Source organism: Cyprinodon variegatus, unplaced genomic scaffold (assembly GCF_000732505.1).
Source record: "Cyprinodon variegatus isolate N-32 unplaced genomic scaffold, C_variegatus-1.0 Scaffold1, whole genome shotgun sequence".
Lineage (NCBI taxonomy): Eukaryota > Metazoa > Chordata > Actinopteri > Cyprinodontiformes > Cyprinodontidae > Cyprinodon > Cyprinodon variegatus.
Genome location: NW_015150454.1, coordinates 1,766,028 through 1,838,116, shown reverse-complemented (window position 1 = coordinate 1,838,116; position 72,089 = coordinate 1,766,028). Strand labels below are relative to the sequence as shown.

General features: G+C 37.2%; 3 protein-coding genes and 1 long non-coding RNA gene across 6 annotated transcripts; 3 read left to right on the top strand and 1 right to left on the bottom strand.

Moving 5' to 3' along the window:
- Positions 1-1,061: 1,061 nt before the first annotated feature.
- On the bottom strand, positions 1,062-5,940 carry LOC107090739 (inorganic pyrophosphatase-like). Its single transcript, XM_015384335.1, has 11 exons — positions 5,773-5,940; positions 4,776-4,840; positions 4,374-4,427; positions 2,847-2,966; positions 2,675-2,761; positions 2,457-2,583; positions 2,247-2,374; positions 1,768-1,853; positions 1,609-1,684; positions 1,487-1,526; positions 1,062-1,405 (listed from the first exon to the last, which is right to left on the bottom strand). Exons 1-11 carry the CDS (start codon positions 5,930-5,932, stop codon positions 1,374-1,376), a joined length of 975 nt encoding a protein of 324 aa, XP_015239821.1. The 5' UTR covers positions 5,933-5,940; the 3' UTR covers positions 1,062-1,373.
- Positions 5,941-7,225: 1,285 nt separating this feature from the next.
- eif4ebp2 (eukaryotic translation initiation factor 4E binding protein 2) lies at positions 7,226-13,000 on the top strand. The gene is made up of 3 exons (XM_015382511.1): positions 7,226-7,540; positions 9,345-9,524; positions 12,743-13,000. Exons 1-3 carry the CDS (start codon positions 7,408-7,410, stop codon positions 12,772-12,774), a joined length of 345 nt encoding a protein of 114 aa, XP_015237997.1. The 5' UTR covers positions 7,226-7,407; the 3' UTR covers positions 12,775-13,000.
- A 3,241-nt stretch (positions 13,001-16,241) lies between these two features.
- rps24 (ribosomal protein S24) lies at positions 16,242-21,380 on the top strand. Of its 3 annotated transcripts, none has more exons than XM_015381696.1 (6): positions 16,242-16,333; positions 17,498-17,563; positions 17,647-17,856; positions 19,968-20,081; positions 20,817-20,839; positions 21,295-21,377. In XM_015381696.1, exons 1-5 carry the CDS (start codon positions 16,331-16,333, stop codon positions 20,820-20,822), a joined length of 399 nt encoding a protein of 132 aa, XP_015237182.1. In that variant the 5' UTR covers positions 16,242-16,330; the 3' UTR covers positions 20,823-20,839; positions 21,295-21,377. The 3 variants fall into 3 exon arrangements, with proteins under 3 accessions (XP_015237182.1, XP_015237098.1, XP_015237271.1); XM_015381612.1 differs by lacking the exon at positions 21,295-21,377 and adding an exon at positions 20,282-20,284 and having other exon boundaries at positions 20,817-20,837; XM_015381785.1 differs by lacking the exon at positions 20,817-20,839 and having other exon boundaries at positions 21,295-21,380.
- Positions 21,381-52,270: 30,890 nt separating this feature from the next.
- On the top strand, positions 52,271-65,522 carry LOC107092634. The gene is made up of 3 exons (XR_001481581.1): positions 52,271-52,407; positions 64,891-64,994; positions 65,191-65,522. It is a non-coding gene; the product is annotated as an uncharacterized LOC107092634 (long non-coding RNA).
- Positions 65,523-72,089: the final 6,567 nt, after the last annotated feature.

The following is a 72,089-nucleotide window of genomic DNA, read 5'->3' as shown; positions in this document are numbered from 1 at the left end:
CAATACTTCACTTATTCAGGTTTATTTAAACAGATCATATACATTGCTTTTATTAAACATTGAAAAGGTGCCATTTAAAAAATTGCATTATGAGAAAATAATATAAAACTTCTGTATTTCAATTCATTGAATGGGTGTGTCGGCCTATAGTAATAGTTGAGATTTTTTCTTTTATTTCTGTTAATCATGATGAACTTTTGCTCTTATCAGTTTGCTTTGATCAGTCTAACATTGATGTAGTGAACCTGTGGTGTGAATAATATTCTCACCTTAGTTTATCTTTATAACCATTTAAAAAACAGTCTAAAACCAATAAATTTGAAAAGAAAAACAAAACTTGAACAGCAAAATGTGAATTAATTAACTTTATATAGTAAACTCTTCTTTATATTTAGGGACCACGCCAATATAAACTCACAAGAAACAGAATACAATATTAAACAAAGATGGGACAATGTTAATGAATTGATTTGCCTCTTAATGCGTTTGAATCTGGATGCTAAATTATAGTATTTCAGATTTGATTTGATAAAACCAAAGCACATATTGAAAAAGGCTGCAGTCACAAATGTATTGTAAAATGTGTTTTTAGTTTTAAATGCTCCTCTTAGGACTTTAGTATCAATAGCCTTATACATCAATTTTAATTTTATTTGTAGCAATAGAATTCCCATTTATACCCCTGCATCTATCATGGACATCTGAATGTATAGTGAAACATTTTCTGCAGTGGAAGTTTTACTCACAAGGTTATTATAATATTTTATTTTTTAAAATACTGAAAAATATAGAAGAATAAATAAAAACCTAGAATTAACTAAGCTAATTAAATGAGAGCTCACACCCTTTTACAAGCACTCAACAATAACCCTGACAGTTTTATCTACTTACCAAAAGGTCAAAGATCCTTTTATAATACCGTATTTACTATATGAACTTATTTCTGCCTATACCATGTTATAAACACAACACTTTTTTACAAACACTAATTCAACATGAGACAAGCGGATCCCTCATTTATCCATTTCATGGCTGTAAACCATTAAACTGACACTGGGATAATAATTTAAGCAGAGAGCCTTTATTAAACAGGTCAGTGTCATACAGCACACATTTCTGTGAGGCACAGTTTCGGTACTTTATCTGACAGCACAACCTTGCAGGAATCTTTGTTCAAATAAAGGAAAAAGTTGTTAGTCAATACATGAGTACCCTTTGACTTTCTTTGTCAGTATCTAACCAGTAGTGCTCCATCTACAGGAAGATAGAGGACCTACATATAACCCCACTGGTGTTTAATTTTAATGTATCTTCAAGTATAACTGTCACATTAGTTTGTATTTTTTTGTTCTTGAAACCTTTCAGCTCCCGGATCACTTCCTCTCATAGTAGAACCATTTATCAACTGTAAACACAAACAAATAATATTCAGCATGAGTTTAAAACACTGCATCCATCAGAGAAGGGGGTATTCATAAAGGTCTACCTGATGATGGGATAGGCTCTTCTTTTCCACAAGGGCATGTCTAAAATTGGAGCCAAATAGAAGATTTTAAGTCTTGATGTTGAAACCTGTTATGCTTCCAAATGAAGGGCGGGACATCTTACCTCACCAACGGCAGCTTTGGCCTCATCCGCTGAGCAGCAGAATGGGCTGTCACCAGCTGAGACACATGTGTTTTTGCTGTTTATGAGACAGAGTTAAAACTTTAAAGAATGCAAATCTACCAGAAATGGAAGCAGCCACAAAAACATCAGGGTTTTTACCAGTTGAGTTCCCCAGCGTTAGTTTGTTGGCAAATGAGGGCTTTCCAGAAGCCATGAGTGCTCTTGATCACTTTAATGGCAAAGTCCTAAAACAGAAATAATCCATTACCTACATGGAAGCTCAGTGTTCAGACACACTTCAGGGTCCCTTACAACTTTTATCTCAATATTTCCAGAGTTCCAGGACTTTTCCAAGTATAAGTACATAAACTCACTGTGGATAAGTGGTAAATACCTTTACAGGGGTCAGATTTACAGCACATATGTAACGTTGATTAAAATATTAATAATCACCAGACAGGTGGATTTTAGACAATGGGATTACAGTGCAAAAATAGAAATATCAATACATCTCTTGATTGTCATTCTTATTTAAACAAGAAATATTTCCAGCAGCATAGGAAGATAACTAAAATATAATGATGAGCTTTGATTAAAAAATCCTAATCAACTGGAATATCTCTGAAAATAAGAGAAACCTTGTCTTTGAACTCCTCGTTGAAAGCAAAGCGGTTCTCTGGTTTCCCATCTGGCACCTTGTACCTCTTGAACCAGTCCACCGTGGCCTCCAGATAACCAGGTTTGAGCCGCTTGACATCGCTGATGTCTGAATATTGACAGGAACAATAACACAGTCATGGTTTAGCTGATTTAGGGATGCAGTTGCATAAAAAAAAAAAAAAACGTACTGTTGAATTCCTTGGCTTCGGGGTCCTCTACGTTGATTGCAATAACTTTCCAATCAGTTTCCCCCTCATCGATCATGGCCAAAACCCCGAGCACCTTTACCTTGATGACCTCTCCACGTGTGCACACCTTCAGCAGGATATTGCAGGAGGTCAATTATTTACCAAGTGTCACAAGACTGTGCATAAACAATGAAAAAGAGACAAAGTGAAACATGTACCCTGCTGCCAATTTCACAGACGTCGATAGGATCGTTGTCACCACAGCAGTCAGTGTCTCCATCTTTATGGGCTGGGTCCTCCCATGTCTAAAAAGGCCATAATGGAAATCATTTATTTTTAATGCTAATAATATTTATAACACACACCTAAAGGTTGACAGAGCATATTGACCTGTGGAATTGCCCCATAGTTCCATATGTAGCCTTTATGAGGAAACACATTAGCCACGTAGCGCAACTTCCCCTTCTTCACATCTTGCTTTATTGGATTTAAGAAGTCTTTTGTAGCAATCTGGGGAAAAAAAGTTAGAATTATTGCTTCAAGAAATATTTTCTTTTGAAATTAACAAAGCATAACACTCCAGCAATTAGAAATATGGGAAATGGAGCTCCTAGTTAGAAGGCGTCTCTCCTGCAGAACAGATTTCCAGCTTTTGTGTTTGTTGCAGTAACCTTGTTCACTTTTAAAAGCAAAGTACAATTTAGACATGTATCATGAAGTAAAGCCTTAATATTTTCAATGAAAAAAACCCGCAGAATAGTGGCATTTGTTCCAAGATGCAACACTCATCGATCCTGTTCCTGTCTGTTCTATTTAGGATCCTTGATGGTTCAAATCCATCCTGGATGCATTTCAAAAACTTTGTCGCAGAGCACTGATGTATGATGTAGTGTGGCTTAAAGGCATTGGTCGCTGCCCTTAAAATTCCTCTTTTTGAAAAACAAAATTAGGTTATCTAGAGGCATCGCCATAACTATGCTGCTAAAGGATTAGGCTGCTGGAGAACTTTCCTTTATTTTTTTTCCCTGTTAGTTTGATAGTAATGCATTTTGTTTCTTCGATTATTGCTGCTAAAACCTTGTTGGTTTTTTTCTTCCTTTGTGTTTAATAAGGCTGTAAAGTTGTTTCTACATTTCTTAGGAAAGTTCTGCAGTTAAATATTGTCTTAACAATGTGCAGCCCTACCGCACTCTTTGTTTTTATCACTTTACAGCAGAAGAACTGAGCCTTCTTCTAGTGGACGTTGCTTTCCATCCCTGAGAAACGTGCTTTGGTGGCGCTTGTAACGACCCACGTAAGGAGGGCCTGGTCCTCAACACAGGCGACCCAGGTTCGAATCCTTTCCTGTATGTCTCTCCCCCTCTGTCATACACACTTCATGTTAGCCTACTGTTCAGAAAAACTTGCCACTAGTCCCGTAAAAACTCAAAAGAAAAGAAAAAAAAAAACAAAAGAATCGCGGTTGCTGCAAAAGCTATCATCCCAACCTAAAATAAAATTCAATTAGTTGGAAATACATCAGTTGTTTTGTGTAAAGCCTCTTGAGATAACGATTCATGTGACCCAGTGCTACACTAATAACCTGGCTGGAGATGTTAGGAAATAAAAGTACAACAAAGTAGAAGGAAATTGAAAGATATGGTTAGCTAATATCCATTAAATACCTCAGTAAATTTACTAAATTACTTTTTCTGAACTTGGGTTTGAGTGGCCCCGCAACTTTACCGTCTTAATAAAACAATTGATAAGGCATTGATAAGAGGGTTACATCAGTTGCATCTTGTTTCACAAGCTCACTTAACTCCAACAGATTACTATTATTTCCGTGCACTTTACCCCTCATGACATGAACGTCTTTTTAGCAGCAAAACATTTCTTTATGCAAACCTTACTGTATACTTTGTTGAGCTATCTTACCTCCATCTTCGCATTTGTCCATCTGGGTACTTCAACAACCATGTGGAAGATGTTCTAAGACAAAAAAAAAAAAAACACACACACACTTTTGTTTAAAAAACTAAAAAGTTTAAAAACCAAACGTGATTTAACTGTTTTCTTTTTTTAACTGCAGCCATCAGAGATATTGACATAGCCCAGAGAAAGCAAAGAGTAAAGGGTGTAGCTTTTTAAACAGACTATGACCTTGATATATTGTACATATTATTATCTGAAGCTATTGGGTGCTGCTGCAGAGTAGTCACAGCACTGCATCTGCTGCAGCAAGACTGCTAAAACTGAACTTTGAGGGGGATTTAAAGCTTATATTAAAGTGTAAATATAAATGCAAATTTAAAACAAAGGTTTAAATGGCTCCCTTACCTGGCTTTCATCAGCATATATTGGAATGTCGTGGAATGGAGAGATGTACTTTCCTTCTGTATTTTCTGTATAAGGTAGATGAAATACTATATAAGCAGATCAGCAAAAATAAATATCTGACATAAAAGGTAGTCACAACATTTTCTGAATTTGGGGGAAAAAACTGTTTACTTATCAACGTATTATACTTTGTTTAATGTATTTTATTAATTTTCTTTTTTCTACTTGCTTTGATTCTGTTTTATTTTCCTATATTTTAATCATGTAAAGCACTTTGCATTGTCTTTGTACTGAATTGTGCTATACAAATACATTTGCCTTGCCCTTACTTTGCCAAGTAAGTTTGTCTTACTTTGTCACTGCAGTACGGTTAACCAGAACTGAATAAATGCTTACTCTGGGTATCAATAAAACACATTGATACCCAGAGTAAGCATTTATTTAGTTCTGGTTAACCCTACTGCAGTGACTGTTTTTTGTTTTTCTTACATCTGTTTCTCCTTGATTTATTTAAGCTCAACCACAGCAGAATTGGTGCATAAGAAGCTCCAAAGAGCTCCTTGTCCCTGAGAATATGATCATCAATGCTTTTATTATGTGCAGAGGACGTGGCTCCGCCCTCTTTAGGTTCCTGTGTGACGTGTTTAAACACCTTGAGGGATTTCCTGAAATAGCTTAGAAACTTCAACCTACTAACGAAGTTATTTTTCAGAACAATAGCTGAGAAGGATGTATGGAACATAAAGATAAATCGTTTAAATCTAGATCCCTTTGTTAAAATTAGATCTAAATTAAACATGGATGACTTAAATGTCGCCCTACACAAGATAAAAATAGAGTTCCCATATTTTCACAGTTTCGTTCAAACTAAAATCTATAAAGCATAAATGAATCACTGACACGTGGGAGATTGCAGCTGGCCTGTTGTATCAACTAGGAATCGACAAAGTAGCACAGAAAGATAAAAAATAGATTTTTTTAAACACTATTTACTTACTGAAGAACAAGCGGTAACTCAGGGAGTTCGGGTTTCCTCTCTCTTCGACTGTGAAACTCATGTTTAAGGGCCGGTTGCTGGAGTTAGTGCTTCGGGATGAAGGAAGGCGGCGGCGGAAAACGACAGCAGCGCCTGGTTGGTGGCAACGGCTAAAGCGCATGCGCAGCACCTTTGATTAGCGGTGCCTTCACGGACTGACGGAAAACTTTGATAAGATTGATGGCAACGATGGTTACTCTTTATTTTAGGATAATTTGAACAGTACTCTTAAGTGCCATGAGCCACTTTTACTATAAGCTTTTTTCAAAAACTACTACTCTTAAATTTAGACAGGGTGTCTGCCTCATGGACCAGTCAATTAGTCCCAATGAGGAAAGTTATTTTATTAATTTTTTTTTTAATTGAACAAAAAAAAAAAATTATTAACATTTTCAAGTAGGAATCTGCACTTTTCTTTCTTATATAAAAAAAGAGACAATTACAGTTATATTCAGGAGATCAACTTAACTTGTGCAAGGCAACAGAAATAAATAGACAAATAAACAGGTACTAATGTTATAACCAATGGAAACATACAAAACTTAAAAAAGAATTTAATTAAAATAAAAGACAGATTAATTCTGCAACAAGACAGTTCCTCACATCATGTTAACTTTATCAATTCTGTGAGTCAAAAAAACAGAAACTTTGACATGTCGCTACATAGTTTTTGTATACCGGTATGTCCATAATTGTCGGCTAACAGAGATAACTATTGAACACTTCTCTATTGGTGTCGAGTCAAAGGTTGGTTTTGTAACAACCTGCATATTTGGTTAAGAAACAAAATAGACAATATAACACCTTTTGAGACAAATCAAATATTAACATACAAGAACATTGACATTGCAAAGGATTTATCCGACATGGTCAATATTGTCATAAGTATGGGAAGATATCATATACATGTATGTAAATGGAAAAATCAAAAACCTTCATTAATACATTTCAAAAAGAACTCAAAATCTTTATTCAAAGATTTATTCATATCTCTGTTAGTCGACAAATATGGACATATACACATGTCAAAATTTCAGTGTTTTTTTTTTTACTCAACAAAATCTCTAAAGTTAAAATGACGCAAGGAACTGTCTTGTTGCAGAATGAGTGAGTCTCTTTTATTTTAATTTAATTCTTTTTTAAGTTTTGTAAGTTTCCATTGGTTGTAATATTACTGCTTGCTTATTTATTTATGTCTGTTACCTTGCACATGTTAAGTTGATCTCCTGAATATAGCCTGTTTTTTGTTTTTTTGTTTTTTTTGTTTTTTTTTCTAAGAAAGAAACGTGAAAATTCCTACTTGAAAATTTAAATTAATGTTTTTGTTCAATAAAAAAAAAAGGCTAAATATAAAGAACCATGTTTGTGACGTTGCGCTCTGAACGTCATTTCCGGCCGCAGCTCGTCGTGCTTCCTGCCTTGCTGAGGGAGTGGACGGCGCTGACGGCTGGGAGGACGAAAGGAGAGCCAAGAAAGCTTTCGGGAAGCTGTAAAAAAGCAGGGAACGGCCCGGGTTTCCACCGTCCTTCGGGAAATTAGCACCACAGTTTTCTGTAGCTGCTGAATTTGTCACCGAACAGGCACCAGAAAAAAAAAATGTCGACCAGTCGTCAGCTTAGCGAGAGCAGGGCCATCCCGACCAGGACGGTGTTGATCAACGACACAACGCAGCTACCTCATGACTACTGTACCACCCCTGGAGGCACTTTATTTTCCACCACTCCTGGAGGTGAGATAACCCCTTTTAATGTGTACATTCATTAGATTTTACTCCTTCTATCTCCACTAAGTGGTAGTTGTCTCAGAGAGCGTGGCCTAGGCTGCCTTGTCATCCTGATCAAAACAAAAACAAAGATTTAGACCCGCCTCTTTGTTCCCTAGCTGCCTCCTGATTGGCTGATTAAGAGCGCAGAGATTCTAATAGTTTCTTTCACAAGGTTCTCATATATCTAGAATTTGTCATTAATAGGTGATTCTGTTATATTGTAACATATAGCAATGGTTCAATTTAAGCCAAATTATAAAAACGCTGATTGCTAAAGATGAGCTATGAACTTTTTAAAAGTGTTACCAAAAGTCTGCTCTGTGGCACAACTTCACCTTGTTTTAATGATCACAGGGAGAGAAATTATTTAAATTGTTTATTTATTATTTCTAAAGATCAGACCTGCTGATTTATCAACCTCTCATGAATCCCTGACCCTGGGCACCGTCTACATCAAGCTACACTGTGCAGTGATTTATTTTTCTCCTGTGAAAGTACAGGGAAATATGGTGCTTTTCTTTGTAATTTAAAAGAGCCAACTAAACAAATATATAAACATATAATGATATGTGTTAGGGTTAGGGTTATATCTCTGTTAGGTTACTGTAAAAACTATTACTGTAAAATATTTACATTTTTGAGAGTATTTGTGAACTTTGACTATTTACATTTAAGGGTAATAAGCTTTGCATTAGTCTTTTTCCTGCTTCACAAAGGTAGGCTGCAGCTTGACAAAGCCATGATGACAATTAGTTTACATTCAAGTAGTATGCAGTTCTTCATATATACGCACAAACATTAATTGAAAAACAGATTGTATCGGTATTGGTATCTGCGATAGTGCACAGCCAGGTATCGGGTATTGGGTCAAAAAATGGCATTGGTGCAACACTAGTATTATCTATGTACTAAAAACACTGAAATCATAATATTTCCAAAATAGCACACTAGTAATCCGTGAGAAAGTTTAGGACTTGTCGAGATGTTTTTATTCTTTCCCAGTTTTAAGCATTATATATTTGACATTATTTTTCCAGCGTTTTTATTGTCATAACATTGCTACAAGTACAGAGCAATGAAATTCACTCTTTGCATTTAACCCATCCCCTTGGGGAACAGTGGGCTTCCTTTTGCAGTGCCCGGGGAGCAGGATGGGTCTTAAGGTCTTTTGCTCAGAGACCAGGAGTGGCAGTCTGTGTGAGTGGGTTTTGAACTCACAATCTCTGGAATCCAAGCTCCCCCCCTTAATGTACCACACTGTTTCATTAGGGGAGCACATTTCTATGAATTAAAGCGTATTTTCTGAATTTGTTCTTGCAACAATAGAACTTAAACAGAAATAACACTATGAATTCTTTAGTTTTAAGGTTTGTGCTTGTTGAGCAGGGAAACGTGATTAATATACACCTTCTTTACTTAAAAAAAGCAAAATAGTAAATGTTGGATTTTTGCTTTTTCAATTTTATTGAAAAAGATAAGACTTTCTTGTCTTTAACCACACCCTGGATCGTTTGTGGACAACATAACTATCATGAAATCTCTACAACAATAAGCATGCAAACATGTACTCTATCCATATTTTTAACTGTTTTATAACTTGCAAGCTTTTACATTCCATCCTGAGAAAATTGAAGACGTAAGGATTCAGTGTGTTCCTTGAGAGCCGGTTAAATGTGTGTGAACAGGCTTTTGCTGCACCCTCTCAGAGTATTTATCATGCAATTGGGAGGGGAGATCAGCAAAATAAACCTCATGTGTCTCCTGGCAGGAACCCGGATCATTTACGACCGCAAGTTTCTGCTGGACAGGCGTAATTCCCCCATCGCTCAGACCCCTCCTGCACACCTGCCTGTCATCCCTGGAGTGACCAGTCTACATGTTCTGAATGAGAACCAGAAGAACGAAGCCAACAACCACATCAAAAACCATGAGGGCAAGCCCGCTACAGGTGGGAGTTACACCAAAAGACTCTCATCTCTTTTGTTTTCTAATGTGTTACATCTATTTTTTGAAGTGGCAACATTTAGGTGAAAATAACTGAACAAGATGATCATAAATCCAATTGGCTTGCCAACTTGAATGACCTACATGGACAGACCAGGGTTAAAATAGAAACCTGCAGCTTTTGACGCGATGTTAAGGCGTATGCCAGTAGGTCAAACTATTAGCAGGAGAAAAAACATTTCAGGAAACAGCTGAAAATAGCTATATGAAAATCTGAAAAGCAGTTGCAACATCACAGCCTGGAGGTGATAAGGAAACAAGCTGAGCAGCATAGCCGTTTTTGTCATGCACGCATAAGGCATTGTTCTAGTTAAAGTTACTGTTATTACGGTAATCAAGTCCCAGCTTGTGTGTTTGAAAAAGACAGTTTAACAAATTCGATTCAGTCCCATTCATTTATATAGCAGCAATTCACAGCAAATCATCTCAAGCTGGACTGTGATAAATAAAAATCGATTTTCCAATTTTTGACTGATTCTCACATTGATTCATAAAGATCGATTTAAAAAAAAAATGCATTTTCCACTGTTCTTACAGCCACCAATAACTACTATTGCTTCATTAATTTACAGATGATTGTTAATGCAATATTAGTATCAATTTGTTGCATAACTACATGCATTTAGCATGTAATTCATCTAATGGCTAAAAAGGCATTTAATAATACCTAAGTTTAATAAAAACTTTGAGATCAGACCCGAATCAACTGAGAAAGAATCAATTCTAAATCTTGAGAATCAGAATTTAGTCAGTTCTTATACTTCAGTCAACACCTGGCTGTGATCTAGAAGACCTTTAGAGAAACATTCGGTTACATTTTAGAGACAAAATGGTTAGATGTTTTCTATCTAAGAAACCCCAGCAGGTTGCATCGAGTCATTGGCTGCAGATAGCAGACGTTCACTTGCATTGGGATGTTGACCGTGCAGCAATCCCATAAATTGTTTATAACTGAGCTGTTAGTTGCACAGTATTTATTGACTCAGTAAACGTTTTCTACATATATGGTGTGTTTTTTTGTTTGTTTTTTAAACATTTTTTTTCTATGTAAATTAGCTGCTTTTTTATTTCTATTTTATCTTGACAGTTTTAATCATTTCTAAGGATGTCATTCCTTAATGACTACACAATGTTTTCTGAGTTTTTACCTTTTATGCTCTTTTTTTATGTATAGCCTCATTTGTACCTGTATGCCTCTATTTTTTATTGCTTGGCTGCTGACTTACTCTCTAAAGTAAACATCTGTACATTGTACACGTTACACAACGCCTTTAAAAGGACTGACGAATTCCTGGTGTGACATGGAGCAGTAAATTTGAAGAGAAAAAATGGCTTCTGTTGGGAGAACTAAAATATTCTGTAGATATTTCATAATTTGTTCCCTGCAATTTATAACTATCAGGTGAAAGTAATTTTGATTGGATAGATGCCGCTTCCATAACAACATGACTGTCAGCGTCTTTAACAGTTATACCTCCTTCCACAGGCAGCTGTTCTCAGCATGTGTATCTAATGTGTCTTGCACCTGTGTGCAACTGTTAAGGATTTTTAATCAGATTAAACATATACTTTCATTATTTATTCTTCACTAAAAAAGTTACACTTTTTATTACTTTTTTAGAAATTCTGAAAAGCTATTATTTCTACTTTGAGTTCTGTTACCTCAGTCCTTCAGTTATGTCAGAATTTGTATTTGAATCACTTTGTCCTAATATGAATAAAATAGAAATTTGTTTTCTCTAAGTGGGGACATTGGTGTAAAGAAAACAGTTAACAGAAAACAGTCACCTCCATAAAATGCACACACAGACAAAAATAAAACTTGCAATACATCTAAAAATAGATTTTAAGAAGAGGAACATAGTTAATTAAGGAGCTGCCGTGACAGGCGGCCATTCAGGCTTTCTAATGAAGGTTGTGCCGATTGATTCCTCATTAACCATCAGGACTTAAAGCTACAGTGTGTAATAATTACAGGGATATACAGTCAGAAATGTAATATATTATACATAACTATGTTATTTATCATCATCTACGAGCTCAGCCTCTTAACCTTAATATTTGCGTTGCCTTAGAATTCGTTATTTATAATTACATAGGAGCGGGTCTTGCAGCCATGGAGGCAGACATCTTTGCGCTACGGCAGCGCAGAGCCAACAAACTAGCGATTGCGAGATCGCCCATTACGCTCGAAAGTAACTACGGCAAGTTGAGAGAGATGAACTGAGACGGTATTGAAATCTATACCCTACACAGACTAATGAAATACTATCTTTAAAATTATCTATGTAAACAAACCTCATCACTTGAGAAGGTAGGTGATGCGGACGTCGTGGAAGACATTTTGTCCCGTAACGCTTGCCGTACTGTTGGGGGGGAGAAGCGGTGGGGGGGAGATGTTCATGTTGCTGCGGTCTGCAGTCTGGACGTTAGATGTCGCTGAAAATTACACACTGTAGCTTTAAGAGGCTATGGTTATAATCTTTAGGTTAACAGTAAATAGATCTGAATTCCATTCAGTTTCTTGTGTCTTAAAAAAAGCTTTGCATCAAGCACTGTTTAATTCAAAAATACTTTATTAATCCTGAAGGCAAATTAAATGAGAGATGGGTGAGAATTCACACTGGGTTCTCTATAATTCGGTAAAAATGGGGACTAGATGAAGCCTCTTGAGGCCCTGGGGCTTTCAGTGATGCTTTATTTGCTCTATGCTGCCATCAAGTGGACAATAAATATAAAACAGGCATTGGGATTATAATTGCACGATTTTTTTTTTGTAGGCTACTCTTTATATTGAGTAAATAACTAAATAGTATTAGTTGTATACCCATTGAAACATGAATATTTATGATACAATTGTCTGAACTATGAACAAGGGCTGTGATCCTCAGGTCTTGCAATCCATTTTTCCTCTTTCTTCTGGAAAATGACTGGAAATCTAGAAATTGTCACTTCATGCTGATGCTCCTTGTATGCCCTCTGGTACAAGCTAAAGCTTTTTCGTACACATTTCATTGAAATATCTGAATAATACCTGATATGGGACATGAATTCTGTCTACTGTAGCAACATTTTAAAAAAGGCTCCTATATTTCACTTTTGCTGCTCATTGTTTATCGTTGTTATTTATGAAATAATAAAATTTCTCTTTTTATCTTTTAGCTGAAGACGCCCAGTTTGAAATGGACATCTAACCACCTGGATCCGCACCAGCTTAAGAAAATAACCTGGCACTGAATATGCCAGTGGCTTGGCTTGTAGTAACCAATGTTGTGAGCCCTCATGGCAGCCATCTTTGTTAGCTCTTTGTCTCACTGCTGGGTGTAATGTGTGTAAACCCAGTATGATTCAGTATACCATACATTCACATAATTAGTGGCCGAGTCAGAAAATTTGGTTTTGTCTGACTGAAAAAAAAAACATTTTTTTGAGTAATATTTTTGAAATTAAGAGGGACCTCAATATTTTGCATCCAAATAATTGTTGGTTTAAATGCTGATTTACAGCTTTCTGTTAGAAGATCAACATTATTCCATATTAATTTAAGTAAGAATTGGTACTGTTTTGCCCCTAGAATTGCTTAAAAGCATTGATATTCTTCCGTCTTTGTTTTTAAAGACTCGATTTAGCACGTCATTTATGTGATAACCCTTACTTGAATAACTCTAGGATCCATAACCGCGTGGATCTTTTAGTTTCCAGTTATTAAAACGAATGCTGTTATTTTTTTTTTCCATTGTAGAATAATTTAACACCATTCCAAGATTTTAGTTTAAAATGTCCTAACACTTGGCTGCTAAATTTACTTCAGAAATTTCCAGAAGAAAATTTTTTTAAACAAATTTTTTCAAGAATTTATAAAATTTGAGATGATCGAATGATTTAATATCAATTGAAGAATGAAACATTTGATAAATTTAAACTTAAGTTTCTAAAATAAAGCCCAGCCTTTGCTCAGATCAGTTCTAATAGGAGGTGGTACATGGAAGAACATGGCTGGTTTGGAAATCTTCAGACATCAAATGGGTTAATATTCCTCTTTACACTTTTTGGTGGTATAAAAAAACACACAACACTTGAATGAATTGAAATGTTTTATAAACATTTTATATTTAATTATGATTTGTTAGTATTGGGGCTTTACTAAGGTGTTCCAGCCTTTTTAGATTTGTTGTCAAGGAAACCGAAAACCCTGTTTGCAGTGGGCTCTTAAAGATGCTGTCCCTATCCAAACATCAATCTCTTTGACATTATTATTTTGATGCATCCTGCCTGCCCATGCCTTATCTAACATGAAATGCAGTGACCAGTTTTCTTGCCATCGATTTGTACTTTCCGACAGATGTTTATTTTTTCAAAGCGGCATTGAAACAGGTTATCTGTTGCTCCACCAGTGGGCAAAATGTATTTTAGTTTCTTGGTAATTTTCTTACTCAGACTGGTGTGAAGTTTTGGAGAGTGATCACATTAAGTCATTTAGAGTCAATGGTAAAAGTGCCACTCCTCCATTTTAACCCAGTTATTACTCTGTTTGTTTTACCCCTAGGTTCTTATTGGCAAAGACACGAAGAAACAGATACTGTTTTTTATTCTATTTTATTTCTCTCCATTTGACTGGGAACTGACTGGTCTTTGTCAAATATTTTACATTCCCTTTAGCTTTGTAATTACCTTTAGCAAGTCTGGTGAAAAATTAACTCACAGGTTGCTTAAAATTATGTTAACATTTCACCTTTTGGCCGATAAGTCTTCATGCTGAGGCATCATAATCAGGTGGCAAATTAATTTTCAATCAATTTAATTCAACGATGAGGGCTTAACAATATTTGTTGAAGAGAATTAAAGACAAACTTACTGTAACCTTCTGTTCTGATTTGAAAATAACTTTATTTCAAAGAAACTCCAATAAAATGGACACCGTTGCTGCAAGATCAATAAAATTCTGAAACAGATTCTGTCTTTATGGTTTTTTTGTTTTGTTTTTTTCAAAATTTCGGCACATGCAAGATATTTTGCAGCACTGAGCATGATAAAGAATAAATGTTTGGAGATGTTTATGTCAGGTCCTGATGGAATAATGGTTAAGTAAAAGAAAACGACTGAACCTGACTTGGGGAAAGCTATTCTGCCTGTGTTGGTAAAAGGGTAACAATTGTGAATTTGCATGGTGTTACAACAATTTAATCCATGCAGTAAAATGTTTGTAAAGTTATGTGAGGTTGTATTAGATTATTTTAGTGTTTTTGCATTCTTTCCTTTGCATTCTTTCATTCCTGTTAAGTGAACATACTGAATTCACTCAAATTGCAGTAACTATTTTTTTTTATATGACCTGGAGAACACGTCTTGCTGAAATGTAAATCAAGGTAAATAAGGTGGACTTGCTTGAGTTTAGCAAATTTTTGAGGGCTGGGATTTTTTTAGCAGCTGCGGTCCTATGATATCTGTGGAAATTACAATATTAATAATATAAAAGGAAAGGAGTCCCACAGCCGACTGGCAATTCTGTGATTGTGTCTCCAACCGTCCAAGTGAAATAGACCAGGAGCTTTACAGAGGCTCATCAAAATAAAGACAAATTGAATATTAACTCATTTCTGCTTAACTAAACTCAGGAAATCTGTAATATTTGGGTATACATTCTTAGAGTTTTCTGTAAATATTTACAGTCCACTGAAACAGACAATGTCATCCATGGCATGCCTTCTTCTGTTAGATATCAAGTCAGGTTTATTGATGTTCCTGACACCAGTCTTGCAATATTGTATATTTTTATATTTCGTACACAATTCATATATGAGTGCGATCTTTTAAAATTTTAAAAATTCGTTTTACCTACTTTGTGTCAATTCTGGGGCTGCACCTAAGGATTAATTTGCAAATGACTAATCTGTTGATAATTTTTTCGATTAACTGATTAATAATCAGATAGCCAAAGGTTCCTTAAAGAAGACTTTTTGCAAAATGAACCCAGGTGAGACTAAAACTTTTCCACTTGAGGAGTTCTGGACAGGGCATATTGACAGATCAAAAAGAATTTTATCTTAAAAGCAAAATGTTTTCTTATTATATTGGTATAATTGCTGCTCAAGGTAAGTTGCTCTGTCAGCTAAAGGCAATTAGTCGATTACCAAGTTAGTTGACAATTATTTGAATAATTGGTTTATCCGATTAATTGTTTCCACCCTAGTCAGTTCCTCCGAAGATTTTTGTAAACATCAGTTCATTTTGCACATGTTTTTATTTTATGTTATTTTTCGTGTGGTTGGAATAGTTTTTCAGGTTAAAGTTAGTGTCAAGAGATTAAATTAGTGAAATAAATAAAATGAAAAATAACAGCTTTTTTCAACGTTTCAGATCATGTAGATCTCTAACTTAATACTATAAAACTATAAAAATGCTTAATTCTAAATAAACTATTGTAATTTTTATAAAATAGATTTGTTTAGAATGTTTCCCAACATAATTTTCACAAATTTAAGATTTGTTTATAAAATTGGGACTTATTTCTCTGTATAACTTGTTAGTCAAGTAAGCCATAAAAGCTCGTAGGGGGAGTAATCATCTTATATGTATATATATATGTGTGTAAATGCTAAAAATATATTTTTACTAAATACATACGTAGATTTGCGTATTTTACGTCAGGCAGTACCACAGCACTCCCTCTTTGGTTTTGTGCAGGCATTAATCCGGGCACCCACTGGTTCTTCCTCCTCTTTTACGTCCCTGAGCGAGGCCGGCGTCAAAATGGTGAGTGTTGGAGAGAAAACTACAACTAAAATCCGTATAATATCAAGGGCATCCGTACACCAACACATCTGTTCAACATATTATATGATAGTTCTCACTTTCTTTATAATAACTTGTCAATATAGGTCAGCAATAAAAAGTTTAAGCAACGTTTATTAACACAGTTTGAAATGTAGCTTATCTGATCACTGCCTGGCTAATATAAACGCCTGTTCTCCCTGCTGTAATCGAGTTTCAATAATTTTTGTTATATTCGCCGTTACAATTAAATCGGATATGTATCCCCTGATTTGCGGCGTTTTTTAAAGTGTAAGATCTTCGTAATCTCGCTAAGCTAATGTTAGCGTCCACAGTGATGCTAATAGCGCGGCCCATGTGTGAGAACATGTTAAAATAACTAGAGCTGCTGCAGCTGGTTCACTCAAATATAGTAATATTTAAAGCAGTCTGGCTATAAAAGAACTTGATATCAGTTAATTTTTATTCCAAACTACCAGAGATTGGTAATTCCTAAGGTAATACTTCAACGTATTTGTACTTGTTAAGTGCCAAGTAGTAAAAATCTGTTAGAAGTATTGTCCTTAGTTGTAGAATATGTAGACCTGTATGAACCTGATCAGTTTTGCTTGTACACTTTTATAAAGTCGTTGGCTTAAATCAGTTTGTTTAAACAATCTGTTTAAGTGTAGGTGTATTTATCAATTATAGAAGCCATATAAAATCAGAAAAGTCAAACTGCTTGTATGTTTAAAATAATGGCTTTGAGTTAGAAAATCCCAACAGAAAATATGTTGGCCTCTTTTGCAGCAATTGAATGATTAGGTTGTTTGAAGCCAACAACAATGTAATTGAGGTAAATATAAAGAATATAGCAGTGGAGGAGAAATTACATGTCTTTAATTTTTTTGCGACAGTTTATTTGCTCTTTTTGGTTGTTTTTTTTTTTTTTGTGCCAAAGTTAAGCTGCCTAATTCTTTTAAATGCATCAGATGCACCTACTGACTGAACTCCAGCTCCATGAGAGGCTCTTTACTTACTACATATTTCGGAAAATTTAACATCTTCAGGAATTGATAATTGCTAATGCTTTCCTCTCTGTCGCTTGCATCAAATTAAATGTACTGAATAAAGCTAACGGCTGCGGCTTCTTTTTCTCTTCCACAGAACGACACAGTAACAGTCAGGACCCGCAAGTTTATGACGAACCGACTGCTTCAGAGGAAGCAGATGGTAATTTCTCACATGTTCAGCCAGCATCTTCATAATGTGTCTTACAAGCAAGATGTTTATTCTTCGCTTTTATGTCTTTGTAGGTTGTTGATGTCCTCCATCCTGGCAAGGCCACAGTCCCCAAGACTGAAATCAGGGAGAAGCTTGCTAAGATGTACAAAACCACCCCCGATGTTGTATTTGTCTTTGGCTTCAGGACTCAGTTTGGTGGTGGCAAGACGACAGGCTTTGCCATGGTCTACGATTCTTTAGACTACGCCAAGAAGAACGAGCCCAAACACAGACTTGCCAGGGTGAGTTTGGAACAATTTTTCTGTGAACCTCAACAGACTAAAAAAAGGAGTATGTTTTGGCATTTCTTTCTACACAACTTTCAAGGTGGTCCTAGCATTAAAATACAACTTGATTTGTTTGTGTTCTGTAGAAAAATTTTGTAGGTAAGGAATGTGGTTTTATGAAGTTTTTTGGTGAAGAAAAAGGGGTCTTTCGGTGGTTTCAAATCTGTGCTTAAATTGTTTTTTAAACGACACAATCAGCATTGAGAACTTAAATAGCGTGACCTGTTCTAGTAGAAATCTTGGGGTTGAGGCTGATTTGAATTTAAGATTTCCCTTTAGTTGTGCAGTTTAACTTAAAGAAATTACTGACTCATATGAAGTATGCTGCTGTGGGTGCATGTATGTATTGCAGACATGCAGCTAAAATTCCAGGATTTTTAGGTATTACTGCAAGCCTTTCTGCTGCTTTTCATACCTGTAAGTCTTATGTGCCTGCCTGCTCAGTCATTACTGCACCAAAGCAGTTTGCCGTTTGAACTTGAAACTGTTTTTTAACGTAAGGCTCGGTCCACTTACAGTATGGGGAATGTTGCGTCACTGTCTTGAGGTGTCTTCAGTTCCAGACCTTGAGGCCTGGTGTTAATGTTAATGTTAATGATGCATCTCCACTGGAATGTACCTGAATCAAATATTTAGGCCATTAGTAGGACTCTTGTAAAAAAAATGAACCCATACTGAGCATGTCATTTAAACATTTAATTTGGTCTGGAAGCAGAGGTGCATCTAAAAGGTGCAGGATGCCTTGAGGACTGGAATTGAAGACCCCTGTTATAGAACGTATTTGAGACTTGATATTGGTTAGATAATGTTTGATATCAGGACAGTCCTCTGCATCCCCTTCCTATTGATCTGTTGTCAGCATGTTCTTTTCAGCTTAAAATCAGCCTAAAGTTTCCATAATGTATTAAGGCGTTTGTAAAACTCTGGGATTAGATACAAAGCAAAAATAATCTCAGGAGTATAGAGCAGAGACCAGAAGACCATCTAATCTGGATTCTTTTAGTTACCCGTTTCAGTAGAATCTAAAACGGATGATGACCTGCTACGTGGCCTCAATTAAGACACTGAACTTTTTCAGATGGGTCACAGCGCTCAGTCAGAAGGAAATACACACCTTTTCTTTTTTTTTTTGGCAAGCTGTTGCTAGATTGCACAGGTAAATGCTGCTATTAGCTGTGATTACCAGAGCAATTTACAATTTATATCGGTTCCTAAATATCGATTGTTTTGGCCATAGATTGTTAAATAATGCATGTCACTTGGCATTCACCGCTCACACATTTAGGTTCACTACTATCATTTTATTTATTTGCTGTTCCATGTTAATATATCACTAGTATCTATATTTTGCATAACTAAGCACTCACAGTCAAACATATTTGACGGTAGTAATCAAATTTGAGATCAAAACAGATTCTAGATCTTGATCATCTAAAACCAATTGGTTCTTGAAATTTTAATGGATAACTGGCCCTAATGTTTGCATGCTTCAAATTTTTCAATCGAATTGAAAAACAAATTTAAAAAAAAACAGATTGCTCCATTATATGAAAATAATAGGAATAGCATAGCCTATTAGACAAAAAATGCGCCAAATTGAACATGCTGATAACATGTAGCCACCTTCAGAGGGGTTTGTGTTGAAGCACGGACACCTAGGTCAGCTTTCCCCGAGGATCATAACTCAATCCTGATGATAGTTTTCATCCATGTTGATCAGATTTTCAATTGACATAAACCAACCTTCTCAGGCAGATTACAATTTCATTATGATCCTGATGAATCTGATCAGATTCTGACTTGCATTTTTGCGCAACACTTTTTTTTTTTTTCTCCCCAGCTGTTTATTCAGATTACTCGTATCCAGGTAAACATACCTAGTTTACCCAGACATGAGTAAAAGTTTGGGGTTATATGACCCTCTAGCGACCTTTGTCAAGATTCCTTCAAACTTGACAGCCGAACTAGACGCACTTGTCTGGGGTGTAAAGTAAACCCTGTGTATGCTGATAATGAAGAGCTGTGATGGTAATTGTTTTTTTGTTTTTGTTTTTTTTTTTTCTTAGCATGGTCTGTATGAGAAAAAGAAGACCTCAAGGAAACAGCGCAAGGAACGCAAGAACAGAATGAAGAAAGTACGAGGCATCAAGAAAGCCAGTGTTGGAGCTGCTGGCAAAAAGGTATTGTGATAATGAAACACATTAGTCCTATTATTCCAGGAGATTGTCCTTACTAGAACTTGTGATCTTCTGAAGTCAGTTCCTTTCATAGCTATGCTTTTTCAAACATCTTTAAGATCTTTTTTTTCTCCACTGCTTTTCACTATTTTAATTTCTTCCTCATCTTTCCAACTTTATCTCATTGTCTTCGGGAACTTTAGAAGGTAAATGTATCCCATAAGAGGATTAACTGCACTGTGCTGATAATCCTAGCTTGATAGATGGCAGCTAACTCCTGCCTTTGTCTAACAGAGAAGCCAGAATGCTTTTCCTGTTGGATGTAAAAGTTGCATCCAATGTTGAAATATCTGAGCCATAATTTGTCAGCGAGCTAAATCCCCTCCTGCTACTGATCAGTGCTACAGCTAAGCTAATGTGGTAGCTTTTAGTTTTGGACATCCCCTTGTGTAGTTTAGTAGTATCCTGTTCATCCCTCCACCCCAGTAAATTTGTAGATTTACAAAGCTGGCTTTCCTTAACGTATTTTACACGTTCACTTCGTTATTCTGGCTATTTGCTTAATTATTAATACTATTTTTGGCTGGATAATGACTTAGCTCCTGGGTGTGGTGAATGCAGCCTTTATGTAGGTTTATTCAGGGATATTTTCTATTACATGTTTAAACTTTAACATGTCAATTTTATTTTGTTCCACTTTTTGTTCCTCACTTTGCTTCCCATGGATTTCTTTTACAGAAATGAAGTTTTCAGTTTTGCAGGTATCAAAGTAGAAAAGCATGGTGTGCTGTTGTAATGCACATCCTAAACTGACAGCCATGAGCAGTGTCATGCATGTCACACTACTTTCCCAGTAGTTTTCCCTCAAGTCTGTGTTCTCCTTTAGTTTAGTCTTTCTCTTCTATAATATAATTATTTACTGGGCTTAACCCTGTCTTTGCTTAGATTCAAACAAAATATTTTTATTAATTGAAATCTTTAGCTAATTGGACCAAAGCTGGAGTGCTGCATGTTGGTAAAAGGTTTTATGGTGTGTGCTTGTAGGGATGGGGCAACTGAATCTAAAGCTTGTGTGTGAATATTTAACTTTGAAACATGTCCTAAAATCTGATGAGCTTTACTGTTTGAAATAATTGTCTGCAAGTAACAAATTATCCTGCTGCTGTCCATCTGTTAAATTTGCTTTGAAACTAATGCTTCTGTTTTCTCCTTGCAGTGAGCCCGGACAGCCAACAGGTGTCTTCATGCTCAAGATGTTCTTGTATATTGTCATCAAATAAAAACTTTTGGGGAAAAAAATGACTGACTACTGTTAGCTGGTATTGAATTATTTCTGCACAGATCACATTTTTAACCCTGTCTTTTAAATTTAAGCTTATAGATAATTCATATCCAAAATGGGAAGCTTCTGATTGGGCTTAAATTAATATTTCTCTTAAAAGGTTACAACAGTATAGTTTAATCCAAGGTACAGTAATAATGAAACTAGATCCAGGGTTTTGGAACAGTCTTAAAAATAAAGAACTGGATAATATAATTTTCCAGGTGTGGACAAGTATTTAAAAAAAAGTATAACAACCATAGGGTACCTTTTTGTTCCAATCATTCACTAAACCTTTTAAATTGCCACATCTCTTCAATTTCTAATAACTTTATAGATGAGCCAATACCATCAAATGAGGTTTTAGCAACAAAACAGACCTTTTAAATCTGGAAAGTTATGGGATTTGTTTTGTCAAACAGGAACCAAGTAATTTGAACCATCCAGATTTTTTTTTTTTTTTTTCACAGGTTGAATTTTCCCGGTGGATGGTATAAAATTCATAGTTGCACCCTAAATATAGACAATCATTTTAAACTTCGACATGAAGTAGATTTTTCTTTAAAAGCCTCATTCTTCCTGTTAACATTAATTAGTAACATGCATTAATAGGATAAAGAATACTTCACATCAAGTTCCAGTAGGATGATGTACTTTTCTACCATTTTACTTAAGAGCAGCCTGAGTAACAATTATTTGGTGAGAATTAGAATATTTGCTCAGATACCTGGCCTCCAGTCAGCTGCTAAACACCCCTTTAAAGGCTTTCACAAATCATGGTTTATGCTCCTGTCATTCCCACAATAGAGGATGGAATTGCAGAATATTATGTTTGGTGTATGTAAATATGTACAATTGACTCCCTAACATCAGTTTCCCTCCTTATGTAGAAGTTAAAAAATATCCAGACTATTGACTGCAGCAGATTATCATAGACATGATCCCAGGGCGGTAAAGAGTGTAAGAAATAGAAAATGGGAAAACCTTTTTTTATGGTGATTGAACATCACAATTTACACTAAAATAAGCATTGGGTTATTTTCTGTCATGCATTTATACCAGTGCAGCCACTATGTTGCTTCATGCAGCCTGAGCACAAATCATGTCAGTAATTCAAACAACATAAACAGAGTTTACCACTGTTACCTTGAGCAATAAATGACCCAGTTATTTAATCTAAATGATTAAAACCAAAAAAAAAAGAAAAAAACTGGAGAACACAGAAAAGATGCAAAATTTGATTAAAAGAAACATACCAGTGTGAAAAAAGGTAGCTTCTCAGTTTAAAACACTTTTAGCAGTTTTATCACTACTGGCAAACTATTTAAATTATTTCTATTACTGAGGTCCATATTCTGCATTTTACAGTGATGTAACTTCCGTTTCTGATCATTGATCTAGAGTTGAAACACAGATAGCTGCCTGAGAGTGGCTGCGACTGTAATAATATAAATGACCACATGGGGGCTCCCTTCTCCACCAACTCAGACTTGGAACAAGAAAACATGAGTTGGTGGAACAAAGAATCGAGTAATAATTCACCTTTTTTAGGCTTGTAAATATCAAACAGCCAAGCTAGTGTGTCGACTTTACTTTTTAAAAAAGTGTTTATGAATAAACAACTTAAGAAATGCAGAGAAGTGACCTTTTCAGATAATTTCAACTAAAATATCCTAAAACTGCAAATGGTGTGATCAAATGTCAGAATAAAGTTTGTGCTCAGGGTAGCCCCTCTCCACAACCGCCTGTGTGACACTGAGTTAGTGCATTGTTTTCAGAGCCAATCTTCAAATGCCACATCTAGGCTAAATATTCTAAATGTGTAACCAATGCTCATACCTGTATATATGAAGAACATTTTGTTTCTTAAAGAAAAATAAAGTAATACTCTCCTTAATCTGTCTGAAAAGCTAAATATGAAACCCAACATTCTCTGTGGATACTCTCCTATCAAAGATAACATGCCGACAGTTCATCTGAATAGTTTCTGTGGCTATCTGATATTAAACTACTGCCTTGCATCATTATACATCCACCTGTATTAGTATGCAATAGGCTAGCATAAAACATTGCTGAGAATCAAATGAGGTTTTGCTGCAGGATTTTAGAGAGTCTCTATTACGTTTGTGAATATGCTGAATTTCCCCCCTGGTGTTCTTGAAGTTGCAATAGTTGAGCAACTGTATACATCAGATTTTGCCACATTTTATCCATTGGACTTTAGAGTTTGAATGAGCCATCCGCACCCATGAATATAGGGTTTCATTCAATCCATTCTGTTGGAGTACTCCCTGTTTAGAGTTATTACTCTGCTGGAAAGCCTCCCTCTAAAGTCTTCTGCAGACTCCATGTATATGTTTGTCCAGGACACACCTTTATATAGCTACCAACATCTCCCCATCGGTTTTTCACACCGTCTCAATTGAGGAAAAGATCTCCACAGGTGGATGCTATCACTTGACCAGAGCTCCTTCTGCAATTCTTGTGCACTGTTAAAAATATAAATCTAAGTCATTTTTTCTTAACCCTTTATAGGGCACTCAATGAAATCCTTTGAAAATCAAAATGTCAAGCCAATAGTGTTATTTGAATCAAGGACAAGACCTTATTACCTTTGTAACATAAAATATTTTATATTTTATGGTAAAAAATGAATGTCAATGTAATAACAAGAAACACCCAGTTGCCTGAATATATTCAGACAAATAACAACAGTGCTTCTATAAGAAATTAATGAAAAACACCCAGAGGGTGAAAGAAACACATTTTTTTTGTTACAGCATAAACTTAGATCTTTAGCACTTAGATCTTTTTGTTTAAAAACCTAAATATAATTGTTTACTAGGCTTATTAACTTTTGAACTTTACTTTATAACTTTTCAATTAACTTTTTTTTATTTTTTACTTCACTTTTTTTTCCCCAACTTAAATTTCAGTAGGTAATATATCATCCAATGGCTCATCTAATTGGTCAAATGCCAAAATAAGATGTACAGCCATGTAGCTGTATTTTTGCCGAATGTCTGGATATAGATCTTGTGCTTCTAGACCTCACTGAGGGACGAGGGGGGGGGACTCCATTTTTAAGGGGTATGCAAGGGATCCAAATCTGTAACTTGCCCTATAAAGGGTTAAAATAAATGCATCTTTCTTTAATTGAAGGGAAAAGGGAGATACTTTGCCAGTGGAACAAGACAATGTACTTTTAAAATAAGAAAAAAACAATTGCATTGTCTCATTTCAAGTGCATATTATTTAATTATTTGATTTTAAGAGTAAAAATCTTCCTATTTATCTGCTCAAATTAAGGGTAAATACACTTGATATAAGACATTTTTATTCATTTCTAGATCGTTTTTGCAGTATGTCCTCCTATATGGTTTGTGGGAAGGCTTCTTATGAAATCATTTCATCCATGACTTGCTTTTAAAAACAGACCGACGGGACGCACAACTAATAAGTGTGAGTAATAGTGGCAGATTTTACCACCTGGGCTATGCAACTCCTCAGCCCTTTCAAAGTTACCACAGGACTGATGTCACTACATAATAATTAGGTGACTTCTAAGGTGATATTGCCCTATACTTTTGTTGATACGAATGCATGGCAGACTTATTTGATCTGACATGCATTTTAAGATTTTTGTTTGAATAACTAAAACCAAAGGTTGCAGCTGTAAAGTTTGAACCTTAGTAATTCAGCCAGCCACTGTATGTGTAATGTATTAACAACGTCTCTTTAATGCAATGAAGAGACATGTAAAATCCATACCAGCTTTGAAGGTACCCGTCACTGTGGCAGGTTTCAGTTAAAGAGCACACAGTTTTCTTTGTAGCACATGGCATAAGAACTGCAGGGTTAACTGGTGTGGATAGGAAACCACTACCAGGAACAAACAGCTGAAAAGGTTGCAGCTTCTCATGGAGCTCAGTGGCGCTTATCTGGCTGTGAGGCTGTGGAGGTTTGACATAAGTGGAGCTTTCAACTCGGGGACTGGTAACAGATGGTGTAGGGAAATTAAGCTCGTCCCTCCACAGCCCCGTCGGTCTGTCCCAGGAGTCCCTGCCTCTCTGTCTTTGTCTCTGCTCCTTATTGCAGCCAAGGCATCCCTCTTTTTTTTTTCTTAATTTGATTTCTCGTCTTCTGTCTGTCTTCCTTTGTTTCAGTGCGAATAAAATATTGAAGAAGATGGAGAATAATGTCAGATTCACCTTATTCCAGGACATATGACTTAATGCAGAAGTTGTTTTTTTTGGTGAACCAGAGAAAAAGTTTGAAAAGAGCAGATGAGAGAGAAATTGTTCAGAATAGAGAGAGAGATAACCAATTATTAGCTCCAAAACAGCTGTTATGTAACATCTTTTTACCGTATATGCAGTATCAGAGATGTAAAAAAAAAAAAAAAAAAAAAAACAGGGATCCCTAAAAATGAAGCGGCAGCTACCTCAGCTTATCTCCAGGTAAGGACAGGATGTGCAATGAGGACATTTTCCTGTCCTTGTGTGTTTTCAGACTGGTTTATGATGAATGTTTATGAAGAGCAAATGTTTATACCCTCACTACAGGTGTCATTTTAATGACCCCTCTCTCTACATGTAGAGTGCTATCTGACCTAAATGAACAGAATTCCAAGCAACAATAAATGTTTTTCTGGTTATTTTCCTTAATTTGTTTCACACACACACACACATATATATATATATATTTTCCCTCTTGCCGCTGCAAAGCGTGGCCAGGCATTGGATGTGCTGCATCTTAATGAGGTATGTCTCCCTTGTTGGCCTCAGCAGGGGAATCATCACAGCTCATTTTGCAGTCCTGCAGTGTCCTATCAGCTTTGGCAGCCTGCTCCAAGTTCACTCCATCTGCCAGTTGCTAGGTGCTGATATATAAAATGATCTGTGCCTCCATAGCCCCTGAGCACCAGGGAAGTGATTTGCTTTTGAGGACAAACTGTGTTTCGTGAATCCTAATTATCCTCTTTGCATCACCAGCCTGACATGGTGTTGTCATTTATCCCGCTCAGGAAGCAGCGGAAGGAAGGGGAAAAAAAAAATTGAAATAAAAATCGTGCAGAATCTGCAGCAAATTACATCTGCCAAAACAAGACCCAGCTCCCATGGTTATACTCTATACAAGCCAAATTGCAGCGTTGGTGTTTTTCCATGACTCCATTTTTGTTACAGGCTCAGATATGGGAGAAACCTAATATCTCATAATTGTGGGCTGTTTCTCCATCTTCGTTGTGTGTGGTTCTACGATGCATCTCTGTGGCCGGTTAACATCCTGTCTAAGGTTGAAAGGACATGAAACATGTCACCTCTGCTGCCTCCACAAGCGGCCTCAGCAAACATTCTGCATATTTTCCGTTTAGCTGTATGCTACACAGAGCAGCAGGGGCATAAGGGGAAGAAATGAGAAAAAGGTTTAGACTGAAGGAGAGCTAAAGGAGAGAGGAGAAATCAGAGGAGAGCGGTAATGGGAAAGGGCAGAAGATGAGAGTGACAGTATGATGGAATGCTCTGTGTGATGGCTGTGCTCTTGGGGCCAGGAGGTGTGTGTACACATGTAAGCATGGTTACAAGGGAATCGTGTGCATGTGTTTGACCGTGGGTTTTAGAGCAAGGTCGTTCATATATGTTTAAAAATATCAAGTTACAATTCCACCTCAAAATTATAAAAACAAATACGGAAACACATTGTATCTTATGCAAATTATATAACAGATTTCAGTTGTGAACTCTTGATGAGGTATGTAATCAAAATCTAGGTAAATCATTACAAAACACATGCAGGAGGACTTAGTGGCAGCAGCCTCTGAGGTTTCAGTTTTAACTATAGCACTAAATACTAAACACTGATGGGCCGTTTGTCTGACCTCAAAGATATAAAACATTACTCACCCTCCAGCCCAAGATAAGTTTGTTTGAAGCAAGAGAAATGTAGGATTTGCTGGAAAAGAGATGAATGCTTTCAAGCCTGAGGAAACCCAGGGAGAAATTCTCTCCTCTGAGGAAGCTGAACTTCGGCATCATTAAACATTCAAAGTGGTTTCAGAGGAATCTGTTTGCTTTTTTCAAAATAAACATGTTAGTATTTAATGCAATGTAGCATTTTGCATTCCAGTTGTAGATTCACTCACAATATTGTACTAATATTGTTCCAAGCATTAGAACAGTTCTTACTTGCTCATAAAATCACGAGAACGAATTTACAGTAGCAAAAAACAATAACAAAAAACAACAAAATATTGTTTTACTATGACTATAGACTAAACCTGTTGCCTTAACTTCCTCGTCATGAAGGTTCTGGAGCAGGCAGCTATCAGGACCCCTGCAGCTTGCTTATTATTGCTTATTATTACTGGAGTTGAAGATGCCACCATACACCTGCTTCAACAAACCCACTGTCATTTAGACAAGCCAGATAGCACTGTGATGATCATGTTCTTTGATTTCTCTAATGCATTTAACACAATTCAGTGGAGGTAACAACAGTCGTCTGGATCAAAGACTACCTGATAAACAGAACACCGTTTGCTAAACTGGAGGGTCAAGGGTCTCATCTAGCAGTCAGCAGCACAGGAGCACCACAGGGGACAGTATTCTCTCCATTCCTTTTTACTCTGCACACCTCTGATTTCCAGTACAAGACAAGAGTCCTGACATCTGCAGAAATACTCAGATGACTCTGAAATCATTGGAGATAATCAAGGATGGACAAGAAACTAAATACAGGCAGACCCGAATTGATGCAAACGGAAACTAAGCATGTGCCAAGGACCAGGTTACCCAGAGAGAGGACCGAAAAATAACAAATAAAAAATGCAAACATATGTGTGTGTGCTATCTACAATTTGTTTCAGTCTGTTATTATATCAATATTTATTAATTCACTAAAAAAAAACAATTATATCTAAAAAATTTTTTTAGGTATTGTAACTTATGGTACATAATTTACGTTACGTTAACGCCAGGCAGTTCAGTCTGGAGGGAGGTCAGGACGGGGTCAGGAGTCAAAACTGAGAGAGACAGTTAGCTAGTAGACAGAAGCAGGTTTGATGTTGAAAATACTTTGTGGCAAAATGCGAAAAGAAAAAAATAAACCTGAAGAGGAACCAAAGAAGAGGCAACGGGTGGCTCTTACAGAAAATTTGTCTGGCAACCATCCTACTGCTTTGAGCAAGAGGCCCTAGAACGAGTTAAAACAGCGAAGAGCAACAGTAACAGAAAAGAAAATGAATGCATTTTCCCTGTTAGCCATTGAGAATGGATTCACAACCTCTCTGGATTTTGAAGACATTATTGAAGACTTTGTCTCATCAAAACCCAGGAGAAAGCATCTGTTAATGTAAGTTTTCTTTTTTCCAAATCTAAATCTGTATAAGTAAATGGGAGATTTAAAACATAAAATGCATATTGATTAAATGTATGATATAGGGCTATAGTTTCTATTAATATGGAATTAAATTTCAGGAACAAACTAAGTAAATTCAAATCTCAAACTGTTGTCTTTTATTTTATACATTGTATTATTTCTCCATAAGGTGGTGATGATGCTGTCAAGGCATGTTTGTTTCTGCTGCGATGGAGGTCTGAGATTGCAGAAGGCTGAAGATGATTCCATGCTCCACACATGCTAAATGGTTTCCTCAGTAAGTGCTACTTTTATATAGTATTATTTGCTGTTGGGCAGTTTCTAAAGGATTTTGATCAATTTAAAGAATTCATGTTTGTCTTATTGTTCTTATACTTTATCACAAGTGTGAATATTGTCTCAGAGGAAGGGATCAGAATGTTCCCCCAAATCTGTTTTCCATTGCTGTCTGAGAATGTCAGTAAATCAATGTGAAATAAATGTGTATCTGCTTCAAACATAAGTATCAAGTTAATCAATGATTGCTTATTTAAATTTGCTTACACAGTACAGCGTTCAGACAATCATCCAGACCACTGGAGGAAACTGCTGAACAGTCCAGACTGTCAAAAGCCTTTCCAGCTAATAACATCTACAAAAACCCATTAAAAAAAAAAAAAAAAAAAAAAAACCCTATCAGGTTTAGAACAACATTTAATTTCTCTTTGGGATCAATAAAGTATTTTTGAATTGAGTAAAATAATTTTTTGTAATTTAAAGTACATTACCACATGATTTTGACTAGGCCATTTTAAAAATGATCCAGTTTATTTATATGTAGCCTGTCACGTTTCGGTGGTGTTGGTTAGAGGACCCAAATGCAGAGACGAGTTGGTTGAGATGAATTTAAGTGATTTAATAGGTTTTCAGGTTCTGAGGCAGGAGGTAAACAGGCTCTGAGACAGAAGTCAAAAATCCAACAAGAATATCTCATGAGGCAGGAGTCAAAAATCCAACAAAAATATCTTAAGAACCAGAATCTAGGAGACATCAAGGAAAAACCAAAAACTAAGAACCAGGAAGAGACAAGGAAGGACAACAGAGAACTGACCAGAGGTTTGATGAGATGTAAGACGAGGATCCTGCAAACAGGAACTGAAGAGGGAGGGCTTTTAAAGGGGACAGAGACAGGAAGAGGGCTGATGAGGGAATTGAACACAGGTGAGAGCAGAACAGAAAACAGAGCAAGAGAAAGAGGACACAAGACGGCAGCAGAGGATAACAAATGAAAAGCTGGAAGACAGAAACTCTTAAGAAAACATCAACAAAATAATAATCAAATAACTAGAATAAAGAAACATGGTGAAAAGAAAACTAAACACTAGAAATCAAGGAGCAAAAGAAAAACATAACAGAAACAGAAACCTAACATAGCCCTTCCTCTATGTGCAGGGTTGTCGGGAGTTAAAGTTCCGCCTCGGTCTGAAATATTATTTTTTAGGTTCTAGGAGGTTTTTTTTTATTGGTTTGGTCTGTCCATCCATCTTCCCACCGACTTGCCTGTTTTTCCTGTTGCCTGCTTCTTTACTTGCTGATTGTTCTTCTTGCCCAGCCTGCATTTAGGCTACTACATCTTAGTAGGTTTAAAAAAAAAAAATCTTTCTTAGAATAATATATATAATGACAGTTATATTGGACCAAGTCTTTAATATTTGCCCTTTTATTAGGATAATTATCATTGATGATGTGTGAGTTTATTACACCTTAATGTTGGCTGCCTGTTGCATGTCAGAACTGATGTTTTCCTTAGTAGTTTATCTAATTAAGACAGTTTCTCTTACCGGATACACAGCTATAATCCTCATTTTGTACGTGGCAAATATTTGGGAATGGAATGAGAGCGGTGTCCTTCAGCTAAGAACAAAGTGTAATATTTTGATAAGTCTGGAGCCATGGATGTCTCCTCATCTGTAAACATGTATGATGTAAAATGTGAGGATTTAGCAGACTGGACTTGTATAAAAGGCTTCTTTAACTGTTGATCGTGGCCACTTCAGGAGAAGTGAGCACGGTTGGTAAGCAGCTGCCTTTTGTAACCCTAAGCAGCTTCCCTGATCTGAGTAAGATTAAAATTAAAATCAAAATCTGTTGTCATGTCTCCTGGTTATTTAATAAATATAAGTTATGAAGCATTATTCAAAGTTTGTCCTGAGTGATCTCTTTTTAGGGAAAAGAACCGGAGAGATTAATTTTACAGTTAGGCCAAATTTAAATGCTACATGCACAAATTAATAAATAATGTTCTATAATAGTGTATAAATAATAGAATAGAAAAGAACACAATACAATAGAAAATCACTTTATTGTCCCACAATGGGGAAATTCTGGTGTTTACAGCAGCAAGAAGATTATAGAAAAATGGTCACACAAATATGGACCTTAGCATAATAACATAATAGTGAAGAGTTATAAGATAAACAATGAAATACTGTTCTGTAAAGTGTTTTAACAATATAAAAACTTTGCTCTTGGAGAATAAATAACCAATATGCAGCTATGGACATTTTTAAAGAAATGGATATTTGAAAATAGCAGCAACATCAGAGATGTGCAAAATGACGGCAGCATGTTATTTAACTGACTAAGGTAGAAACTGTGTAAAATCAGCACGAATGTAACAAATTCTTGAGGTTGTTGAGAACAGTGGTGGTTATAGAGCCTTGCAGTTGCTGGACGGAAGGATCTGTGATAACGTTCCCTGGTGCATTTAGGGTGCAGCAGTCTGTTACTGAAGGAGCTCTCCAGCTCTGCAGCAGTTTCATGCATGGGGTGGGAGACACTATCCAACAGAGATGTTTATTTAGTTAGGAACCTTTTGTTTTCCAACTTCTGTAGTCCTTCTGAGTCCAAAGGGCCTTTCTGATCAGCTTATCCAGCCGCTTTCTCACATCTGCAGGTAAACCACTGCCACAACAGTCATAGAAGGTCTTCGGGAGCACCCCCTGCACTCCAAAAGACCTCAGTTTTCTCAGTCTTACAATATACAAGTACAATATATTTATTGTACTTGTAATTATTTATGTAATAGAGAATGTTAAAACCAAAGCCACTTCCTTCTTTTTTTCCAATCAACAAATGTGCTCTACGGTATAGGCATTCCATTAAGTTGCTTTCAAAGAGCCAGCATTACATGGTTTTCTAATTGCAATAAAATTCTAAATGGTCTTATTTGAAATAGAGTGGTTTAATGTGATCTATGATATTAAAAAAATGCATTAAGTTTTGATTAAAGTAAGGATAAAAAAAACTATTTATAGCATATAGCACTTCTGTCTGCACACTTACACATTCCTTCAGTCATTTGTATTCTTCTTCATAATATTCTCCTCAATCAGCAGCCGAGTAGCTCCGATTAATGGCAAAAGTGAGAGTAATCTCCTCCTGAGTCATTAAACAGCTCTGGAATGAATAAAAAGGAAGATTTAGCCCAGATTGCAATTCAGATCCCATAATATGTTCTTTTGCTGGACACATATATAATTCATGATGTTGTTAGTGATGCTAAGCATAAGTAGAAGACAGAAAAGTTAAATTCATACCATTCAAGAACATTTCAGTTCATAGCTAGAATAATTGATGCTCTCTGTTTGAGCTGGAGACCACATATTTTCTCATGACTTTTAATAACTGGTGTAGACCATCTTAGTAGAGGGTTGTGACCGATCATGTCATGGAAACAGTTTCCTGAAATTAGACTGTAAAAACAACGGAACATATCAGACCTGAATAAGAGAAAAAGGTTGCTATGTTTTGCCTGCTCCAGAAATTATTTTCACCACTGATAGAGATGTGCAAAAAGCCTTAAAATAAATTAACGTTTTTTTTTTATTTTAATCAGACACTGAAAAATATTTACAAGATGCAATAACCAGGGTAAAAAAAAAACAGTGCTCCACTCCTACTGTTAATACAACTGGAGCATACTAAGACATATTTCACCTGTGTTCTTGTCATCCAGAGACCTAAATATTTAGTACAGACAATTTTCCATTATTACCAATTGTGACCATTGGAGGCATTAGATAATGTCATATTTTGACAAGATCAAACCAAAAATTGGCTCAAAGGTTTCATTGTAATACACAGTGATGACAGCAGTACGAGGCGTGGATGCTTTCCTTAAGTACGAACAGTGAGGTTGGGTAAAGTTTACAGGAAAAATAGCGGAAATTTTGGGCAAATCTGCAGGAAAACCTGTTAGTCTTCAGGTTCTGACACAGAGATGTCAAGACTAAGGCCCCGTCCACACGAAGTCAAAACGAACACGAAACGCTAATATTTTCCAGAACGTTTGTCGTAAAGACGGAGACGTAAAATAAATGTGATCGACCACACGAATGCATGATAACGCTGCAAAATGTATGCCAGGCCTGTAAGTGGCGCTGTGGTGCCAAAGCAAAAATAGGCGAAAACAGGCAACGAAATATTGGGCATGCGTAGTAATATTTATACAACAACCAAACCGGAAAATTGCCCTGCGGGTCCATTTTCGTGGTTCAGTCAAATTGAGGTGATGAACTATGTCGTCTATATTGCTCTGTTCTTTCTGGAGATATTCCAGAAGAAGAAGATTCTGTTGTAAGCCCGACAGCAGGGTGAGTAGCATGAGCAGCAACCATTCAACACAGTACGGCGCCACTGTTGTTGTGATACTGTGCGTGTTTAGAGGCGACGCTATGACGCATGCGTGTAAGAAAAATGCGGTTAGAGCTTAAAGATGGAAACGCGAAAATGGCGTTTCAAAATCTTCCCACTCTGAAGGCTTAATAAAAAAAAGATTGTTTACAGACCCCCGAAATGCCGGCTTCATATGGATGAGAGGCTGATTTGGTGAAAGATTTGTGCGTTTAGGCCAGGGTTTGACTTCGTGTGGACGGAGCCTAAGAAGAATAGGAACCAGTATTCGAGGCGAATAGACAGTTTGTCTTCTCAAAAGTTTATTAGAAACGGAACTGCAGCCAACAGGTTATGCATCTAAGGCAGGAACCTCTGCAGGAGGAGACAGCAGGTTAGTGACCATATCTGTATAACAGAGGATGATAATAAATGTGAGAGTCACTAACCTGGTCTTAAAGTTTAGTCCAAGCCCAAAGGATGAGGTTGGTTCCAGTCAGTCGGCTTCCAACAAGACGCAACAGGCGCCGCACAGAGAGTCCCAGACGCTGATGTCTTGGAGGTTGGAAGACAGACAGTAGATCAGAACCGAGCAGAAGAAGGAAGGCAGGATAATTCAGAGGGCGAACCCAAAGAAATTGTTGAGGACGTGCTCAGGAGTCCGGGCCAAGAGATCAGAGATACGAAAACGTAGTGTAGGGGAATCCAGAAATGTGTCAGGAAACAGTTCCAGGTTCGATTCACAGACAAAAAGACAGGTGGAGGTTTACCTTCCTTAGTAGAAGAATGACGCTGAATAAAAAGCTGATAAAAATGATAAAAATCATTTGCTTGCATGGCTGAGCCCCAATCCTAATCTAGATCTAATTGACAATCAGTAGGAAGTCTTAATAATCGATGTTTAAAGATGCTGCATCCAATCTAAAAGGTAGTTCAACAAAATATTGACTCAGAGATGCTGAATAAAAAATGTCTGATTTTTATTTGTTAAAAATGACTGAAGCCATTTTTTTCCGTAGATCCACAACTATGCGCTTCTTTGTTTTGGTCTGTCATAAAAGTCCAAAAAAATAAAAGGTATAATATGACAAATGGAAAACTGAGCCTGAGTGCTTTGCTAAGGTGCTACCTGTGTACCTTCATGTCCTGTATTTTGTTAAAGATGGTTTCACTTTGGAACTTATGATCTAACAGAGAGGATGACAGCCTGTTTAAAACCCATGTCTAGAACATGTGTGCTCCCTTTCTACCACATTACCTCAGACTGGGTTCTAATAACCATCCTCCCTATAAATGTGTTTGAACAGGAGCCATGAGGTGAGTGTCATTACTGCTGCTCATTTGCAAGGTAAGGGGGGTGATCAAATGTGACAGTGGTGGAATTAGCTTTGTGCCGGCTCTCTGTCATTTCATCATAAACGGCTGCTCGGTAGGAGGCTGTGATTAAAAGGATACATAATGCGCTTCTGCACATTAAAGACTCCCTGCCCCACTTTTATGTTTTCCATACCTACTGCAGACACAAAGGCCTCGCTGTGCAGTGCACCGATCTGCCGCAGGGGAAGCATCCACATTTCTCCTTTTTTTTCCTCTAAGCTGATTGCTGATCTGAGTGATAAAATGGATGAAAGCATCCAGGTGGAAAGCCAATCATATAGAGATACCCTGTATTGCTTTTTCATTATAGCACACCTACATGAAATGGATGTTGCAGAAGGTTTAACCAAGCTGAGGCTATGTTTCTTCACTCTGACTCCAGAGTGTTATCTTCTGCTCCGAGCTGCCTGCTCCTTTATTGAGCAGTGTTAAAATCAATAGGCTCTGACCTTACCTCTGTCAGAGGCTTTGTTGGAGACCCCCAACCCACAGAGCAGGACACACTGTATCTCCCACTGTCTCCGCACAGGCTCTCGTTGTACTAAAGAGAGCTACTGGGAAGCATTTGAGTGCTTGTGGAGACTCTGATTCTGCTCAGCGAAAGGGTGATCCAAACAAGCTTTGATGATATGCTGCTTAGTTAACATATTTAAACATTTAAAAGGCTTTTTTATAAGTGTCATCATCATTTATAAATGGGTGCCACAATCACAATGATGGCAAACCTCTAGGAATTTAAGAAGACCAAAGTTTGTTCTGTGACTGACTGTAAAACAAATATTTACAAAATGTTTAAAGCAAATATGTCCATTTTTATTTATTTTTTGGTTATCACAAGTATGTGTTGTATGAAACTGTTTGGAATTAATGTTGACCTATTATAATATGGCTACTAAAAACAATTTCAAGTCATTGTTCCATTCAATTGTCATAATAACCGCATTTAATATATGTAGAATAATACATTTACCAAGGGATATTAATTCATCTTTTTCCTATTTGAGCTAAATCCACAGAGACTCTGCTACACCATATTTATCAGTGGATTCCTACGAAATACTTGTGGCTCATGGGGATGTTTGTTATGGTTTTTTTGTCTTATTTGACCCAAAAGAGTCTATTATGATTTTGAATTTTTAGTCCATTCTTGACTAAATTAGACTCCACAACGCTGTTAAAAGTAAAGCTTTGATAACTCCTTTAAATAATCACAAACTTTATATTATGTTGAAACTGCAAGTTTTTTTCTTTATACATGTTTATTTTAAATGTATGTTTGTTAGGACTCCAATCTGTGTGGTCTGTGTTTTTGTGTGTTTGTCTTCCTTCCTCCACCAGGCGGCGCCTGGTTCTGATTCTCCTCCTCACACACCTGCAAGGGGTTACCTCGTTAACAGAGTGCTCTTAAGCTGAGAACTGCCACTACCTCGACACCAGAGTGTTTGCCAGTTTAGGGTACTCTAGCCAAGCTGAGTTTTGCTGAGTCAAACTGAGTTTTTGTCAACCTAATTCTTACATTGTTTATTTGTTTTTGCCTCTCGGTAGGAAGTCATCCTGCAAACTGGATTTTTGGACCTTCTCTCCCTGGAAGGATCCACTGAGCTTCAAGTTGAGCTGGGGATACAAACTGGAGGTTTGGATCCACTTTCCCTCAAGGAATCATTTGAGCTTCACACTGAGCAAGGGATTAATCTGCACCACAGTCCGTTCAAGTACCGCAGGAAAACTGAGTGGCAGTCAGTCTTCTCCGTTCATCTACAAGCAACTGCATCCTGGGTAAACCCTGTCCGCCCTCCACCGTATGAGACAAACACGGGAACACATTCCTCACCTACTGGAGTCTAAGAGTCAACCAATTCTCTGGAAACGTGAGTCTGTCTACCTCTCCTCCTCTTCAACTTAGAGAATCAATTTTCCCACAGAACCTGAACTAAGTGTCTTCCCCTCACCTTTCAGTTCCGGTTTAGCAGTGTTCAGGGCAACACTGGAATCTCCATAAAACTTCTCAATAAACCTGTTAAACTTTTGTGGGTCCGAGCTCTTGACAAAATCATGACAATGTTATTAAAAGGTTCCTTATTTCAGAATTGATATTGCATGTGTTACTTCCTGTATAACTGGTGACTTTACTGACCTTTAAATATAATTGAATGATAAGAAAAATAAAAAATAAATGAAAAAAGTATTTTTTTCATTAAGATCCACAATTTGATTCAAATAAGCATGGTTTTTTACGTCTTTGTTCAATTTTCCGATTATCACTTTTATGAGGAAACAACCATGTAACTGTTGCACTCTTTGCAGCTTTGATAACGCAGTTGTGTAAAAGTCAGGAGAAACCGAATCAGTGTCTGATATGAGAGTAAGGCTGGACCTTTGAGAGAGCATTTTCTCTCTGGCTCAGTACTTGCAGTTGTGTGGATGGATTAGACCGCATGTTGAGAAGCACATTAATAATTAATAGGAATCCAGAATATAAGCTGTTCCCTGTTGTGCATTCAGCTGCAGCGGGATATAAAAAGAGTCTGGATGGACAGAATTATATAAATAGTAAGACGTGTTAATGACATATGGATACCAATGTTGGAAAAAATTTTGTTTCCTTTATGTTTTACTAACTCCCAGTCCCTCTGATCATCACCTGGCTTTACTAAATCTGGCTAATATATGGAACATTTTATTGCAAGACATGCCACAAACCACATGCTTGCATTCTCATATTCTATCAAAGATAAAAATAATTCAGTAACTAAAGTTTTATTTTGATAAAGGAATGCAAAAGTAATCATTACCCTTAAATTTCTTTCTGTCTCTGTCAGGTTACTAACACAAACACTTTTAGGGCACTAGTGGCCTTTAATTTTGAAAGACAGACAAAAAATTGTGAGTGAAGAGACAAGGAAGACCTGCATCAAAACAGGACAGCAGCATTGAGAACGGAGGCCTGCCGTCTGAACTCTGCACCATCATTGCACGCAGTATTTATCAAGATTGCATAACTGTAAAGTCAAACAAAAAGTAGCATGTAGCACTATAGCATCATGACTGAGGAGTGGCAAGCAAGGGAAATGCTTGCTGAGATTTGGAAAAAAACACAGAAATGAAACTGGATTTAAGTGTGGCATCTGCACTGTGGGAGCCTTTTGGATTCAAACTGAATGACAAGTTTATTACTCATCGAAATAATTTCTGAGACAATTTACTATCAAGCTAAATTTGTTATTTTAACAAGGCTAAATGGGACTAAATATAAGGAAAGAGCTGCAACCCAATAGTTTAGATCTGTATATATTTACGTGTTAGAATGGTCTACAGTCCAGAACTACTGTATATTCAACTGAAGCTGGGTCAAACTGTTTGTTTGGGTTCTAAATGGAATGAACTGAGTTCATTTTCCATATAATTTGACTGAGCAGGTGTTTTTTTGAGGACTGGCAAAAAGTTTTGGGCTCTAGATGTGCAAAACTGGTTGAAATACACCAAGAAAGAGCTGTAATTTAAGCAAAAAATGGTACTACAAATTATGAAGCAAATTTGATACTGAGGCAGTTCATTCTTTTTCAATTCATTATTATAGAAAAATAATAAAGCAATTTGGCTTAGCTTCCAATTTGCAATCAGGTGCTACTCGATCTATCACATAAGATCTGAACAAAATACATTGAGGTCTGTTATGATATGAGAAATGGATACTTTGACATGGCTATTTGTAACTGGGAAAAAAGCTATAGTCAACATTTTGTTTTTTAGTCTTGTGTCCATAGGATAGCTGGTGATGATCTGTGGTCGTCTCCTCTTTTGTAGAATTGTTTAAATTCAGGACAATGTCTTTCCAGCAGAAAAGTATTTTTAAGGCCATGTGACAGCATTTTAATCAGCCCAGACTTTGACTAGACCAAACATAAACCTTCAGGACTTTTTGTTTGTTTCTTTAGTGGTATAACTGTACGTTTTCTTAGTGTGTTTTGAATCATTGCTTTGAAGAACTGATACCTATTTCTCTCTGTAGAAAAAATAGCTGAAGTAGATTTTTTTCCTGAGTTTTCTCAGTGTGGTGTAGCTTAGGATACAAACACATCATGCAAGAAATGTAGCCTGATTAAAAAAGGGGAAAAGAGTCGTTCTGTGATTTTAGCATTGTCACAATGGAGTTTAATTAGCCTATCAGAACAGTTACTGAACAAACAGTATGATGTTTAGCGCTGATTTGGATTGTTTCTACTTTTGCACGTGTTCAGACCCCTCAGGGGAAAAAAGCTGGAGCATGTGAAATGTGAACTCGTGCCATCATTAATATTTAGTCAGTACTAGAGAGGACTTAAGGCACTCTGATAGTCTTTGACATAGGTTATATTAACTCGAAATGAGTGCATTGTAAGCTGCTTGAGTTGCTTGATACCAAATGTTACATGCTTGGCTGAGCAAATGACTGCAAGATTTTCATCAGCCTCTGCTGAAGACCGGGCTGCAATATTAAGATTTAACATTTCTGCTGACAAGCATTGGAGGAAGAGGCTGCTTTGTATTCCCTCTAGCCTGACTGAAGACCATCCAGCATCATATAAACTAGTAGGGAGAGTAGCACGCCATCAACAGGGCTGGCTGGCTGGCTGGCTGGCTGGCCCGACTGGCTCTGCCGTTCAGCTTCAAAGACCCGCCTGCAGGCATAGTTTCTAATATTGTCTCAGAGTCTGTTTTTCACAGAAGTACTGATGCATGACTGGCCTGAAAGAAACAGAGGAGAAACATCAAAAGTACTTTTGAAGTGTGTGAGGCTTGGTCAGACCACTGCTAAATGTTTCCACCTGAGTCCTGATTAGTATATAGAACAACCTCTGGTATTGTTGCTTCATCCTGATAAATATTCAAAGATAAACATCCCGATCATGCTTTTTTTATACGTAGACAGACAGGATAAAAATGGCTGCAGAGAAGGTAAAAGGGGCAAGATGAGCAGCTACATTTGTCTGTGTGACACTCATGTCAGGGTTAGTTATATAGAGCTATATCAGTCAGTAGAGGTTTACTCAAATTCAATCACTGGGTTTACAAACATTATACAATCCCCTGGCTGCTTGTTGCAAGCAGCCAGGGATGGAAGAAGTTTTTTTTTTTTTTTTTTAAATAAAGACAATAACAGAAGTTTTCCAGCATTTATTCCTTAAGCAGTCATTGAAATGTTGTGTCCTTACTTTTTGGATGTATACTTAAAATTACATCCTTTATCATTCCTTCCTTATGCCCTTTTTCTGTTTTCTATTGCACTTTTCTTCTTTCCAACATCCCTTCATTCCCTTTATTGCTTACTAAGTGTTTACTGCCTTTGCTTTCTAGAATCATTATTTCTTCCTTCCTTCCTTCCTTCCTTCCTTCCTTCCTTCCTTCCTACATTGTGTACAACCTCCTTACACTCCAGCCGTCTTTACTTACTTACCTATTGAAAGCCTACTTTCTTCAGGGACATCTGCTACAGTATAACCTCACTGTTCACTTTTGTGGTATTTAAACAGACTTAAAGTATGGCCCTTTTTGCATTAGAACCCTATTACCCTCAGAGAGAATAAGATGTGAGAGCCAGGGCTGCACACTGGGAAATGCCTGGTCTGTCACGCTCTGCCTGACTTCCGTCGTTTATCCCCCTTAGTCCTCACCATGTTGTTTTTTTGACTGTCACTTTAGATTGGCCTCACAGTACAGTAAGCCTCTGCTCATATCTAATTGGAGAGACTAGAGACCCATCTTGAGCCCTGTGGTGTCTCTGAATGTGGCCACTCAAGCACTCAGAAACTCATTAAAATTGCAAACGCAGCCCTTTCCTGAGCCTGACATTTTTGTATCAAGTATCCCTGATGACTTTTATAAACATAGCCAACCTGATGAAACGTGCTGATTTTCACTGTTTAAAATACACTTGTTCCATTTACAGGAACTCATTTATGTTATCATAAAACATGAGGGAGAAATGGCTTAACACTCCAGTAAGGTTATACTCATGATACCAAGTGGAGAATCCAAACTGGGATATTACGGCCATTTTAGCTTTTTGTTTTAACATTATTAATAATAATTCAACTTTGTTTATCTCACACTGGAGAAATTTAACTCTGCATTTAACCCATCCCCTTGGGGAGCAGTGGGCTGCCATTGTATGGCGCCAGGAGTCTTGCTCAGAGAGCCAGAGAGGCCGTCTGTGGGAGCAGGGCTTGAACTCAGAACCTCTGGGACCCAAGTGCCATGCCCTAACCACTAGGCCACCAGTCCTCTCAATATCAGGCCTAATTTAAAACCTGGAATTAATTATGTGAATTAATTTAGATAAATTTAGCCGTAATATTATTGTTAATAGCAAACTAGTACTAGAGGAGTAGCAGTGGAGACAGTTATTGTTTGTGTCAATAAAACATGCCCAGCTTTAATATGCATAGTTTTCTTTTGAGGAGATATCTACCACATTTAATTACATGGTAGAAACCAGGTCTTTTTTTTTTAAATCATGCTCAGAAAAAAAGACATCTGGTCTTTTAGGATGATTATACATACCTATTTAATAAATTAGAGTATCATAGAAAAATGTATTTGTTTAATTCACTTATTTCACTAAGTAAAACACATCATACATTATCACACCCAGGCTGGTGTCTTCTGGTCATTATTATAACGAGCAAAAGACATTTACTGCAAAATGTATCAACATTCCTTTCATTTGTAACATTCCATTCAATAATCCGTCCTCTAAATCACCAATGTCTTAGTCAAGTTTTTATTCTCCTTTCAAACTTATATATTATTGCGGTGTATTCCTGGTTCCTGAACCAATCATAAGAGAGTTCCCAGGGTTACAAAAAAGTGCAAAATATGTTTTTTAAAGTTCAAAAAAGAGCAGCAGCCTTTGATAAACATAGAAACCAGCAAGAAAACTGGATCAGACATACTCTTAACATTACCCAGGAAGTATTTCCACATCAACTTAGTGTGCCTGAATCATCTTCATTCGTCAGTTTTCATTTGAATGCACTCTGTGGTGTATAACAATTTCGTCATGACACAGGACAGAGGACAGAGGACACAGTTTTCAGGCAAGATAGACAGTGGGATTACTCAAAAAGCGTTTATTTAAAAACAGCAAATCAGAGTAGCAGTGGCTAGGGCATCTAAGACTGGAACCTCTGGTTTACCAGTTCAGTCCATGCCCAGAGAAAGAGGTGGGCTGCCAACAAGATGAGGAGGGCGCTGCCCAGAGTGTCCCGGAGTATGCAGCCCTGGAGAACATGTAGGCGTCCCCAGCCAGGTCAGGCAAACAGATGAGAACAGGCAGGCTCAGAGGTCCAGGAGTCCATAGACAGTTCAGGCAAACCGTTCAGATGGGGACAGGTAAGCCCAGTGGTTGAGAGGCAGAACAGGTCAGGATAAGGAAATCAGAAACACTAAGGTACGCTAAATACCTTCTCACCACTGGCACCTCAGAACCGGAATATCAGCCCATGATGACTGGATACAAGCCCCTTAAATAGAGAGAGGAGCAGGTGGATAAAATGAGCAGTGATTGGAAACCTGGCAGAGTTATACAGGTGAATGAAATGAATAATTAAGCCAGTCATCAGCTCCAAGATCATGACAGTTTTTTTTCCTCACAGCAAATGTGTTTATATGTTACATCTCACTAATATTAAAAAAACTGGATATTTGATTTGAAATGTGGGCTTTCTGAAAGTATGTTTAACACCTGCCTACATTTTCTTAATCTAAGAAAAGACCTTATCAGAATAAATGTCTTGATTTAGTTAGAGTATTTTACATAGCTTGTGAGGGATGTTTTTTATTTTTCAAATGTAAGCTTACTTAATCGGTGATCTGCTGGTGATCAACATGTTCCTTGGCTTGATCTCACAAAGTGATGGGTGGACATTACCCTTCAGGATTTACCACAAGAGCCCAGAGTGCATAATTTAATCCATTGGCTCATGATTATCACAATATACCATGCTTGATTTCTTTTTTCAGAAATACTGTGGTAATTTTATATGAGAAGTAATAAGATACTCATTTCAAAAGGTTCCACTTTTCTCTATTCCAAAAGTCTTGAGGAATATTAAACATGAGGACTTTGTGTTGTGTTTGACAGCATTTGGTTTTGTGGCGGAAAGCTCCCATTCATCAATCCATACCCCAGTTTTCTTCTCATTATAGCAACATAAGCTTTATCCTTAACTACATAACGTTTTTGAAATGTTGATCTTGGTTCTTTTATGACCTCCTGGATTAGTCGATAAACTCTTGGATTCGTTTTGGTAGGTCATTCACTATTAGGAGGGTTCCATCTTTTACCAGAGCCATAAAGCCCCAGAAATGCATTTGTAACCTTTCCTAGTCACTGACTTTGTTCTTATTAGTTCTGTAATTTCAGTAGATTTTAAAGATCATCTTGTTCAGTTTATTTTACTTATTGTTTCTACAGCTTTGGCACAAACTGAGCCTTAATGAAGTACTGAGATTTAGCCAAAAGATTCATTAAAATAGTTAATTCATGATTTAAGGGGAGCAGTAGTTACACTGTCTTATATGGTGAGCTTGGTTTCGGTAGCCCACAGTTCACATATGGGCTTTGCTTCTGCCTAAAGCATTTTATCTCTATTAGTTTTGTTCATCCAAAAACAGAGAATCATGTTTATGTTTTGTATCTGGAAGTGGACTTAAATCAGCTTCTTGGTTGTTGTTTTTTTTGAAGCTCTTAAGGATGCACCCAGCATATAAAGACAAACACTTATGCGCATCACTCAAACAAAAGGAGAATCTTAGTAGGGGCTCTCAGCACGTTTGTCACTCTGGCAGCGAAGCCTCCCATTCTGAGGATTGATGGCCTGTTTTTTTGCACAGGAGCTGCATGTCTCCCTGCATTTGCTGCCTAGTAACTGTCAGATCCGGACTGCGATTTATGCAAATTGGCAGGCAAGGCCTTGTGGGTCAGCCGTGATACGTGGTAAGACAATCATTGCAATAGTGTTCAAAGACAAGTCAACACTAACAGTCATCCTGCATATCCAACAAGGTCTGACTGCCAGTTGAGATACAATGAGATTGAAATGGTGTTAGTGTTAGAAACCAAGACAAAACTAACTTGTCATAAAGATTGAAATATAATGCCATAAATATAGTGCTATTTTGATTACTATAAGATCTCACAGGTGCAGTAATACAGTACATTGTCTTTTATTGATTATGACAAAAGCTATTAAATTATGAAACAAATAAACAGCAAATATGAATTACTATTTTATAAATATACATTATTTATTATGTACTAGGTCACAATGGTTAACTGAATTCAACATCTAGAATCAGTGTGAACATTTTCCACTGGGAAGAGGGATGTCTGCACATCAATTCAGTTTATAGCGCAAATTCACAGCCCATGTCATTTTAAGGCCTTTTGCATTCAGTCATATCATACAGATATATTCCAAGACAGGTTCATACAACACATTCCAACAGATTCCTGTTTTCAAAAAAGTTGTAGTGAGATTCAGTATATTTTTCCAATAGGGGGTTTTCAGGTGACGTCACACTCACGTGACTACTCAGCGCGTCCGCCATATTGGGTGGCAGTCGTTTCGCACCGTTGACCCTGCATTGTATGACGCCTTAGGCAGTATTGACAGTGAAAAATGGTGAAAACGTGTGTAATTGTTGGTTGCACGGCCCGTGGAGGTGGAGATTAACGCTCTTTCTATCGCATACCAGCCGTAATCATGAATCAATGTGAAAAAACAAAACAGCTATCTGAACAACGCCGTCACCTATGGCTGACACGGATATCCAGGTCCGATTTGGACGGTGTTAAGCTGGAATACGCCAGAGTCTGCAGTGCTCACTTTGTCACAGGTAATTAACTGTCAAGCATTTAAAACATGTAAGAATATATTAATAATAGGGCTTGGGCGTCATGACGTATTACTTTCCGTGGCCGCAATGTTGACTGCCTCCGCCGCCGCTACTCAGACTACTGCCTATGACTACCGCGTAATGGACTCCCTCTCTCAGCCGTGTTTTAATTTGATTAATTTCACCTTAACTTGAAAAGGCTCAAATATGTGAGAAACCCGGAGGGTTTAGGGAGGTTTGGCAATTAACGTTACTAACCAAACCTTTGAAACACATAGCAGCTAGTTAAAAGTACATTACATGCCTGAGTGGTTGTTAGCACTAACGGTTAGCACTGTTTGCTGGCTTTATGAGCTGCAGCTCCTGAACCCATCCATACGTAAACTGCACATGAGACTCCAAGGACTTGTAGCTTTGGAACTGTTCTGAAGTATAGGCGCTCACACCACAATGGACTGTGGGAGCCGTCCTACCCCGACAGAATTTGCAGTCTACACTTCATCTCTGGTAAATACAACTTAATTTTGCACTGGTTATTGTTCTGCTTAAATAATTAAAGCCGCGAGCGGCGTCGATCGGCCCTGCAGCCAAACGCATTCGCGCACCGCCGGCCGTTAGCCACCTAGCATAGCGAGCCCTGCGTCGGATTGTTTACATTTTTACCATCTTATTAAAACTCACCCGTCCACGTATGATGGCAATTTCCTTCATGTACATCACTTCGACATCTCGTACCCAACCAGATGTGAACTGGTTGTGAGCCTCTAGACCCTTGTACGCTCTCATTTCCTCAAGAGTGTGCAGAGGGTTTTCACTGAACACCAGGTAATGAACTATGTCGCCGTGCTCTACATTTGGCCAATCATCTGGATTAGTGCTAAACAAGGCACCGTGGAGGGCATAGGGGTCCATTTGGTCTATCACGGAACATTTCCTCAGATATGTTCCATGATCTGGTGGCTCTAGCGTGCTGGCGTACTTATCCATTCGCGACATGATATATATGATATACGATAATATGCCACCCAAGATGGCGGACCGGAAGCTGGCCAGTGACGTCACTGAAAACCCCCTATTGGTGAAAAAGTTTTCAATCTAACGTAATTTTGCCGATTGCATTAGGTCACTACATGCATTCACTCCTCTTGGATGAGGATGTCAGAAGACAGTACTGCATTGTATATGTATTGCAGAAATCTCTCATACCCAGCATGTGTGTAGTAAGGGGAAAGAAAAACTCCCCTTTGAGAGGAAGAAACCTGCAAAACCAGGATCGATGAGTGGCCTTTTATTCCAGCTGACAACGGTTTGAGAAAACAGAGCACACACAAAAAGAAAACAGAAGCGCTGATTAAGCAGTAGTTTCTATGCCAAAGAAAAATGTAAAAGGTTAATTGTTATAGTAGGTCCTTTACTGGCTTTATCTATGAGAGAGAAACGACTAAGCAGGTGAGCTCTGAGCCAGTTTTTTGAGGATAAAAGTCAGCACATTCAGTAAGTTGTGGTCAAAGCTCAATCAGTAGTTATCAGAAACAGTGTTGCTTCCATTTAAGCTGCTTGCAGCTCAGCTACAGTCTGCACTATGATGCCATTTCTTTAGGTCATAATTTACACTGCGTGCGATCTGATCTGCTCAGCTGCCAAGCCTGGAGGTGCTCAGAGAAGCATGCACAGATCCACAATAAAAGAAAAAAATCAATGTGATAGTCAGACCAAAACAACTGGAATGGAGACATAGAACAGCAGTTAAAACTATCTCGTTTTTTGGTTTGGCTGTTCATTTACATTCAGATATTTTCAGGGGTTTTGTCTTACAATGGAGGAATTATCTTAGTTTTTAATTCATTGCATTTCAAGTGTATCTAAGGGTACATACATATACAGTGAATAACCACAAACTAACTATGGCATCATACATATGTGTATATTTATTATTAAATGTATAGATTTATTATTAAGTGATGATTCCAAGGAAGTCTTTAGTGAATTATTCGGAAAATATGAATGCAGTGAACGGTTTTTCTGCTGGATCAGTGAGTTGGACTTGGCTTCAAGCAAAAATAGAATTGAGTCAAATTTGGGTATATTGACAGACAAGCTACTGCTGTGCATAAGCCTTGTAAAAAGTTTTATACACCAAAATGGGTGCATATTTGCTGCTGCGTTTGGATCACAGTGAAACCAAGTTGCAAGGAGCCTAAATTAGGATTTAGACATTCATTTCCGGGGCAACGTGTATCATTTCTAGAAGTAGAACATGAAGATGTTTCCAACAGTAGCTTAGCCAAAATTTTTCTCCAGGATTATAGCTCAGCCAAACAGAATGTCAGGACAGATGTGGCCACAATGAAAACAATAACAGAGAGAATACAAAGTTAAAAGTCNATGTCAGGACAGATGTGGCCACAATGAAAACAATAACAGAGAGAATACAAAGTTAAAAGTCAATATAACAGCAAGTAATACAAAATTGGAGAGCAGTAGAGGAAAAAATTACAGAACGATAGAACGTGAACATCGTGTCCTCCAGCAGCTCAAACCTATACAGTAGCAGCATGAGAACAGAGATAGCCCAAGCAGGGGCGGATCTAGAAAAATATTTATGGGGTGGCAAGAGGGGGGCAGGAATTTTTGAGGGGTGGCAACATATGGCATTTGTTTACGCTGAATTTAATCTCAGTTATCACAGTTTGGTGAGAATATTATGTACAATAAGTGTTTCATGTGAAGCAGTTTATATCAGAAATGCATCGTACAATGAAATCTCACTTAATAGGAGATAGAAGAATGATAACACTGCTTCTAGAGGGGCATTATCACAGGAAAGGTATTAAGGTAAGACACAGGTGCTGAGTCGCAGATGTGTGAGATTGACTGTCAGAGAGGCAGCTTTGCAGCATTTGCACAAGAAGAAACTATAGAAAGAAAAAGTTACCCATCAGAGATCTATGGACTGAGCTGTACTAAAGTCATCATAACTACACAGTAGAAATAAATGGGTCAAGGCACCCAAACAAGGTACCGGACATTCATGTATTGTTTACTCTGAACACACATTTACCCCATTTGTTCCTCAGTAACTTGACATATAGCAGTTAAGGCGACATGAAAGGGACATTTCATGCATGTAAATAATATGCTGTAGATAGAGCTGCTGGATCAACAAATCAACAAAAAGGCAGGTACTGTATGTTACATCAAAATCTCCACAAATCTGAAAAGAAGCAACATAAAAATAAATTTTGCTTCCAATCTGTAAAAGTACAAAACATTTTGTGAGTAGGTTCATACGGGTCATTTCTGGATAGTTTCATACTATATATACAAAAAAAAAGAAACAACAACACTGCTTCATATTAAGCAGGATTTACACCAGTATCACAATTTTAAATTTACTTTTAACACTTTTGATTTTATTAAAGGAAATATCAGATTTTCTCAGGTGCCAAAACAAAATGTAACAGCTCTGTAAAGGCTCACCAGAGAGCATAGCATAAAGTTAACATGACTATAACAGCTGAAAGCAGTGATTTCCATGTTGCTCAGCAAAACGCTTCACAACTTTATTTAGATCAAATCCCTTTTTGCGTTTTCAAACTTGATAGTCTCTTTTCTGTCATAGTTGACCGCAAATATGTCTTTATGAGCCTGAGATGTCTGGCCTAACTAACATTATAGTTAGAGAAATAACGCTCTGCAACCTGATTTTTATCATCTCAAAATCAGCATTGCAGCTATGCTAGCAACATTGTGCTTTCATTATGATTTAATTTCTCAATAGACAGTTTTTACCTGTTTCATCCCGTGTTTCCTCTCCCCATCACCCCTGGCTCCCTCACCCTGCTCCACCCGGTTTTCAAAACAATCAGTCTCAGTCGCTCTCGCATCATTTCGTGCTGCATTCACTGCAGTCCGACATTGGAAATTAGCGGTCGCAATTCTCAAATTATCCATAATTTATAAGCCTCGCCACCCCTACAGCCAACTGGGGTGGCAGCAGGGGTGGCAAGGCTGTCTTTTAGGGTGGCAGTTGCCACCCTATGCCACCCCAGTAGATCCGCCTATGAGCCCAAGCTACTCTAACTATAAACATTATCAAAAAAAGGAATGTTTTAAGCCTAGCACTTAAAGTACACAGGGTGTCTTTTTCACGGACTAGCCTGACAGATCTGCCTTCCACTGCACTTTCAGAAACTGTAGTAAACCTGCATTTTGAAAGTAAAGAGCTTTTTTTTAGAACATAAGGAATAATATATGATGGAGCTTTTTTGAAATGAAGAAGAATATTTCATTCTATTTTATTCTGGCTTTTAAGATTCACATCAAATTTTAATCCAAAATTGATTTCTTGTTGAGATTTTAGGGATTTTTTCCCCTTATTTTTACTACTTTGGTTTCTGCTTTTGGTTTAACTCATACGCGGTTGTCCCTTAGACCAATGACATTTTTTACCTTTACAGTTTTACTTTAACAGTCATTTTAAAAACGAAGGTGTTGCATTTTATCCCATATTGGGATGGCATAACAGCTATCAAATGTGAGGGTAGGGGGTCTACAAATTGCAACCCCAGAGCTCTTTGTCCAAATTAATACACCGTATTAATAGTTTGTTACTTAGTTTTGTACCACCATGAATAACCACTGAAAAGGTTTGTCCATATTTAAACGGATATTGTAAGCTCAGGTGTTGCAGGTGGCATTGGGCGTGAGTCCATGACATTGCCATCCTTTGATACAAACAGTTGGTCTTTCTATCCCTGCAACAGCTGTGCTCGTTTGGTGCCTGGCACACTTTAATTAGAGTGAATACATTAGGTCTGTGTGAGATCTTGCTACCTGGCAAGAGGTTGAAGCGGGGCAGGGACAGCGAAGCGACAGGCTGCATTGGTGGTACACTAGAGCCCTGCTGTAATGACCCTGCCAGGCTGGCACAACACTTTCACCTGGGGGAACGCTGCGTCTTTCCAATGACAGATGGAGGGCTGCAGAGACATAGGAACTCTGCTGGATCACTGCAGTTTCACACTGCAACTATTAGAGCTGACAGTCTGCCAAATATGCCAACAAGTCTGTGTGTTGGTCCCACCTATTCCTGGTAAGTAAAAGGAAATGGACACACAGCCAAAACACCAAGCACATTTTGAACCACAGTCATTAAGTATAAGTGGTTGTGTTGGGAGGAAGTTAAAGGTACTGTGAGTTCTCAGTTTTATTCACTTCTTAGTTATCATTTACGCTACAGTACAATCCATAACTCAAAATAGTGTGTACTTTATCATGAGAAAAAAAACCTCAATAGGTTTATATAATAATAAGTTTTCCTTTAACATTTACATGTGACAAAATGTACTGAGATGCATTGAGTTTTACAGACTTATTTTGGTAATTGAAACAATTCTAAAATTAATTTCAAACTATTTATTTCCATGACTGTGAAGGTTATTTATTCAAATTTAGCAGGCACTTAAAAACTTTTCAGAAATAAAATATACTTCATCAAGGGAAACTGCTTAAATGCTTTTTCTTAAAAATATCAAAAACTGTAGTGCCATCGACTGATCTTTTTTAAGATTTCGTCAAAAACCTTTGGAATTTTTGTCCAGAAATACTCAATAGTCCATAAATAGTGGCAATAAAAAATTGCCACTATTAAACAAAAAATTTTATTATTTCTGTACAGAAACTCTGAGCACTCATCTGAAAACGTTATCTACAACTGTAAATGCAAGTATTTTTGACATGCAGTATTAGTGGGTGAAAACATGAATGTGTAGTGATTTGGGCTTTCACAGCACCCACTTGAGTAAGGTGGGTGCTAAATAGTTTTGATTCCATTTTTTCCCCTACTGCAGATAAACATGCATGTGTGTGTTGCATGATGTGAATGCATTAACTAACTGTGGTGATTCATTTTCACTGAGAGACATATGGATTTGCTTTTTTGTAATTAAAAATTAAGTCTTTTTTATTATTATTTCTGTCTGTTCTTGCAGAGAAGATAAGTGTCCCTAACTTGACTGCTAACTGCTACTCATTAAGATTATTGCTCTGAGTGCTGAGCAGTAAATGAAAGGGACTCAGATGAGCCCATTAGCGATCACTTCCTGTTTGCTCTCATTTCCATTTTGTGTAATGAAAATGAACTGACTTCCTCACTGAGGTAGCTCTAACATACAACACCCAACAGAAATGAGCAAAACATGATCCATTCACCGATCTCCTCCACATTACCTGCTTTATCTTTCTATGCATATCCTTTATTTGTTCTATCCTGTATTTCCAATTTGTGTACAACCTTAACGTGCCACTAATCCATCAAGAGACAACACTGTAGGACAAACATTTAAACTTCCACTTTAAGATAATTTGGAATTTTATTTTAATCCAACAAATTATTATTATTTTTTTTTTTTGCATGTTAGAATGATAAAAAAAATATGTTTTTTTTTTTTAAATCTAGAATTTCTTATTTCATTACATTTATTTTTACACTGTCTGAGAAATTGTTGATCCGTGCTGTGTAACACTGTAACTTTGGACCCATTTAGCTAAATTTTTGATAAATCAACTGATATTTTTAGGTCAATATACAGCACTCCTTATTTATCAATTCTCTTTAACTGTAACTTCAGAGGGTCAGATCTGAAGGAGTTGTGACCTAGAGCTTCACTTTAAAGGTATAGTGGAGGATGTTCTTTTTCCAGGTGGATCATCAAAACAAGTGGTCCACTTAATTGTCAATTATTCTGGTGATATGTTTACGTAAGCCTGTCCTAAATGCTTGTCCCCATTTTCACTTTTCGGTGGTGAGTCTGACATAGTGGAAAAATAGCAAATCTTGTCATAGAAAGTAAGCTTGTATGAGTGATGCAAACTGCAACTTTTAAACAGAGAGTGCACGAGGAGAAATGGGCTCATGCATACTCTCACATGGGTTTAATAGGCGTTCCATCTCTGGAGTGGGTACAGGGTTTTGCATGTGCATATTTTAAAAAGTTGAAAGGGCGGATCTTTTCAAAAATTCATGAAAATCCTGCACCATACCTTTAAGGCTGTCTAAGCTTCCCATCAAAATGATTCATAAGTATAGATTTTTAAATCGTCGTGTTTTTTTTTTAATTCAAAAGGCCCCGCACCTGACGATTAAATAATAATTGCGATTAGAACAGATCTTACACTGTGTGATGTGCAGCTAAATGACGACCACAGCACACCACACAGAGTGGTTTCACCCATTGGCAGTTTCTGATATGGGCGACACTAAGTAATATATAGGGCAGCATCGAAACAAAATCCCCCAACCACACGCAAGCCCTCACCCATCCCTGACCACAAACGCACCACCACTGGGCACTAGGGGCACGATGAATGAAAAAAACCAAACAAATAAAGAATTTATTTCTTGTATATAACAGCTTTTGTGCATATGAATCTATAGCAGAGGCATATTACAGATGAGCCCCCTCACCACAACCATCACCACACACAGCCCACTCCTCCTTTCTGCATCCTCTCACTGCCTCCAGGTGCTCCAATGTGCATTCCCTCAAGCGAAAGAGACTGTTTGAGCAGGAGTGAGTGTTTATATGGAGGAGCAGTGGTGCTAAATATGGACTCAAATTAAAGGAAGCTCTCAGGAACTTAAAAAAGGAAGTGAAAGAGGGAGAAGGAGATAGATGTCGTGGTGAAAGGAAACTTCTCCAAGTGGCTAAAAGATGGCAGGTAAATGAAGTATAGTAGCTGGAGAATCTGTGTGAAGGCGTGCACATATTTGTTAGTTTAAACTGCTGCAAGTAAAATTTACTGTAGTCTTGACTTAGACTTATACAACTATTATTGTGATTTTGTATACACATAGTGTATACTTAACATTTGTTTCATACAGCTTTCAGACAGTAGATGAGCAGCAGCTTAGCATTGAACATAATATTTCCATTCCATCAAGTACAGCAGTGATCAAATGGAAACTGTGGAAGAAAAAAAATTGTGCACAATATTTACATATCTCCACTTTAGAAATCAAAATGTGCTCACCCTAATTCTTATATAATATCAGTGCTGTTGTGATGTATCAGATAAGTCTAATTAGATTAAAATTGTAATTAAAATCTAATGTCTTTATATGTGGTTTTGCTGCTTTAGTTTTGAAACCATACAAATTACACATCTGGTTTGCTTTTGTATGTGATTTGGCTGTGACACATGTAACCTAAAACATGTAAGCCTAGAAAATGTCTGAAATGTGTAAACTATTTCCATGTGGGAATAAACTGCATTTCATAACATATGCTTAAGTCTTCTGAGGTGGCTTAATGTCATCATTCTGATGCTTACCAGAATGCATCAAGACTTTGTTATATTTAACAAAGTTCATTTCACTCAAGTATGAGGAAGGAGAGAAAGAAGGGAAGAGTGATTAACAAATGGTTAAGGGAACAGGTTGGTCTAATACTGGGTGGAAATGTAGGACAAGCCATCTGATATCAAGTGATTCCTCAATATTTGTTATGTTGAAAACATAAGCAAGATGTGCAATTTTTTTCGAACCTATTTAATAATATTTGTTTGATAATATTACTTAGTGACGAAGAACACAAACAGAAAGACACAAGATCAGTGAAGAATAATGTTTTGGATAAATTGCATTTTTAAGAGTGGTTGTAATGCAAAATATTTTTCTCTTGTACTTTAGTAATATTATCATAAAGTAACAATACTCTTACAGTAAATAGATAATGTACTATAAACTGTGTTATAATCTTGGGATCGGTTTTCTGTGGGATTTCCTTCTTAGCTTTGTCGTTAGCCCACCTATGCTGCCTCTCTTGTGCCGTCTCGCACATCTCTTCCTCCGGCCTTGCCTGGTCAGTGACCCCGCTCTTGTTTTGTTTACATCCATTCGTAGCACTCCGCAGCTTTTTAAATGGTCAAGAGTGGGTGTATATAAAGCATTTTGTGACCGTGGGTGTTGGTGGTTGTAGATGTGGGATCGATGCCTGGTTTTTAGGGTTCTGAATGGCATATTTTGTGGAATTGTTGAGAGCTGAATTAGGCCGCTTCAGCCAGGCGCCGCCACGAAGAATTACTGATAAGTTTCGATTAAATAAACATGACCAACAAAGAAGAAAAAAATTAGATGCTTTATTAGCCGTTTTTGAGAGAGGGGAAATCATTACAATAAGAAAAGGAGTGGAGAAGGTGCGAGCAGTGGCTCTCCTTGCTACAGTGGTGAGTTGTTGTGTTTCTTTCTTTAGGAAACACTTTCTGAATGGCTACACATCACTTTTACCAGGCTGTGTCCTCATACAAGCTTGGGGAACGCCACGCACTACATCAGACCAACACCATCCAGCATGTTGGGTTAACCCAATTTGCAATCAGAACAGTCCCTACAATCTTCTTAGCAGACCCAGTAACTTTTACCACATTACGCACAGCAGGATTATCTCCCTGATAATTGGGGCCCACCCCTCCGTAAGGTCCTGGTATTGGGGAGCAGAAAGCTGTACAGTGACATTGGAACCATTTGAAATGTGTATGTGTGTGGGAGTGTGTGTTTAGAAAAGTCTCTTATTTTAAAAAATATCAATTTTCACCTCTGTTTCACATGTCTAAAGTTCAGTCATCTTTAAAATAGCTTCAGCCGAACCACTAATTCTGGTTCCAGGGGAGGAATTTAACTACGGTATGTTTAAGCGCCTTTACTGCAATAACTTTAAAAGGCTCCACAGCAAACGCTAAACATATTTGTTTCCAAAGGAATGTAAATGTAATTAATAGAAAAACACAGTTTAAACTCTCAGCAGTGGAATCAGAAAGCAAACAGAAATCATAAATGCTCTGACCCTATATCTAGTTCACAACTGACTGCTTTACAACTGTTTTTAATCTACCAGTGTCTCAGCTGCACCCAATCAGTTAATAGACAGCTAAAGTATCAATTTTGTCTCTATATACCAATCATCTTCTTATCCAGCAGCAAAAAAGACCATAATGGAGAACTGCATTTGAACAACATAATGTAAAAGCTTTCATACTTTGGTAATTTCTTTCACCTAAATATTAAATCCAGCCTGAAAAAAAATGTTTTTACAGAATGAAAACATTCTTCCAGGGTAATTATTGGCTTTGTCCAGGTGGTATACAGTTTTCTGGTGGTAAAGCAAAGTAAAGTGGATTTCTCCTAAATGTTTGTTTATTTGAGCAGTCTTTTAACATGACCAGAGGGGCGCATTTATGAAAAGGCAATGTAAAAAATGTTTTAAGCAAAAGCCCGACATAGTGCAATGTTAGAGGGGCCAACATTAGCTTGACCACTTGTCAGCTGCTACAAGTTTCATTTTCTTACTCTTGTGTGGAGCTTGAGGTGCACTTATGGCTAGTATTTTATGAGCCATCTTTACAAACTGTGAGTGTGCAGCACAGTTTGGGAGTTTGTAGAGACAATCATGTAAAACAGAGGAAAGCCCATTTTACATGTCTGACAATTATAAGGGTCTGTATGTGGAAAAAATACAAAAATGTATGTTTTAAACTTGAGCCTTGACCTTTAATTACATGATCTAAGTAGTCGTTATCAAAACAGATATCAGACAAGTTTTTGGTTCTCTGATCTTAATTTATCATGATGGATATTATTTTATTATATTTATTATATTTTATCATTATATAAAAAAAAACAAAAAACAACAGCAATAAAAAAAAAGTTTAAACTGTAAATTTACAGTCATAGGTTTATATAACTGTTTTTATATATGTATTTATTTTATTTTATTTTATTTTATTTTATTTTTTTTACTATTTTTCTGCACTTTAAAAAAAATGAAATTGTCCAGGGAGCTGTTCCACACGAAATTTCTTTTTGTTTTACACTTGTGTAAACAAAATGACAAATAAAATCAGTCTAAGTCTTAGATATGGTGTTGTCTTTAAGCGCTTCTCTATCACTTTTTGATCTACTGGTCAAAAGTTATTTTCTTTCAGATTTCAAAAAATGAAGGGATACCATTTAAATTTGCAACAGTGCAGTGTTGACAGTGTCCTTAATGTGGAGGCTACAGGTCTTTGTCAAGTTTTGCATTGTTACTTTAACATTTAGTTCCCCTTTTTTCAAACAATATTTTTTTTATTTTTTGCTGCTTATCAGATATATGTTTTTATTCAAACTGTATCCTTTTTTAATTTTAGCATTTATCTTGTTTCTTCTTATGTTGAGGGAAAGTATTGGCAATTTAATTAGTTTATTTACTTATTCATAATTTGCGAGTTTGTTGATTGTTAAGTAATTGCTTTGATCTTTATTTATCTCTTAATCTTTTTGTAATCTACCCATCTCTTTATTTAAAAAATAAATAAAACGAGCCCCACTCTCAATGAGGGCAAATAGAATAACACTGTGGGAGAAATGATGCTCTTTGTTAGATAAACCTTCCTGTTATTTGAAGATGATTAGAACTGAGTGAAGGAGTTACTTTAGTGCAAATGTAGTTGTAAATATCTATTTTGAGCTAGATTTAGCATAGTGATGAAAGAACATTTCACCCCAGTGACCAAGGTTAGTAAGGGGAGAGAGAATTCATGGCTTTGAATTTTCAGAATATCAGTTTCTATATTTACGCAGCAGATATGCTTTTATTCATTTTAATCTTAGTTCAATAATTAAACAGTTACTCAGGTCTCTGATCTAAACAGGGCCGCTACCGTTCTAGTTAAACCCTCTAATAAAAACATTTTTCATGTTCTTTCCTTTAAAAGTATTGGGTCCTAGTTGCCAGTTGTCTCCAGTGGCAGTGTTTCAGTCTGCAGTGAGGGGAGTTCTTGTGTCTGGTATGTGTTAGTGACATAACTGATAACAAATGAAAGCTGTATCACACACCCTGAGGCAAATACTTGTGGTAGGGCTAGAAACTTACTTGCAGCAAGAAAACAGGGAGGATAACCAACCATTACCATAGGAGAAAAAGTGTATTAGTGACTAGGTTAGGAGGAAACAGAGGCTGCTCTTAATTTGCACAGCCCATATGCCATCCAAAAGTACTTACATTTAATTGGGGACAAGCATGCACAACCTCCTGAAGGTTGTATAAGCAGTGATGCTACGTTGAAATCTTTAACAGGCAAGGTCGTATTGGCAAACCGACAAGAGGAGCATTATAATGTAATGCTCTGTATTCTGTGACACTGACCCTTTTCTCTGCAACAGCATCAATCTTCTCAGTGTCACTCACAGTGTCATATCCACCCTGAGCAAAAATCCTCCATGATCTGACTTGTAACAAACATAAAGAAAGTCATCTTTACTCCCACCCATTATAATGAACATTTTATTGCTGCCACCCTCCCACCACCGCCACACCAAGTCTCATTTCATGTTTTCCCCCTGAGGAGGAGAAAAAGGAACAACAGATGATGAGACTTTTCACTCAAACCAAAAGCCATGTGGAGAGGTGCTCCTTTGAGGTGATAGCAAACGCAGATGTGAAGGAAAGGCTTTGCCAGAGAGGGCTGATGTAACAGTTTGCTGCGGGTTTCTGGTGCTCATTTTATTCACTCCTTACAAGCTGTGCAGCGTTGTCAGGGGAGCCGTTAGCTCGGGCATGTGTGTTTGTGGGCGTATGAAAAAAAAACATGTGGAGGAACATCGAGCACCTGAGCTCGAAGGAGCTGCAAAAAAACACGGTTACTATGGATATGGGGCATTATTATATGATACAAATAAAAGTTTTGGAAAGTATTTATGTAACATGATTGTATGAAGTTAGAAATCATTTATATTTTATTTATTTATTTTTTTCCAAAGTTGTATTTATTTGTTTTTTTTGCAATTAGAAGGTTGTTTAGCTGGATTTATCTGACTTTTAAGCCATTCTCTTGCATTTTTTCAACAGCTTCACACTAAAATGTCAAACTTAAATGTATTTAGACTTTGATTGGTCTATTTTAAAACTCAAAACCGTTCATCTTTAGTTCCGGCTCTATGTTTATATTGTGTTTCTTCTAACAGATATTTTCTATTCCTGCACTTATTAGGAGCTCTGTGACAAAGGAAAAGAGCTTCCAAACAGCATGATACTGACACATCTGTTTCACTCTAGGTTTAGGGTTAGTGTTTATGAGGATTTTTTGTTATTGTTGCATAGAATATACTCCTACTGTAAATAGTTTGTCTAATGCATCTGACCAAAGCACAGTCTTAATTTCACACAACCTTTGTTTACTCTTATAAAAATAACCCCAAACACCAAGAAAGTTCCTTTTAAAATACTCAAGAGGTATGAATACCTTCCCAAGGCTTTTTATTTTTTTTATTGCCAAAGGCAGTTAAATGAGGTCTTTTTACTCATTTAACTGATATTGTTTCGTTTTCGACAACTATATGATCATTTCAGCTCAAAATATAATTGGTAGGGCCTCCTTATTCCCATTTCCTGAATATTAATCTTTGTTTGTCTCATCAGTTGAGACATTAAGTCATGTGTTTGTGTGCTTGATGATATATATGAAGACAACACAATCTCTCACGCACTAATGGGACTTTTTTTTTACTGCTCCTCAAAGCTTTGAGTGCTTTATAACTGTGCAATTAATTGCACAAAATTTATATAATTTACCTTCAAATATTAAAAGAAATATTTTACACTTGTGTTGGTTAAACAGCCACACAACCTCCATCAACCTATTCACGGCTGCATCAGAATAATTTTGACTTGCAGGAGCCTTAAAGCTACAGTGTGTAATAATTACAGGGATATACAGTCAGAAATGTAATATATTATACATAACTATGTTATTTATCATCATCTGCGAGTTCAGCCTCTTAACCTTAATATTTGCGTTGCCTTAGAATTCGTTATTTATAATTACATAGGAGCGGGTCTCGCAGCCATGGAGGCAGACATCTTTGCGCTACGGCAGCGCAGAGCCAACAAACTAGCGATTGCGAGATCGCCAAAAACGTCACAACGATGTAGAAAAAATAACGGGTATATTTATTATCTTAAGTCTACATGAAATCTATACCCTACACAGACTAATGAAATACTGTCTGTAAAATTATCTATGTAAACAAACCTCATCACTTGAGAAGGTAGGCGATGCGGACGTCGTGGAAGACATTTTGTCCCGTAACGCTCGCCGTACTGTTGGGGGGGAGAAGCAGTGGGGGGGAGATGTTCATGTTGCTGCAGTCTGCAGTCTGACCGCTAGATGTCGCTAAAAGTTACACACTGTAGCTTTAATATCTACTAGCAAAATGATATTTAAATTTATTTTAAAAAAGGACTTCATCATCAGAAGAATATGCATTTCTAATCTACGTTTAAGTTTGAATCCTTTTTAAAGAGTTGTTAATAAATAAGAATTTAAGCAGATCCACAAACAGAAGACAGATTATGAATGGGTATTCACAGTCAAATAAGATATGATGTCTTCTTTGCATTTTACGTCGTAGATGTTCTCTGAGGACACTGTTTCAAAGAGAAGAGGACAAGTTATACTTAGACCTAGATAAAAGTGTGTTCTGATTTTCTTCACCAAACGACAGATGTACAAAAGTAATTTAGGTCAAATCGTGTTTAAATTGTCTGCTTATTCATATTCTAAAAGCTTCCTACTAATGGAATTAGTCACAAGTTTGATTGGAGGGTGTTAGCATAGAGTCTTAAGGTGAAGGAGATAATTATTCACCTTTTACGTCATCTTTACGTCATCTTCTGCACTACTCTCAAACAAAATGTAGAATGTTCTAATAAGAAAAGCAATTTTTGAATTTAACTGAGTGTGTTGACCAGTCTTATTAAGATGGATTATTGTTATTTATATAGATTTGACACATATCAGTCATCATCCACTGGGTTAAACTATCAATAGATCTGGATTGTTTATGTAAATGTAGTATTTTTAGGTGTTTTAGTGTTTACTATTGATCTATGCGTTGCAACATTTTAACCCAGTTAAGCTGAGTACATAGGGGCAAGGCTCAGATCTAACAAAAACCTGCTACAGCTGAAGCTGAAGGACAAAAAGCTGTTTAATATAGTGTATATCCTTTAGGGATTTCTTTAGCCTGCTGGACTCCCTGCCTTCCCGCTCATCCACTCGTCTCCCCGCCCTTCAGACGTCCTTGGATAAAAACCAACCACTCTGGGTGGATGTAATTCTGGAGATACATGGTAAACTCTTGACCCGTCTGTGTCGTGGTCTCTCTGTTAGATGCTATTACGTGGGACTCTAATAGTGGCTGACATTCATTTGCCCACTAAGGCTATCACCTTCTCCATTAGAGCGCTGATTTCAGTCTCTGTTTTTGAACTTGTGCCACCGAAGGATGCGCTCATGTTCAACAAAATCCAGGGTGAGGTAACCATTCACACTGCAAAAATAATAAATAATCCTGCAGGAAAAGTGCTGGGGCTCTGTCTCCTGTGTACTGTAAAGAAAGTAGACACCAAGAGACACTGAAGTTCAGAGGTGCCACTGCTGGATTAATCTGGGTTATCCAGGAGTTTAGACACTCGGCATTTAGCAGCTCTAAAATCTTTTGGAAGTAGATTAAAGTCTTCTTTTTCCGCAACAATTTTTTATGAGTTCAGGTCAGGTTTGACCTCATCATGTTTTTTGATGAGGTCAAACCTAATTATAAGAAGAAAAAAAAAAACAGATTAAGAACATATGAACCAACATGAAAAATGTTCTGTTTCGGTCTCATTTCTTTAACAAAGTTTATATAAGATTAATTATGATTTTCTTTCATGTTAACATTTTTCTTTCCACTGTTCCATAAAGTATACAGCTAATAGCTTTCCTGTTAAAAGTTTCTCCTACCTGAGCATCAGATATACCATTGGCCAACATTTCTCTGTAGGTTGGCAAATGTTTTTTCTTTTTTCTTTTTCCAGTTTCTATTAGTCAAAAGAACAACAGGCTACTGATGATTCAGCAAAAAGGAATTTTCATGTATACATGGTTTTCTCCAGGAACTTGGACTTCCTTCCATGGTCCAAAAACTATAAGTCTTAGGTAATTGGTTAATTGGTAAACTTAAATGTCCCTCAGTTATGAGTATATGTTTGCAGTGCTTGATAATATGGCCAAAACTTTCAGAATATATGTTTCTTAATCTTTTTGAATACGTGGTAATGTTGATGTCAACAAAATACAGCTCCCCACAACAGCTGCCATGAAAAACTTGTTTGTGTTCTTTCAGCTGTTCACTTATTAAGGCTCACCACAGCAAGACATTAAGACTTGCTCCTCAGACCAGGAAGGTTCCCCACATGCCAGTCAAAGACTTAAACTACTTCCTCATGGGGTCTCCCTAGATATCTGAACAAATGTATGCCAATAATTTTGCCATGTTTATAAAAGTCCCCCAATATAACACATTTGAAATACTTGCCTTAAAAAAAACATATAAAACTACATAGAACCTGGGATGCAGTCAGCAATAAATGCTATAATTTATATTGAAATATCACCTTTACTGAATCAAATAACTTTTCATATGTACTGATATTAAATTATTTTCCTTACCTAGTTACCTGGTCATGTCTGCCACTATGTTGCTTTATGATAGACTAGGCAATGGCTCTCACCCATTGAACATGTCAGCTTCCCCAGGCGTTACATTGGAAGAAACACTGTTTATGATAGTTGAAGTTTAAGAACCAATAGCTTTGTTGTGTTTAATGTATCCTTATCCTGTTTTGTGCTTCTGTTTGGTAAAAGGGCTGCAATTTTATAGCACCTTATCCAGTCTGAAACATCAATGTGCTTTGCACTACTTCCAGTCATCACAAAGTTACTCACATGCGAATGGTGGCACGGAACCCTGGACAAACAGACAGAGGCAAGGTTGTCATGCAATTGTTCCTCTGCTGATGGTAAAAATGGAATCTGATCGGCCATCTGCCCAAGGACACAATGGGTAGAGGGGGGATCTAAATGGCAAACCAAATGTTACAGGTTGAACCTCTGCATCCTGAGCCAACATAGCCTCTAATGTTCTTTGTGGCCCTAAACTAAAGACCTGTTAAAGAAACCACAAGTTTATTTAATTCATAATGAGGTTACTACTTAAAGCAGGTTGGTTAAACAGGGGTTTATTTAGGGGTACCTGCATAAGGGGGGGTGAATATAAATGCAAATCATGCTATTTAGAATTTTTCTAGTTAAACTAAATAAATATAATTTTCTTTCTTCCTCACGGTTTTAAATAAATAAAGATATACTCTATTTACCTTGATGAAATGTGGAGAAGATCAAGGTTTGCATTTCTTTTTGTTTTTGGTTGCAGTGTTGTATTTGTATCCGTTCCATTATAATGCTTCTGCATTTGTTTCCTTTTGATTTGCAAGGTGTAACCCATCTACAGATCATTTGACCTCTGGCCCTCTAAGAAATGGCCATAGTCCATTTATAAAATGGGTAAAAATCAATATTTTTGTATTAACAGTGGATGAAATAATTACCCCCTTTTATCTCCACAAAGACATTTTGCTTCTCTCAGCTGATTCTTTTTTCTCTCTTGGCCCCAGGATGCAGTCTGTTTACTTTGAGCTAAATTTGGCAACACTAATGTTCTCTGATTCAAAATGTAATCTAGATAGGTGAATATGGTCTTGTCTCTATTAGTTACTCCATGACTTCTCAGTCTACTGGTCCAAAGTGGATCAGATTCAGAAACATGTAGGGATTCTGCTTCATTTAGTGACAGTGCAGTGTTGCAAGTGGCCTATCTGGACTCTACAGGTCTAGCACCGCTAGTGGCTAAAAGTTACATTTCAAGTTGAAGTTTATGTCCTTTTGCTACCATAGTTTTGCATTTCTATTCTGTTACATGGATACATTTCACTTTTTTATGTTCCATTGCCACTATTCTTAACTACAAAAGACTTTTGTCATGTTATGTCATATATTTAGTAGATTTTTGCACTGTTTTAAAATTCCACATTCATAAAACTGTTATTTGTTATTGCATAATGTGTATGTTACTTTGTCAAATAATCAGATTTTTGTTTTTGCAGATTTTGCCAAAGTTGTTGAGTTTTCTTTTATCAAATGTTGTGTTAAGAATGACTGCACCCATGCTCAGATCAGCCCTGCTTTTTCCAGTAAATTAGGCTTATTTTTGTCTCTAAAAACACAACAATGACAATATAGTTAAGGTTTTTTTGTCAAGGAAGATGAGCGGCATGACCTGTGGCAGAGGAGGCAGTCAGTCAACCAAGCTGACAGGAGGAGGCCTTGCATGGAGGCCTTAGCCTGGCAGGGTAACACTTAGCTGGGAATTACTTAAAGCTACCATACATGAAATGTAAACTATTGCATTTGCTATGATTTAAATGTTGAAATACATATTTCTAAAGGAAATATGTGTGTTTGTTCCGTTAAACTAATAAGCGTAGAAACCATAGAAGGATGAAGAACAATTAAATATTTTTCTGTTTGTCAGTCACGTGATTTTTTAAATTGATTTTAAACTCATTAAATTCCAAGACAGTTCACATGTCTTTTAGATCAAGGTTTATAGTAATCTTTAATTTTATGTACATGCATTTTCTGACTAGAAAGGTGTAGTTTTGGTTTGGTGTGGAAAAGAGTCCCTAAGACCTAAATCTGACAGAAAGAGGAACTAAGGATTAGATTGATGGCAAGAAACCCTTTGAACCAGAAATACTTGGAGCTTAGTGAAGATTCAAAATATCAATGGTGAAAAATAATATATACTTTTCTTTTGCTTATTAAGAAAACGATCTACATGATTGTTTTACATGTGTTTTTGTTACAGAAATATTAATAAAATAATCCCAGCATCAGATGTTATATATTCGCGTTTTATATGACAATTATTGTTACTTTGCAGATACATTCATTCATTTTCAATTAAAATCAAACTTCTTTGATGAATAATAAAAAAAAAAAAGTGATTCTATATTAGCCATGACGACGAATTGAGTAGACTTTACCGTCTAAACATTGTAGCCACAAAATCTGGGAAACAAAACCATCCAAAACTGCTAATGTATGTTATGGTATTCCTTTTTTTTTGTATCTGGTTCTGTTTATGTATAAGATCTAGTCTTGTCCTATTTAGTCTCCTATTGGAAGCTCGTCAAACATAACAGATGGACACAATGCTCCAACTGCTGCTGCCAGGTTTGCCGTTTCTTTAATGATTTGCGCCGATCAGAAACAGTTTTGTTTTTTTTCAGTTTTACGAGAAACATTTTATCAGTAATGTAAAAACTCTGCACTACATGATTAAATCATCATTTTTTCTAAACTGCAAGACCTGCTCAATTGAACTTCAACTGAACTCTTTCCAAATTAAAATATTAAAGCTACTTAGCAAAGAGAGCACCAATTAAAAAGTAATGACTACATCTTCTAAACGTATCTCAGCATATTCTTCTGAATGCATCCCCATCAAAACAAAATGAAACAAGCAGGAGTGTGACAAAACGTTATCTCATGAGTCATAGTTGGACGCCATGCACAAAGAACATGACCTTATCTATATGTAGTTTCTGAGAGAGCCATTTAAAGAGCAGCAGGTCAATACACATTCACAGAATGAGCATTTCCCTGAATACTTCAGCACTCAGTGAAGCCTTAGTGCCACTCTCCAACATAGGTTCCTTACAGCATAATTTTTTCCTTTAAAAAAAAAAAAAAAGTCTATCTGCTCTGAAACGACACTCATACACTGACACATACAAAGAAGGCCTGCACAGACACACATTTTCACAGCTTCAATGGCAGAAAATCCATAGCCCTTTCTGGGAGGAGAAATTCCATTAGATAATAGATATAGAGTCCATCTCGATTCCCCCAAATTATCTTCTCCCAGGGTGAGGGATCAATACTGGGGCTTCAGCTCAACTGCCAACAATAACAGAAAATTGATGAGACAGGGTATAAGCAGCATGGAGGACCAGTAAATGGCACTTTCTTGGCCATGTTTATAATGTAAATTAGAGAGAAAGTTAATTAGTCAGAGGTTGTGTGTAGTAACGAGGAGGAGTGAAAGCCTATGTTGGGATTTAGCAAACATTAAGATAAGATTGTTGAGGTAAAATCAAGGTGCTTTGTTAAAAACACAAAAACAAAACAAGAAGAGATTGACACAGTTTGACTCTTCTAAAGATATCCAGTTATCTGAGCAAAATGGGTGTGTTTGCAGTAATGGTATCTAATTTTCCACAGAGCTTATGTTGGTTTCCTGCCGGAGCTGCCAGGTGCTGTGTTTACGGAGACCACTGCCTGGCAACGCAGTCCAAACAGCCAGAGGAAGAGGGAGCTGTGGCGAGGTGAGCATGGGGTCAGGTGCTGTGGTGTTGCAGAAAACTGTCGTGCCGATGTGGCTCGCAGATTAACTTGGGCGGCTCCTGCTTCACACAACGATGAGTCATTTTGCTGTTTTGTTTTTTCTTTCCCTATGTATGTGTGTGTTTTTTACTGCGGGTCCAAAATGTGGCAACATGTGGGTGGCTTGGTGGTTTACAGCACACTGGTGATCCAGGTCCAGAGTCCATTCACAGCTGACATGTTTGCACAGTGTTAGGTGCTGCGTCATGCCGCAGAGGGATGTCAACAAAAGATTACGGAGAACAGCAATGACCACAGACTGACAGAAAACATCTTCAGCTTATGTTTGAAAAGGTAAAACAGGCAGAGCCTGGCCTTTTAGATTTAGTAGTCCTGGTCTTGAATATTTCCAGACATAAAATCCTTGAATTCTATTGCGATTTTATGTGACTAACACAAAGTTGTGTATAGTTGTGAACATCAAAAACTATCTGTGGTTGCATAGGCCATAAAGCTTTATTTGAGTATGTTTTCAGCCCCTTATATGATTCGATTAAATAAAGCCTGTACAACCAATTGACTTCAGGAGTGATTTAATTAGTATTTAGGAAGATGTTGGTGCTAATTATTAAGAGATCGAGCAATAAAACACATTTCAGACTAACGATTGGAGACTGAGGTCTTTCTTCCACATGGTGGCCCTGAATATACAGCCACAGCAATGATGGAATTGTTTTGTTATATTTATGTATTGGAATGGCCTAGTCAAAGTCAAGACCTAAATCTAATTCAGAATCTTCTCCTCCAATAAGTTTGCGCTTAAGCTACATTAAATCATAAAAGAAGAATCTCCTGTTCATTTCCTGGACTCAACCAGGAGGTGGAGCTGTCTTCTGTGGTTTCCTCCTTTTGTTTTTGTTTCTTTTTTTTGTACATATTTTGACTCTTCCATCCCTCACCATGCACCCATCAGCTACAGACGCCTCACTGCAGTCCAACATTTAAAGCTCTGTAAGCTCCTACGCTGCTGCACAGAAGAAGCATCTGTTGATTCAGATGAAACAAATGAGCCTGCTTTAGATTATTAAGATATACATGATTACAAGTTGTGTTCCACACACTTTCCTCTCTGATCTCTCTGTGGTTTTGAGCTAGCGCATTATGAGCAGTAATAAAGTCTGATCTTCACGGACAAATCCCTTTAATGTCATCCACAGTGCCCAGGGGAGACCACCCTCACTGGGAAGAGGGTGGTTGGAGATCATTTCAACCCACACATTAGCATTGTATCTAAGGCTGGCATGTAAGATCCCACTATTTCTTTGTGTGTGTGGGTGAGTGCACATATTGAATGAAGAAGTTCCCTGTCTGAGAGTTGCCACTTTGAATAATTAGTGTAATTTTTCTTAGCCTCTTGAATGCTAATAATTATAGAGTTTAATGTAGCTTTTTCATGGACAAAGTTTTCTGATCAATCGAGAATCAAGGCAAAAAATTTTGACCTATCACATAGTTTTCTTACCAGAGAACATTATGTGCTCCAACCTGTTTTTCTGAAGCAAAAAAAGGGCTGTGTTCTGGTGTTTTGGGCAGGCTTAGAGCCTTTTTTAATGCTGCAGCCATCCCAGGAATGATGTCATGTGTGGGAAGGTATTCCTCTCAGACACAACCTGTCTGCTCCTCTCCAGGGGCCACAGTAACTCAACCCGCCTTAAAAGTCTGGGAGCGAGCACCGGTCACTTTGCAGACAAGGGCGTTATTTATTTTCTCTCGAGGAGATTCAATCCCACCTCCTGCTACTCCCAGGGACCGTCCTAAACTCTCTGGCACAAAGCACTTTTTTCACCCCCTCCAGAGACACACAAGAGGTCTGCAAGCTGAGTCGTATAGTCCCTTTGGAGAGCTGGAGAAGTGGCAGGTTGTATAACATGATTAGTCATTGTTAATGTATATAATCACAGAGATTTGGGTTTCTAAAGCTCTTAAGAAGGCTACAGGCTGTGTGTCTGTTGCTAAGATGCTAAGCAGATATTATGAGTGTTCCCATGCAGCATTAAATGTTATAAAGGCTTTCTTCTACTCCAGTCCACTTCAAAGACATAATATAAATATGAAAGAAGCCTATTAAAATCATACACTGCATGTTCTTAATTGTTTGTGCATAATCTCATGTTAAGGTGCTGTTGAGTCCTAAAAAAATAAAAAATTTTTGCATTACATCTAAAATAAGCATTAGACATTGTTTAAACCAGTTGACCTTTCTAACATATTGTCATTCTGCAATCCCATTGGGTGAAGAGAACAATGAGTGAATAGAACTTTGGGTAAAGCAAACTTTGTAGAAATTGTTTAATTTTCTAGGATAGTTCTCTACTCGCTTTACACATTTAGATACTGATGTTTTCCAAACCTTGCATTTTCTTTCATTTATCTTTATGTCAACCTATACCAGTTTCCTTATCCCTGCTGAAGAAAATCATTTCCACTGACCAGACCCCCAGACCTAGGGGGAGTTGTGGTCTAGTGGTTAGGGCATAGAGCTTGCAATGCAGAGGTTCTGAGGTTGAACCCCACTCCCACAGAGTGCCACTCTTGCTCCCTGAGCAAAGACCCTTAACGCTACTCCACTCCCCGGGCACCGCACAATGGCAGGTCACTACTCCCCAAGGGGATGGGTTAAATGCAGAGAGTTATTTTCCTTGCTCTTTACTCGTGACTTGTACAATGACAATAAAAAAGCTCAAACAATAAAAGATGCTGCAGCCACAATGTTCCACATAGGTAGGTTGTTTTAAGGCATAGTATGTTCAACACACAGCATTTTGAATGTAAAATCAAAGCTACGTTTTAGTGCCATTTAACCAGAGCACCTTATTTCTTCATATTTGCTATGTGCCTACAGTAGACTGGGGTAAACCATGCTTTGTTTGATTCGTTATAACCCTCATTTAACAATAGCTCTCTTCTTCCCACGTTGCAAAAAAGCCAGCATTGTGAAGTGTATTACTAATAGCTGTCTTGTTGACAGACTTTTCTGTTTCTCTCCTTAATGCTATTCTTGTCTAGCCTGTCAGTTTAGGTATACGGTCACTTCTTTGTAGATTTACTGTTGCATCATATTTCTCTTTCATAATTTGTCTCGGTCTTCACGGTGATCATTAATCACTAGGTGAAGTTATATTTATACGAGGATTACATCGTTCATGACTATTAATGGGTTAATCTGGTTTTAATTTTGGGGTGTCAGAAGAAAATGTGAAGGATGCAGTTGTTTACCATATGTCAGTTTATTGTTACTTTGTGTTTTTCTGTCAGATAAAATATGTTGATACTCATGTTTAAAACAAAAAAAAGGGTTTGCCAGTCTCTGTCTTTAAAATGTATGATTTGTGTTGTTGATCAAAGAGTTGACCTGATTTGTATATAAAACATGTAAGAACCAGAAAAACAAAAAGAAAACTGGTTTACTGGTACTAACAATGTATCTAGGTGCTTATTAATCTTTTTTTCTGAGCCAAATATATAATCGTTAGCTGCTGGATATATCCAAAGCCTCTGTGTTTGAGGATGGTCTGTACATTGGTAAGCAGTAATCCTGCTGAGGAGCATGACTCAGCAAGGCAGCTGTAAATGCTTATTACAACAAGACAAGACAAGCTTACCATCGTTGTGGTGTCGATTGGCCTAATTTGAACCAATTTGTACATATTTACAACAAAGGCACATGCAGCTTTACATGAAAGACACAGCTTGAATAAAGAAGTAAAGAGAAAATGTCTGACGGACAGCGATGCAACCAATCCTTGCTTGAAAACATTGAAACGCCGCAGCGTTCTGACTTAGAGTGCTGCAATCGACTGGCTTAAAAGGTTATGCGGATCAATACAAAGTTGTTTTGGGCACCAGCCCTATTATATTAATGTCATCCTGAGAAATAGGCACTAGCTTAGGTGGCTTCTCTGGCAGCCTGTTTTCCATTTTAACTCTAGTTACAGGCTCTTTGATTCAATGCAAAGATTAGAGTCGACAGCTGTTCAGGAATAGGTCTTAGGAACCAACTGTTGTTTCAAACAAAAGAGAAAGCCCTCATTTCCTTTTTCTAGTCTTGCATTGAGATTTAGTGTTGATGTTATACATACAAATGGCAAATTGAGTGCATAATACCCAGAGTCCTCACGAGAGCTGCTCTGTGACTACTGAGGCAGCTAGTTGTGCAGCCAAGGATGACACAGAGGTTGAAGTGGTCACACATTTACTCAGCTCTCCCTTTCTCTCTCTCTCTGTCCCTCTGGCACATGTTCTTCCCAAGGTCAGATACTGCATTGCATAATAATGTAACAAAAATGGGATCACACATACACATGCATACAGAAATTAAACTTTGCGACGATAAAGAAAATAATAAGAAAGCTAAAAATAACACTGCTTATGGCTGCGGCCGCGCCCCCTGGGAGTCAGTTCACCACTCTTGACTTCTCATCTCATAAGATGAGTGCCGAGTTTCAGATACAGCCAAGAGTTTGTTTCTTGAACTGTGTGTGAACCCTTAAGACACACATGCTTTATTGGACATGAACGCTCATGAAAGAACACTACGAGTTGGTGCTTCAAATGTTCTTTTTCTTTAATGCCTCGGAAACAACCTATAGCAGTCTTGTGGTTAAGAAAAGGAGAAAAAGATCATCTTCACCGACCTCATTCCACCTCCCTTTGCCTTTTTCTCTGTTTTTATCCCCCTGTTCTTCTATCATCCCCCTTCTTCTCCTCCACCACCTCTCTCGCATGGCCTCGGGGAGCTGTTAGCTGTCTGGATGCTGGCACTCTATTGTGAGCACTCATTGATTTCCCCTCTGCTCCCCACAGCCAGTCAGGCCTGTCAGCATGGGGCCTGCGCTGTCTTGCGACCACCCGGTCAACATGCACATAAACACAGAAGAGAAATGGAGAGAAGGATTGGGCAGAGACACTTAGACAGAAAAAAGCATCTATAAAAGGCTGTCCAAGCTTCTAGAGGCCAGCAGTCATATTATCTGTTTTCTCTCCTCCCTGCTACTGTCGCTCAGCTTCTCGTTCTTCTCACAGCCAGAAAAGATCAATGGTGTATTCAACCAGACTTCACTTGTCTTGTTTTAAAATAGTGCTCCTCTGCTTTTTCTCTGCAGGAGATGATCCATTTACTGACCCCCAGCTCCCGGTCATACTATCAGCAAAATTAACACTCGTTTCACCTTCAGTTTGAGCCCACAGGCGGAACATTCTAAAACGCTGAATTGTCACCTTTTGAAATAAGATTTTTAAGACCAGCCATACAGAACAAAATAGGAAATACCAAGGAGCGAACAAATAACTAACAGTGGAAACCAAGAACATTCTGAAAGTGAACACAAAAAAAACATTCAACAATACCAGAAAAGTTATGGTTTCTAAAATAGTTATTTTTCTAAAATAGTTTAGAAAATACTACAAAAATCTAATTAAAAGTTATAGGACTAAACACACAAAATACAAAACTACAAGCGAAAAGTTACATTTCTCTTTATAAAAGTAACAGTGGAACAATTGATTAGATTTCAGACATCATATTAACATTTAATGAAATTTAAGCAAACAACAAAACAAAGAAACATTCCAAAAGAATTCAAATTATGAGAACAGAAAAGTTTCTCCTAGGTTTGTGTGATGGTATTTTCTAGCATGTATTTCTGGTCCTCTGTTTGTGTATTGATTCCATTAAAAAACAACTGCTTTCTTTTTTGCAGACAGTGGTTATGGATAAAGAAAACTATGTCAAGGTTACATTTACCGGGAGTTAACTTTGCTTTTTATTGTTATGCTTTAAGTGGCTATATATGTATATAGCCATGTCATATATCAAGATATGTCATACTTTTCCCAGGCCTCATCCAAAATAGATTGTTCAAAGCCATCACTGTAGTTTTGCTGCTATTTGGTGAGACTGCTGGAGAACACAGGTGCCTCTTCCCATAACAAAGCTGCATTGTATCACTATTCTCCCATTCTGTTGTATATGTTGGTTCCACCCATAACCTTCTGATATTTCAGCTTTTTTTTTTGTCAGAGTAGCTTCATCTAGAGTTCAGTTAACTGTTACTCCATTCTGGATTGAAATATAAGTTGTGCTGTTGCCACCAACACATTTATTTATAGATGTTGGTGTTGGGCCTATTTTTGGCTAGGAGCCAGTATGTCTTTTTTGGACTGGGCCACATTTGGAGCTAGTTAACAGGTACCTATTGCAATGTTGCTTCTTTTTGTATGTCTGCTTCTGTCTCCTTGAACCTTAGTCAGCTTCGGCAGAAAGCAGCTCACACTAAGCTTGGTTCTGCTTTAGATTTGCTCCTGTTGAAAGGGACTTTTTCCTCTCCACTTTCGCTGCATGCATGCTCTGAGTGAGGCATTGCTGAAGAGTCAATGAAAAATACAGCGAAAATCGTCGCATCCAGGAGGAACACGTCTTGCAAGTCAATAACTTCATGCAATCATCTGGTTTTCCTTGATAGAAGCTTATAACCAATCTGACTGTATTATCTCTGCATATATGAATTGGAGCTATATAAATGAACTTAATTGAAATTCAAACTTGTGCTCCATGAGGGATACAACAAGGCTTTATTTTTGGTCCTCATATAATCTTTTTGTTAAAACAATTTTTTTCCCACACATTTATGAAGATGACCAGCAAGTTTGTTTTTCAGTGAAGAAAAGTGTTAACTACTGAACTTTTGACACCTTGTAATATTTGAGGCCAAAATATGTAAATTAACATTAAAGCATCAGTGAAGCCACTTTGTTTAAAACCATCTGCACCGGCAGGACCTTCTGGATTTACCGCTACATCTGGGTCGTTACATGTTAAAGGCATTATCTCAAATTTATCTCAAGCATTAAAATGTATCTTTCATTTAATTTTAATAGTGCAGTAATAGTGCATTTTGATAGCACAGGTTGGTAAATCCAACTTTTTCATTTGTGGCAATTCTCAGAGTTAAAGATGATTCCTTCTTAATATCTGAAAATAAATGCATTTATAATGTGCATTCTTGATCACTGTAGTGCATGTTAGACTAGGTCAATCT

Bases quoted from the DNA above. Each gene is read 5' to 3' on its own strand.
- LOC107090739 (XM_015384335.1), bottom strand. From the start codon at position 5,932: ATGCGCTTTAGCCGTTGCCACCAACCAGGCGCTGCTGTCGTTTTCCGC. The intron at 2,762-2,846 runs GTCAATATGCTC...TGGCCTTTTTAG, and splicing joins ACTATGGGGCAATTCCACAG to ACATGGGAGGACCCAGCCCA. The intron at 2,584-2,674 runs GTACATGTTTCA...ATCCTGCTGAAG, and splicing joins TCTGTGAAATTGGCAGCAGG to GTGTGCACACGTGGAGAGGT.
- eif4ebp2 (XM_015382511.1), top strand. From the start codon at position 7,408: ATGTCGACCAGTCGTCAGCTTAGCGAGAGCAGGGCCATCCCGACCAGG. The intron at 7,541-9,344 runs GTGAGATAACCC...GTCTCCTGGCAG, and splicing joins ATTTTCCACCACTCCTGGAG to GAACCCGGATCATTTACGAC. The intron at 9,525-12,742 runs GTGGGAGTTACA...TTTATCTTTTAG, and splicing joins TGAGGGCAAGCCCGCTACAG to CTGAAGACGCCCAGTTTGAA.
- rps24 (XM_015381612.1), top strand. The intron at 17,564-17,646 runs GTAATTTCTCAC...ATGTCTTTGTAG, and splicing joins TGCTTCAGAGGAAGCAGATG to GTTGTTGATGTCCTCCATCC. The intron at 17,857-19,967 runs GTGAGTTTGGAA...TTTTTTTCTTAG, and splicing joins CCAAACACAGACTTGCCAGG to CATGGTCTGTATGAGAAAAA.